The following is a 72089-nucleotide window of genomic DNA, read 5'->3' as shown; positions in this document are numbered from 1 at the left end:
ACCACATTGTGTGTGGATTTAAAAAGAGAGCTTATGAAGAAGAAAAAACAAATGTGTTTCTTTGGGGGGGGGGTGTGGGGGGGGTGAAGACAGAGGAGGACACTAATGACCCACCCTGCTGGGGCTGCATCAATGACCCACAGAGATGCCTGTGAGCCAGCTCCACACGTGGCCAGAGAGGAGAGAGGAAGATGGAGAGGGGGAGAAGGACACAGACAGAGAAAAGGATGAAACAGAGTCAAAGGACACTCAATGGATGCTGTTAGAGAAGTGACAGCTCTACAATAGGACAGGCAGCAATCTGCACGGAGATGTCTGAACAGACAAGACAAAAGAACAATGCAGACCGACACACACACACACAGGGAATAAGCCAACAGCCGTGAAAATGGACATGAATCAGCTGTTTGTGCACTGATGCATGCCGCCGCCGTCAGTATTACCATGGCAATACTACTTTTGAAGCTTTACAAATCTTTGATCTAATGCATACACCATATTGTCCCTGGCGAAAAAGTTTGGCAGTACTACGTATACACTGATGGTACCACTGCATTGAGAAACCCAGAACAACAGGGAATGAAGGAAACACTGTCTTCCATAGACGCACCACGACACCAGAAAGATGACTGTATCAGCTGATGTCAGAGACCCCCCAACTGCATCACCCCCCCCCCCCCCCCCCCCCCAGCAGCCGGCAAATGAGGCGGACATTCAGAAGATCCAGGTACTCTTTATAGTTAACAAAATAAGAATAAAACTGATGTTGCTAGTCTGTCTTATGGACTGACACTGTCCTGAGTGAAGTCCTCACTACAAAGTAGTGTGAGTGTGTGCGCATGTGTGTGTGTGTGTGTGTGTGTGCGTGTGTGTGTGTGTCTGGACTCACAAAGGTGACTGGGTATGGGGACACTCCTCCTGCTGTCAGACATTTTCCATTCTGTCAGTGCGAGCCCACGGCCCGCTCAGCCCACGGCCCACTCAGCCCACGGCCCACTCAGCCCACGGCCCACTCAGCCCACGGCCCGCCCAGCCCAAGGCCCACTCAGCCCACTCAGCCCACTCAGCCCACTCAGCACCACTCCATGACTGCAGCTCCTTGGCAGGGCCAGTGGGAAAGTGGAGATTAACTGTATGAAAGATCCACGGGCCAACCAACAAAGGCCATAGTTGTTCCTCTGTGCTGGCTGCTAAAAGGGGATTTCTGGGACTCTCCACGTCCTCCTGGCCTGGGGTAGGGAGGACCAGAGCACACACTGGGGGGGGGGGGTTGCCCTCTGCCCTGGCTAGCAGGATCCAATGGCCAGAGCCATTACCTCATACCTGGTCTAGGGTTGGGGTCAGATGGTGGTAGACGAGGCTGTGACAGGATCTCTATACTGACGGCAAAACCAGATGGGACTGCTGTACAAGACGTGTCCCTGTCAGGGGAGACCAGTTCAGCTGGCTCAGACAGTGGAACAGGGATCCTAAACCCAGGGTAGGAACGGTGTGATTTATCCACTGGCTATGCAAGTGGAGTAGCATCGTTTTGAAAGTGATCCCAATGATATTGTTCCGCTTTACAGTTGTCGTTATGGTTGTGGTGTGGACTCTATTGTTTTAAACATAGAACTATTCTTCAAACGGTATATTTACAGTTATAGTTCTCGTCCTTAGTGTGAATGGTCCTTTAGACTTTACCTTCATGTCTGCCCCAGTTGACAAGCCTGCTGTGGTTTCAATGCTGCACACAAGCCCACACACACGCCCGCACACGCGCACACACACGCGCGATGGAAAAAAAACTACCCTCACTGAGCAGGTAGTGTCTGCAAGCCTATAAACATTCAGAATCACACACACACAGACACACACACCTAGCCCCAGAATGGAAACCCCGGCATGAAAGCTGCAGGCTCTTCTAGACTTAATCCTCCATCCAACATCACAGCCCCACGTGTTGCAGAGACTGAACACTGCACAACCTCAGGCATGGGTGTCCAGTTACAGAAGTTTGACCGTGTGTGTGCGCTTGCACAAATGTTAGTGTGGGTGTGTGTGTTTCTGTGCTCCACGTGACAACATGTTAGTGTGTGTGCGTGTGTTTCACGTGATTCCAGTCCTCTGTGTGACCTTTATCAGGGATTTATTTGTTCTAATCACTCGGGGGTTAGGTCTCTGGCCTGGCCTAATGACACCATTCATCCTACTGTGTGTGTGTGTGTGTGTGTGTGTGGAGGCTTACAGGGAAAGAAACCTCTCCAACTTTAAGACAGGCAGATGAGGGGGCTGTCACACCAGGTTCCCACAGGCAGCCCCCAAACACACGGATACTAAGTCTGCCAGTGTGATCTGTGTGCGTGTGAGCTGGTGTCTGTGTGGATGCTATTCAATGGGCTGGTTCAGTCTACCTGAGACCCAACATCTCCCACCAGCACCAGCCACTGTTTACGGAGACATTGTGGACTAAAGTCAAGCCCTGGACCCTGCAGCACGGAGGGCCTCTGAGCTGCGTACTGTACGACTGGACAGACAACAAGTCCAGCAGGAAGTGAGAGCTGTGTATTTGTGGGTATGTGTGTGTGTGTGTGTGTAGAAGGATAATATCCAAGTCTCGCCCTCCTGACCTAGTAGCTCATGAATGAATAATTCCACACAGCAGACCTCAGGAGGGAATCGGTCCTTCTCATAATGGGTTTCACCCAGACAGAAACACTAGTTACAAACGGGATGTCTCGATGTCCTGGGAATAAGGTCCTGAATGGAGCGTGGGGCTCACCATGTGTCACTTACTTATGTCTCTATCCCCTGACATGCACACCTAAAGACCCTGTCTTGCTCTCCCTCCAGATTAAGCAACAGAACACACGCACACCAGAACACACAAGGCTAGCTCATACAGACACAGGCCTTGCACATACACATGGTTGCAGCAGACTGAAAGGGTAGGAGAGAGGTGGACCCCAAGCTATTACTGACTAAGTGTGCGACGAACAATTCATTGGAAGGCCTTTCCTGCCACCTACTGGCTGTGAGTACATACAACATACACAGTATTAAACAGATGTAAGGTTAATACTACTAGGCATTCCAAAAATGTTCAGCTCCATATTTAAACAGCACTTTGTTAAACTTGTCCATTAGCTAGAAAATTAGGATTTTCATCCTCCATGTCCGTTTCCGTAAAGATGACTAACATAACCACCTCCAAACCTATTGTTTAAACTCACATCAAACGTCCAACGTCCAAGACCCGGTGCTTTGGACAACTAGCTGGCACTGTTAGTACCAGGATAGCAGCTACAGTAGCCAAAATGCTAGCACGCATAATGTACCATTATTAATGCTCACCTTCATGAGACGCTGTCATCGTAATCCACCACTCCATCATGCCGAGGTAAGTAGAGCTAACTACAACAGTAGGCTAACTAATGTGTGGGGGATTGCTAACCAGAATAACAAAGCTATATCCAACGTGGCCTGTGCCTGTGGCCTTGTTTCGCAACACTGTCAGTACCTCCAGGAAGCTAACAAGCTAGCTAACAAAAAGCGGAAAAAGCGTCACGCCGTGTTGAATTCTGGGTAAATTGCAACATTATGTTTTGTTTGGTCGCCATTTTCCAAGGTTGTCCCACGTCTGTTGTGTATCGAGGTAGGCATGCATATTCATATCTCCATCACATTTTCATATTAAATCATACACCTGAACTGTTTATATCATATTGAGAAGATCTAGTGCTTTCAAATCATATACATGCATGCATGATTATTTAAGGCAAATCATCCTTTATCAAGAAGATTTCACACAGCAATTTTTACAATAATCTTCTCCATCTGTTTAACTTCATTTTCAACCACTCTTTCGCTACAAGATAGGGGAAAACTTATAGAAATATACATAATTCTGTGGGCAATGTAGAACAGCAAACAGATTAGAAATAATATAACCCCCCCCAAAAAAAATAAAAACATTGCTAGCTAGCGGCAAGCTATTCCTCTCCATAGTTAAAAACGTTTGACTTTCTTCCACTATCAAATTGGCCAAAAAAGTTATAGATATTTTTGCTAAGTATAGCTAGCTAATATTTATTTAGCAAGTTTCACAGAAATCTGCAAAATAACAAGGCTATACAGTACTACTACGATCAGTAGTAGATGCCTGACACGAACACAGAAGCCTGATCGTGTAATGTTGTCCTGAAAAACTTGGGTTACTCCTACAAACAAATAGCCTGGTCCTAACCAGACTCTCGTACATTTATTGTACAGAGAGCCTGGGCTCAATCCATTGACAAGCGTTAACTTCCTTGACGGCGGGTACTCTGTTGAAATTTAAAACTATTGGATCTGCCAGAGCCACTCTGGATCTGGCATAACCCAACGCTAGTGTTCGCCTTAGCCAACTTCTTCACTACTAACGGAGCTAGCTGGAAAATCAAACGAAGCCCGTGGGGATCAAAGATTGTTCTTGCTCCGGCTTTGACGTCTGGATATTCGGCAGCGTTGCCACAACAGACCGAATGGCTTCACTCGGATCTTTCTCCGCCGCCATTACGGAACTATAACTCAAACTAGCGCACAACATCAACGTCATCGTACTCAGCCACTCCTTCTGTTTGCTGATTGGACCGGTAAAAAGTTTACCGGAGACATTTGACTAATATATCTAAAGCCCAGACGCAGTACAGAAGCAAAATGAAAATTGAGCGAAAGTACATAGGAGGGCAGAGCCAGGCAAACAAACAAATGCTTCGCAAAAAAAAAAAAAAAACGTGTTAAGAAACTTGTCTTTATCAAAATTTCTATTTGCATCTAACACTGTAGGAAATATCCCATTAACATCGCTAGGCAAAAGATGGATGACGATGATGACGACACATGTATTGTTCACGCCCAGTAATCGCTTAACCAAATTATGTTGTCATCAGTATTTAGTTTTGATGGCTGTTACCAATTAAACAACTGTTCATGATTCTCTTGTGTAAAATAAAGATACTTTGGTATTAGTAAAATGTTAATGAAAACATCTCAGTAAGGGACTAAGAAGCATTTCCATGTCACAGGGACACTGTTCAAGAGAAACCAGACACTCACTCAACCACAATAAACTGCAGAACAGGGTAACAGTTACAGTAAGGTTTGGAGGAACTGACAACGTTGAAACCACCGGGGGAGTTCTCAACCCCTCAGAACATCATGTTGCTCTGCCTACTCAGCACCCTTGAGAGGTGACGAAAATAAAACACAGCACCACACCTTATACCAGCTGTGATAATGTCAGTGACCCAGCCGGATCCACACCTTGAACCAGCTGTGATAATGACAGTGACTCAGGCGGATCCACACCTTGAACCAGCTGTGATAATGACAGTGACTCAGGCGGATCCACACCTTGAACCAGCTGTGATAATGACAGTGACTCAGGCGGATCCACACCTTGAACCAGCTGTGATAATGACAGTGACTCAGGCAGATCCACACCTTCAAATGTCATCCCTGGCCAACGTTGCACTCTTCCCTCTACATTTAGAAACGTAGTCACTTTATTATAAATGTCCTGTATTTACTGTACTTGTTGCATGTTAATCATGTGTTAATCAGGTAGAGTATGCCAACTGTAACAAGGACGAAGAGCTTGTTTGTTCCGGATCACAGACAGCAGACTGTTTGCGTGTAAAAAGATGAGACAGGAAGTTGTGACGTCAGTTTTGTTTCTTCCGCTCAACCGGTTTAATATTGGAGGAGAAAAAAATGTCTTATGAAAGTGAGAAAAGGTATAATTTCCTGTTTGAAAAGACACAACACATTGTAAATATTCTGCATTCATGTGAATATGAAAGAGTGATTAGCCTTTGAGCTGGTATTGCAGTCATTAAGATAAACATTTAATCGTGAATCCATAAATAATCTATAAGAATCCATTTTTTTTTTAAACTAAAAGAGGGACTTTATGCGTCAGATAGAATAGCACTAAAGCTAAGTATTTCTGTGGTAGGAGGATACTTGGCCCCTAGTATAATGTAATCTAACCCTAACCCTAACCCTAACCCTAACCCTGCTCAAGATAATGCTGAAAAAAATAATACACTTTACTGCACTACACCAGATTTACCCTAACCCAAAACACCTTCACACATGGACCACGACAGATTAAACAACATGCCTTCACACAATGGACTATAACACATTTAACCACAACACATTTGGCACTGCCACACACACTTCCATCCCACCTCACTACAGTATGCCAGAAATCTACAATCTACTAGTCATGGTGTGCAATGATTTGATTATTTCTGATGATTTAGATTTATTTCTTTGTTAACCAAAACACAAAAACGCACTTACTCGAGTCGCTAATTTATTAGATCAAAGAAATATAGGCCCTTGCAAGACAAGTGGTTTTCCTTAGAAACCCAGCTATTTGGATTCCACACTGTAAGTGAAGACCTCTTTAGCATTTTGACCCCCACCACACACCCCCACCACACACACGCACGCACTCCCCCCATCCCCCCCCCAAAACTCTCTGCCAGGATACAAAGTGTCCCTGACCTGTTCTGACAGGAAGCTAACCCCCATTAGCTAACCCCCATTACTAACCCCCAAGCTGTCCTGAGGAGCGGAGGGTTCTACTACAGCTGTGTGACGCTGGCTGTACGTTGAAGGCTGTGCCCACATCCGCTGCTCCCTAGTCAAGTCTTATCCTGGTTTCATGTGAGGACAGGCAGGCCAACTGATTTCTTACCACTCTGAAACAAGGATTCCACACTGCTGAGACTGACATGGTGTGTGAATAGTAATTTATTCTAGTCATCATCATCACCATATACAAAAGATTTAATTGAGCTGCATTTCTATCATGTTTTTCGTTTGAGAACTGATTTTTGTGATAGTACAATGTGATAATGTATATTTATTAGTGACCCCGTGTTAACTTAGGAGTGTATTTCACTATATAATAGTTTACCACCAAATCTGAGGTTGTAACGTTGAGATATTGCAAAAATGGCTTAATCCTCTAAATTGAGCACTCTAAGTATGCACACCCTCATTCTGTTCCGCACTTACAACCCAGGAGCACATCTGTCCACATCTGTACTGCCATCAGTCACTTTGTTTTTTAACTTGACCATGAATTTTTCTACTGCAACACACTTTCAAGCAACAGTTTTCAAGCAACAGACCACATATTTATACGGTAAACTACTTGAGAATCTGTGTCACCAAAGCCAAAGTGTAACTTGAATTTTATGAAACCTTCACGTACGAGCAGGATAGACAACAATTCTATGGGTTTGCTTATTCAATAACTATTGTATTCAATATCATACCTTTTGATCAATTAAATATGTTACGATTTGTTAACTATTTGACACAGTTTGAAATCCTTTACAATTAAAGGGGGCTGTTATCTTTTACCGGATGTCACACACATTTTTTGCTCGACATTGTAACGCGTTTAAAACGCCTTTACTACGCAACTGTAGTAGGTTATAGAAGAATTCACACAAAACAGTGGAACAAAAATAAAAGATTGATAACATTATGTATCTCTTACCGTATAGCCGTCTTTAATCCGTGCGGTCCACGAACAAATAACGTATTTCGTAGTAAGGGTGCTAAAATAATACATCTAGCAACGTGTAGAACTTGTTTACAAGTCTCTGCCAGAATTCTCATTGGTCCCTGTACCACGAGGGCGACGCCCAGAACCCCAGTCACTGATCTCGTTTCAAAACTTTCATCCCTTCCTTTAGGTCTTCTTCTCCCGTCTTCTTATTGGACCTGATTAGCCAAAAGGTATATAACGTGATAATTTACATCCATCTCATTCCTCTATTCCAATATATTTGGATGATTGATTTTAGGATTTTTTTTTAAAGTAACATTCAGTTTGCATCAGCCTACTTTCTATTTAGAGTTTTTTGTTTTTACTAAAACCGCTAGGCTAGAACATACCAGCAGATGGCGCTGTTACATGATACGGACCTGTCACTATTTAAACAATCAAATGTTGGCTGAAACTTTGTACACAAACAAAAGATGCATTCAGCTGCAAACTGATTAACTGTCTAACATCTCTTGTGCAGGTCAAAGGCCCCAATGGATCTTGGTGATTCTGTTGACTCCTGTCAAAACTACCCCAATATTTTTGTGCTCCTGAACCTGGCTCAAAATATTATCTTTTACATAAAATAATTGTAGCTGAAGACCAATACAGTATGGCAAAAATACCTGAATGTCTTAAATCTGGTTGCATTTTGCAGTATGCGGGCCAGCTTGCGTTTCTGGATATTCTGACCAACTCTTGATGTAGACAAAGAGGCGCAATACTGTACTCATCAGTTCGATGACGTGACGTGTTAGTATGTCCTAATTGCATGCATACTACATGCATTAGTATTGTCACAGCAGGTGGGGTGCAGAATAATAATAACTAAAAGTAAAAGTATGTGCTTTGGGATGCAACCTCAGTTGAAGCACCTTACAAATAGTTAAAGTGGCGCTCGTGATCAGCGCAGATTGTGGATGCGCAGTTGATTCTTGCAAACAAACCCAATTTCCCCCTCCCGAGTAAATATTCTTGTTGGCCAAGCTAGATGTTTCCCGGAGTTCCTGAACATTCAAAACTGCGAAATATCCCCAAATAATGTTGACGTTTGAGATATTCTTCTCAGCTTTATTCCAGTAACCTACATGACAAACACAATGTAGCCTTCATGTTAACGTTTTGATTAACCTTTTGGGTAAATATGCTCCAGATGGCGTCATCGGCTAATGACTTCATAAAATAGAATGCTGTGTAGAGGTTATTAGAATAATACCTTATTCTTATCTGTTTGATCAACTATATTACAATAATATAAATAATGCTGGCATGCTATTCTTTTTTAATCAGCAACATCTTTAAATTATTTTAATTAATTTAAAAAAGACACCATCGTCATTGCTTTCACACGTCTTTTTGTTTCACGTGCTGGGGGCGCTGTAGAGCGTATTTCTTGAAATGCAAAGAATGGATAAAGGACCTCACGGAAAAATAACTTTCTTCGATTGTCCATGTTTAACGTCATGGAAATGCTTAGTCTTATTCCTTGCAGAACGGAAGAGAGAGGCTAGGGCTTGCCTGTGATGTGCTCCGTTGTCAGTCACCGTTTTTTTGTTGTTGGCTACTCCCTTCTTTTTTTCTAAGGTATCAAGATGAAGATGTGCGAGAACCTGTTTAACACGGAAAATTGAGCAAGTTTCCAAAGGAATGTGAAGCAAAACTGAACTAGCACAAGGATAGCCTAACTACTCCTCCCTCTCAGGGTTTGCATTTGAAGCACCTTGTTATGGAATATAATATTTTGAGATCTCTAGATCATGTCTGTAGGATGTACGGCAAATCTGTTTGGGAATATTAGATTACGCAATGGTAGCTCGAATCCCGTGGATTACAACGACCATACAATCTGAATTGCTTGTCGATGAAAACCGATGTTTGTAGGCTATTCTTTGGAGGAAAAAGTTTCCACACAGCACAAGAAGATCAATTATGTTTTCAAACATCCAAGCTTTGTCATCAACCTATACTAACTAACTGGAACAAAAGATGCTTTATGAAATGATGGAACGTTATCAGTAGGATTCTGAAATTGATACGACCATTGTTGAGCACGGTAACCGCAGTAGGCTATATGAAGTTATTTTATAGCAGCTGGAAGAAGACATTTTAGCTAAAACCTACAAATCTATCGCTAAATATGAAAAGCGTGTGTTTATGGACATAATGGTTTACGAAATGCTACAGTCTGTTTTATGAAAGGTCAATACGATTGTTTGAAGAGTACTGTAGCCTACTCTCTTCAGTTTTTGGTGTAATCTGACCCTTGTGGTGGTGTCATTTGAGCTTTAAATCACTAATTTGACAAAAACGTATGTCACACTTCAGAAAAGTGTTACGTGAGCATGCTGCGATTACATGAGCAGTAGCAGCATCATGATGATTTGAGGCAGGGTGCAATTTATGTGCAGATGCTTTTTCACAGGTTTTGAGTCAAAATGTCTGTGAAAGCTAAGGCCCTTTACACTTTCCAAAGCGAAAACAAAGAAGAGATCAGCATCCAGGAGAATGAGGAGCTTGTTATATTTAACGAGCACTCTGTGGATGGTTGGCTACAAGGGGAGAACAGTCGAGGGGAGAAAGGTCTCTTTCCAGCCTCGTACGTGGAGATCGTCCGTCCTCGCTCCAACTCAAACCTGACAGACTGCTCCATAAGCCCAGCTGGTTCTCTAGGTAATGACTCCTCCTACTTCACCTCTGCCCCAAACACCCCATTTCACATGGAGCAGAGGTACTATGATGACGAGGACGACGACTGGGACGACTGGGACGACAGCTCCACCGTGGTGGAAGACGACGACCCGAGGAGGGGAAGTGGGGCAAACGGACATTCTCATCAGAACCCGCACTCCAACAACCCCAATGTCCACTACCGTGCTAAACCTTACATGGAGAGGCAGGACAGTATTTCCAGCTCGCGGAAGGGCAGCATGGTGGGCAGGAACTTGAACCGGTTCTCAAGCTTTGTGCGCTCAGGGGTAGAGGCGTTTGTATTGGGCGATGTCCCTATGATGGCCAAGATAGCTGAGTCATACACCATTGAGATGGGCCCCAAAGGGCCCCAGTGGAAAGAGAGCCCTCAGCCTTTCTCCTGTTCTGTGGAGGACCCTACCAAACAGACCAAGTTCAAGGGCATCAAGACCTATATATCTTACCGGGTCACCCCCAGCCATACAGGGCGACCCGTCTACCGCCGGTACAAGCACTTCGATTGGCTTTACAACCGTCTGCTGCATAAGTTCACCGTCATCTCTGTGCCTCACTTGCCAGAGAAACAGGCCACAGGGCGTTTTGAAGAGGACTTCATCGAGAAGCGCAAAAGACGGTTGGTCATCTGGATGGACCACATGACCAGTCATCCTGTCCTTTCACAGTACGAGGGCTTGGAACACTTCCTTATGTGTGCTGATGACAAGCAGTGGAAGCTGGGCAAGCGGCGGGCGGAGAAAGATGAGATGGTGGGTGCCCACTTCATGCTGACCTTTCAGATTCCCAATGAGCACCAGGATCTACAGGACGTGGAGGAGCGCGTGGATACCTTCAAGTCCTTTGCTAGGAAGATGGATGAAAGCGTCATGCAGCTGACCCACGTCGCCTCAGAACTGGTTCGAAAACACCTTGGTGGCTTCAGGAAAGAGTTTCAGCGCCTGGGAAATGCGTTCCAGTCCATCAGCCAGGCGTTCATGCTTGACCCTCCCCACAGCTCGGATGCCCTCAACAATGCCATTTCACACACAGGCCGCACTTATGAGAACATTGGGGAGATGTTTGCAGAGCAACCTAAGTATGACCTCTTCCTCATGCTGGACAGACTGTCACTCTACCAAGGCCTGCTTGCAAATTTCCCAGACATAATTCATCTGCAAAAAGGTAATGTGCCCCAGTGAAATTGATAGTCCTTTTTAGTTTAGGCTGTAGTTACTCTTAAAAAAAACATCCTTCATTGTTATCATGGAGGATTGTAAATTAAATTGAACTGGAAGCAGACAGGTTCCATCACTTCAGTAGTGCAGGGTAATACTTGGATCTTGGATGAAATGAAAAAGTCCACCCTACTGCTTCCTCTTGTCCAAACTACTGCTTCCTCTTGTCCAAACTACTGCTTCCTCTTGTCCAAACTACTGCTTCCTCTTGTCCACACCACTGCTTCCTCTTGTCCACACTGTGAGAGAGACATTCCATCTCCTCAATTAGCCTGGTCCAAGATAAAAAGCTAAGAAATATGAAACTTACAAACAGGGTAGCCTATGCCCAAAGTTCAAATTAACTCACAAATATCAAACTGTGGTTAAATACCAATAGGGCCCCATAAGTTGCAACCATCAAACAAGTCTAAATAGTCATATCATGACACAGTATTTTCCACTGGATGACTGTATTTAGATTCATTTGTTGGTTTATTTTCAGTTGTAACTTATCTCTATTGGTTTCATTAGGCCTATACCTGTTAAATACAATGAAGTGCTTAAATGTGCTGGTCTGAATGGGATTGAAGTCTGATGGAAACTTCTGCTTTACACAAAGCTGATTTTCACTATAATATTTGATTTAACAGGATACCTGAACTTGTTGTCGTATACTGCATTACACTTCACTCAGAAAAGTGTATCCCATTTTCTAGTGCTACTAACTTATATAAAAGCCTGTGTTCCCAGCATCTGGTAGGACTGTCCTGCAGAATATGTTTTTATGGAAGTTTCAAGTACTCTTAAGTCAAGGCACAGGAATGTACTGGTCTGGCACGTGCAATGCTGCTAAATCTGCTTAGTCAGGAATCTTCTAGCATGCAAGCAGGCACCTGCATAATGTGAGGTAACTTGAACACTTCAGTAATTCCCAACCAGGGTAATGCAGGTGGGCCGCCAAACCAGTGAAAACAAAAATATGAAAAATGTATAAATATCAAAATATGTCCCCGAAGTGCAAAAGGCATTAGACACATGTATTAATGTGTTTGCAGGCTTTGCATATACATTTAGAAATGTAGCAGGCTCTATGTGAAATAATGTGTTTGACATAGGTTGTATGCCTAAATGAAAGTTCTTCCGAGTTGTGGCACTGCACAGTTTGAACGGTCTGATTTTTCTATTGTTGAAATGCTAAAAGTATTTAGCGGTAGTCCACAACTCCATATCAAAGCTTCATGTTTGAGCTCAGATAAACCTGCTATCAGGTGCTGTGTGTCCCGGGGGGAAAGGAGGGGCTAGCTCAATCAGGATTGTTCACATTTCTTTTGCATTAGTTGTTTGCGTAGTAGGTTCACATTTGCAGGCCACACCCAACATCAAAAAACAGAACACTGGTTCTCTACTGCAGTTTAAGAGATGAGAATTTGATGGGTCATTACGCCTTCTTTATTTGTTAGTGTTTGATCCATGAACCAAACCGTGACCCCCTCTCCATTTCTCCCTCACTGCTCAGTTACTAAGGACTATACTTTCAGTCTCAGTCAGTCCTTTTCTTTCCCCCTCCCCACTTCTGTGAGAATCCTGTGTATCCAGTCGTGCGAAATTGCAAGCTTTTCGATGGTGTAGCTGACTAAAGTGGTGGGAATGAGAGGTGGTTGTGTGTGTGTGTGTGTGTGTGTGTGTGTGTGTGTGTGTGTGTGTGTGTGTGTGTGTGTGTGTGTGTGTGTGTGTGTGTGAGTGTGAGTGTGAGTCGAAACCCCAGTTTGATCCCTGGGGGTGGGTAGTTGAAGGAGGAAGTGATACTGACGAGCGACGTCATGACATCTGTGACTGTAGTACCATTGACATCAGATACTAAAGTTCGGCTCAGCTGACTCCTTCCTGCATCCCTCCGGCCCACTGTTAGAGCACCCGTGATATGTGCAGATGCATCGCACTCCTGCTTAAGTTCACCCATGGGCATCATGATGGCATTACCATCAGCCTTGGAGCTGGAATCTGTGCAAGCTCTTAGGCTGCTACAAGACAGAAGGAATGTCAATTGTTGTCATCAAACACTGCCTTCACGTTGATTGGTTCTCTAATACTGATCATTGATACTCTACCCCTTTAGCCTACATGTAACTGAACAAATGTTTGTCAGTGGTTTGTTCATTTTGAAATGGCGGTAAAGCTAACCTAGACTGACCTCATGTTGTAGACGTTTTATCTTGACTTTGTGCTGAAATGTGCCCACTGCATCAACGATGACGATAACTCAGATAACACCAGTTGATGATTAGACTAAAAGCCTGTTTGCTTATTGCTGCAGCTGAGGTTTATATGCTGCAACAGAGCGCTTCGCTTGATGTGATACATGTTCCTCAGAATGAAATCCAGCTGTGACAACATACCAGACACACAGACTTAAGATTCACCACGCATGTAGGCTACACATTTTATCTCTCGCCTGACTCCTCTTACTGTGTACTGACTACTACCACCGTCTGAACTCTGATATTGTTGTATGTATGAACTTGTGGAACATCTCGGGTGTGGTGGGGTGAGCTCAGTATGGCACTAATAAAGCAGGGCTGGGTTGGACAGGCTCCAGAGAGAGAGTATTCTCGTACCTAACCACCTTCTCACTGTCATTCTTTTGTCAACTCCCTTTTCAGTTTCTTGTTTTCTCATTCCCTCATTCCCCCTCTCCTGAAGGTGTTCCTTTACCTTTTAGGTCTAGTTCTCTTTCACTATCCCACTGGTACCTTTTAGGTCTAGTTCTCTTTCACTATCCCACTGGTACCTTTTAGGTCTAGTTCTCTTTCACTATCCCACTGGTACCTTTTAGGTCTAGTTCTCTTTCACTATCCCACTGGTACCTTTTAGGTCTAGTTCTCTTTCACTATCCGACTGGTACCTTTTAGGTCTAGTTCTCTTTCACTATCCCACTGGTTGGTATGACTTCAATTCTAAAGGAGTAGATCAAGTCTGGTCCATACAATGACTTGAGCATTTTGAGCTTGGGCCGGATCTGATCCTATATGGACCTCGATCAAAGCATGAAAACAGATCTGATCCTATAGTTGGACCTTGATCAAAGCATGAAAACAGATCTGATCCTATAGTTGGACCTTGATCAAAGCATGAAAACAGATCTGATCCTATAGTTGGACCTTGATCAAAGCATGAAAACAGATCTGATCCTATAGTTGGACCTTGATCAAAGCATGAAAACAGACAGATGTGACCGTGAGGACTGTGAGAGTCTGACATTAGAGTAATACTGACTCTGATTGGTGTTACTGAAACGGTTCTATCATGTCTTGTATTTTGTCTATGTTCTTCAACGCTGGGTTTTAATTCTAATAACAACTGCCAAAATAAGCCATTTCCGACAAAACACTTTTAACAGGTCCTGAATGGCCCGTCGTTTTCCTTGGTATGACTAATGCAGTGAGTTAACATGTAGGCCTAATTGCATTAACACTTAAATTAAGTCCCAGACATTTGTGAATCTGTTTATTAATTAAAACAATCATGTGGTTGTGGCAAATAGCTGTACTTTGTTCCTCTTCACTCAAGTATCCTTCTGTGAGGAAAACAACCCTCTGAAGTCCAAACAGAGAAACAAGACGGGAGATTGCAAAACTGATTCGCCCGCACATTCCGTTTTAGCACATCTAGTTGGCCTATCATGTTCACAGCCAGATCGAGGCTCACTGAGACTTCACTGCATTCAGTTGTGCTCTTTCTGCCTTTTCTGCTCTCTTCCTTTATTTATTCAACTTTAAACTCTAGGTTATGGTAGTTTTTCTTTCTTATAATCAAACCAAACCTTACCACATTTCAGTATGATTCTTATTGCCACAGAATTAAATCCAACTGGACTGCAATGAGGATCTCTTCTCACTTGGGCTCTCCTAGCATATGTGCCTTTTTAAATGGAAAAACCCCATTGATTATGAGGTTGGCTGTCCAGACAAATGTGCTTCTAGCGGAAACAGCCTTGCGCCTGAATTAAAGCTTTGTGGTGCTTTGCAGCCAGTGGATCCATTCATTTAGGTGGGTGTAGGTGTACTCCTATGGGCACATATGAAGCCCTCTGTGACATTGCTTTCATCAAGCCTGAACATGCTACTAATGACATACAAAAAGTCACAGGGAACAGTGTTGATGGTTTGCTGACATGTTTGTGTTTTACCATGCATCGAAGGAGAAGCTGCATTCATCATTTGGTGTGAAAATGTGTTTAGTGGGGATGGCTATGTTGCCGGTTGGTGCACATAAACTTAGCAGTGAGCTGCACAACTTACAGACAGCAGGACAGAGGAAGAAAAGATTAGTTCTAGTAAGGATCATCAACCTATGTGTTGTCATGACAGCAAATTCCTTAGAGTGCAGTAGATTGTGGGTAATCATAGTATTGCTTTGGTTTGACATTCATGGAGACCTTAAATACTATCAAATTGAAGCTGACTGTCTGCCTGTCGACCTCCCAGTGTATCAATGGAAATCAAGAGAGTTTATGGTATCACAATATGGGAGGATACAAAACAGTTAACATAACCTTTTGCAGTCACTGAAAAAGGACACTGCATGCTAGATAGCTTGTGTTTAGCTCTTTAGATAGGGCTCCTAGAAATGGCCTTGTCGCTCCGTCTGTTTTCCTCATTCAAAGTTGCATGGCATTATAAACTCTGGCAATATTGTGACCTCTGACCTACATCAGTGACACAGGCCTTTCCTAGTCACACCTTACAAAGACCCAACTTTTGGCTGTGCAGTCATAATAAGAGAGAATAATAACAATGTATCCATGATACAAGAACATAATAGATTTCTCTCCTGGACATAACCAAGGGTTATCTGCTCATGAGCTTAATATTGCAAGGTATAGATCAAACATTGTTTATTATATTCAGAACATTTCAAACAGTATAGAAATAATAAAGTAATCACTATCTTTAATTGTTGCTAACTGATCAATGGTTTAAAGACAGACCTCTTAATGGCATGAAGAAATCTGGAAATGGTTCAGCTCTCCTTCCCCTCTCATCTCCCGTCCCCTTAAGGCAGCCCCTTTGTCCGTTTCCCTCCTATCTGCTAATGCAGGTTCTCCCCTCATGTGGAAAACAATACATTAATGTAGGTCAATAAACACTACAGACTGTTTAACATGGCTTCCACCGTCACAACAGGGATGTGCCCTAGATGCCTGTCAAACATTCAAATGAGCGAATCTTAATGTGGCTTTTCGGACAGAAACCAGTGTCTAGATTCAAGTTGAGGCACAATCTCATGAAAAGCAGTCTGGCCACTTGCCACCCTGTTGCTGCTGTGTTCCATACTTACTGAGTGATGTCATCGCAGGGAGGGCCCAATGTGGCAACAACTTGATTTCCTTCAGCAATAGTGAGGAGTTTGGTGTGCCTCTATAGCTATGCTAAGATCACATCATTTCTTGTTTCTTTTTCCTCCTGTGCTTGCTGCTCAGGCTCTGTTGTCTAGTGATCCTTGATGAATGACGATGTTACGATAAAGGTGCCTTACAAACAGTTTGTTAAAGGTTTTCCAGGTGTCCATAAACCCATACAGGTCTAGTTCCAGTATAAGATTCACAGCAGATTCCATGAGGAATTATGATTAAAAATAGCACATTTACACTGGACTAATACAGACGGAATGTTTAGCTCGTGGTGGATGAGTTCTGGGGCAATCTCTGAGCCCTGCTTCGTTTGGGGTTTGCTGGAACCTAAAGAACTTTTTCTGTTCTCAAAGTGACGGTCTTTATATGCCAACCTCAATTTGATGTCCAATCACACATCACATTACCTAGATAATGTTCTTTCCCTCTACTGCTATGAGATACAGGTCACTTGCTTACTAAGCTTGGAAGTTCTTAGTGCACTGCACTTGCATGGGGGGAGACCTCCAGTGTAACCTCTCTAGCTAGACACTCATCCTTACTGACGTGCTCCTGTCCTGCAGGTGCGTTTGCCAAGGTGAAGGAAAGCCAGAGGATGAGTGATGAAGGGAAGATGGAGCAGGACGAGGCGGATGGTGTTCGCAAGCGCTGCCGAACGGTGGGGTTTGCTCTGCAAGCTGAGATGAACCACTTCCATCAGCGCCGGGAAGTGGACTTCAAGGAGATGATGCAGGCCTACCTCAAAGAGCAGATCGCCTTCTATCAGCGTGTGGGCCAGCAGCTGGAACGCACCCTGCACATGTACGACACCCTGTAGAGCAACATGTACGACACCCTGAAGAGCCCAAGGTCGTGTCTCTGTCCGTCTGGGTAACAGTGACTGCCCTGTCCAAACAGCATTCATGGTTTTCTAACCAGCCTTAGAATACTGGCAATTGGGTTTTGGATATGGTTGAACAATGCAATCACAACACAATGGTAGCATTTTTGAAGAGGTTGACAGCTAATAACAATAAATTCTCACCCTTACCCTATTTTACTTGTTAGAGGCAAAGTGTGAGTTTCATGCCAGATGTGAGAGATTTGGTACCCCAGATGGATAATGCCTCCCAGACATAGAACACGTAGCTTGTTTTTGCATACATTTCCAGGGAGTGTCATCATGTTATGCAAATGTTTTGTTCAAGGTATTTAGAAGAATCTTTATAGGCTCCAGTTAGCATTAGCCCTCCAAACTTTGAACCAGCTATTTACAGCAGCAAAAACTTCACAAAACCCACATTATGACTGTCTTTCAGGCCTTGGGTTAGGGCTTCTTATACAAAAGCACTGGCCAAATGTAACAAATAGATGGAGTAAATTATTTACTTGTGAAGTTTAATTCTGTCACATCAGGAAGTACGTGACTGTGCATTGAATTACCTGCAGTTTGAACACTTGAATCTCAAGACATGGGTGAAGTGGGCTTTTCAGGGACAAGTGGATGTAAATATGAGTCGTGATTTACTAACATTTCTCATATTCCACATCCACTTAAACCTAGAAAACACAACGCCCCATACCCATTATCCACTTGTGTAATAACTTAGTTATATCATACTGTACTTAGTAGTAATTTGTAATTTCATAGCAGTTCTATATAACTTATTACCACAGGTTTTACAATGTAGTTGCTTGGTGTAAGGCTTTATAATGTGTTCTGCTAAACAGTCATATACAGTAGTAATACATGAAACACCTAAAAGCCACAAGCTGTATTAACCCCTGTGCTGCCTTCGGGTCACATGGTCACATTCATAACGAACCATCGTTGTGTTTACCCAATTAAACCCCATACAAAAACAAATACAAATAATTGTATTTGAACCTTCGCAATGTGGGGGGTCTGAGACAGCCCAACGGTTAAAAGAAAATGCTTCACTTTGTTTTTGTATGCGGTAAAGTTGTCGCAATACGACGGTGGGTCATATTGACCCGTAGATAACACAAGGGTTCCAAAAAGAGGATCGGGTATGTTCCCCTCATGCGGTGCAGTGATCGAGCAATATGTGGAAAAGTTGTATTTCTTGGCAGGGACCATTTCCAGTTGAAATACAAACATGATGCTTGAAGTGAACAACTAAGGGCTCAGCTAATTGGATGATGTAGCCTTACTGTCTTTGTCCTCAAGTTCAAATCCTAGACAAGCCAGAATTGTGCCTGTTGAAGGTTAGTGGGTTCCAAGCAACTATAGGAGCTTCAGGTTAATTAGTAGGGCTGTCAACTACTTCAATATGAAGGCAAGGTGGAGCATTTGACTGCAGATCAAGAGCTTGCAGGTCCAAATGCCCACCTGTGTGTTGCTGTTGGACCTGAATGTTGCTTTATAACTTCTAGCTTCAGAAGAAATCCAGTTTTTACTCAGCAGCAGGCCATCCCGAAACTACCCCCACCTTCTCAAAATGATTCTAAAGTCTAGCTTTGTGTTCTTCAACCTGAAGCTACCAAGTGAAAACTTTAGTAATGGGCTCGTACAAGGAATACATTTGAGACAAGCATGTCAGTTTTTGTGTCAGTAAAAACATTGAAAGGTGTGTTGTGGTTCGGTTACCTTTGACAGCCATAATAATTACAAATATAATGTTCTTTGTGTGGTTTTAGTTAAAGAAGTGCCTTAAGAAACCAAGGCATGTTAGTGTGTATGTGTTCAAGACTTCATCTGATTCTTCTTTTTTGAAGAGAAATGGAGCCCTGAATTTCCTGTTCTTCAGTTTGCACAGTTCAACTGGTGGACCTGTGTTTGTGTGCATCAGAGAGGATACAGGGGAATATGTACAGTATGCTGTAGATTGGTCCAAATTAAACCAGTCTGTTACTTACCTAATACTGATTCCAAACAAATGATTGTCCAAATCTATAATATACTGATTGGTTGTTATCAAAGTAGACATCATATAGGAATGTGTGGCTAAGTTATTTTCAGGTTTATATGAACCAGTTAAGGGGTAGCCACAACCTAAGACAGCTCCACATTCAAGTTATTTCATGTATTGCGCAACAGTTCAAGTCATTTTTCTCTACCAGGTTTGTGATTATTTAACTAGTTATTTTCTTTTGTGCTCTTAAGCACTATTATTAGTATTATGCAAAGTGTTCTTAGACTACAGAATATGTGTCCTGTCTGAACCTGTGCATTGCTTTGAAATGATCAGCTCTTATTTCCAGTTATACACATATTGTAGTTAAAACAATCCAAAAACAATAATAGATGGAAGTGCATTAATTATATGTTTACTCCATGGCACTCCATGTCACTGTGGGAATGGTTGACATGGTTCACATTTCCATCCAGGTGGGTGACTGCATTCCAGGTGTTGAATCTCTTTCAATCTTATTTTTGTCTTTTTTTCTTTTCTTTTTTCTGTTGTCTCTTTTTGCACAGTTGTGTTGCTCTAAGACCAAAGTAAACCCATTACTTTCCACTGGAAATTTTTCTTTTTTTTTATGCTGAAGGGTTAATTGTTTATTGTTAAATCCCTTGAGTCTTAAGAAAGTTTTTTTTCTCATTCGCTATTTTAATGCAAATGTGAGGATAAAAAAACACTTTGAAATGGGAGACGAGAAGGATTTTCTTTGGTGACTGCAAAACACGTTGTCTTTTTTACGACAACCACTGGCAGCCTGATAATAAAGACATTCCCTAAATGTTGAGAGTAATTTAGTGTTTGGTGAGGGGAAGCATTTTCTGGTTGCACACATGATTTAATCTTGAAAAGGATGTGTGAAATGGGGGCTGATACATGAAGTGTTTTTCTCAGAGGAAGAGGAAGAGGACTAGTGTTAGGATTGGAGGATCTACATCTTAATAAAAGATCATTATAATGATGTGTTTTGTTCATTTCTGCAGCAGTGTGTTGGGTGTATTTCTTTATTTTTACCAACAAATATTCGCTGTAAATGTGTCCTATCAATGAATGAATGGGTTCAACTTTGCAAGATGCAGACCCATTCACACACAGCTGTTTTGTGTGATACTTCTTATGCCTAAAAACCAGAAGTATATGCAGCTGACTGTCTAGCCGTTACAAGTCTGCAGAGCTTTGAGATGAACCAGCAGTTTTCTATAAAAGCACTGCATGCTGGGAAGTGCATAGAAACGGCACTGGAGGCCAAGCTGCTTCAGGTATTTCAAAAGAATCGCCTGGGGAACGCTACAAACAGATTCTTTAATGTAGTCCACTTACTGACAGTTGGCTGGGAAATTCAAACAGGCCTAATGTAGGCTTAATATAACTCAATAATAAGTATCCTTTGTTGTAAACCAATACCAATATGAACACCATGATTGTACATGAGCATTAACCCCCCCGCTACACACACACACGCACACACAGGGATCCTAGTTAAAGCCGTCCCACCCCCATTTGACCACAGACCTACGCCTCGGAGATAATATAATAAACAAACAGCATGGCAGGCTGTCCAGACAGATGCTCTTAAGATATGGTCATGCATGTCATGATCTGCACCAGCGTCTTGCAGAACCACAACAGATGGTCATGGCCAGGACATTGGGTGCTTGTTTAACTCCTCTTCTACCAACACTACTGTAGTGTCCCACACCTTGACCCACACCTCACCACGGTAGCAGAAAGGAGCAAACATATCCCCATACCCTTTGTCCTCTCTGTCTCTAAATCTAAACTTAGTATCATTAGGGCAACAGCCACTTTTATTCTTACTGTTTACAAATGAGTTGAAAACAATACTTGAAACTACATGTTACATTGTCAGTCAACAGTAGTAAACCACTGCTGTTCTCTCTTGGGTATATATTTGGTTAAATCTGTGTTTATAGACTGTGTTATTTGGTAACCATGAAGCACAGTGTGTAACTGATCTGCACTGCTTTGGTTTTCATCTCTAAAGTTCTGTGCAAAGTAGTCCCAACCTCTGGCAGTCTCTCCCTCACCCAGCAAACTGTTATTGACTATTTGTGGGGGAGGGGCATCTATTTAAACCACATAGATGTATGGATATTCCATGGAACCTAGAGGGGATATGTGACATTCTAGGGATAAGGGGCCATTGCCCAGTTTAGCTCCAGATTTCTTCTGGAAAGTTCCAGTATTAACTATGTAACTGCTCTTGAATTTGTGAAGTAGAAATCCTTACACTTAAACATCTCCCTTGAGTTCATATCCTGAAGTGATGACATCACCAGAATCCAGAGAGGACGTTGAGAGGCATCATCTGAGTTTTTTTGTTCACAAAAAGCAACAACAAAAAAAACATTTGAAGCATTTAAATGGAGAAGCAAGTTGTGTTTCCTCTCTGAAACCTATACTAAACATTTTGAACGAGTGACTGGATGTGCCAAACAGACACATAAGTCTCAAGGGACAGCTTCCAACTTTGACTCCTCTTTCATTGGACGTTCCGCTTCGCTCTGTGTCAGACAAGAAGTTCTCTCTAGAGACAGCAGCCACTTCCTCAGAACACAGAGTCTGCATTCCTGCGATCCTGTCTGACCGTTGTAAACAACATTCCAGCTTTGGAAACAAGCCACAGCACTGTGGTTATAAAACTAATAATGTTTTATTTATTTGACATATTTTGTCATCTTCATAATTAGACTTCCCTGAAAAATGACAGTGGGGATCTTCACATGATTACCATGTGGACATGATTGTATGTTTAAATGTTTTTGAAGTACGTATTTCCTGTCTCTGTCTCTCTGTTTTCCTAATCACCGGACACTTTTTCATTTGTGGTACGTAGCGCACAGACAGACAGAAATACACGCCCACGTTGTTTTCAGCCAGGCTCTCTAACTGCTAACCTAGGAGGTTTACTGTCTGCGCAGGGCAAATGCTAAAATGTGTGGTCTTTGGACAGTGCGGACGGAAGGGGAGTGATCTTGTTCTCAAATATACCTTTAAATTGATATAGCATTGGACATCTAGTTGCCTCCCCAGCCCTTTACTTTTAGTAAACTTATTACGTATTACAAGCTATTAAATAATTTAATTTTGAATTAAGATGTTGGTATCATATTAAGACGTTGTAAAAGTACACATTGAATGGCATTTGTTTTAAATGACTTGGGAAATGCATAGGAGGTGTGAATCCACCACCGAGTCCACCGGGCTGACTCACTCATGGAGTACCTCGAGCTTCCGGAGACCATGTCCACTGCCTAATTGGATTTCCAGCAGTGCTCTCTTCCAGCTTCATAGCTACAGACCTTTTCCTGTCTGTGCTCACTCCCAACCCCTTCATCCTCTATCAGCTGGCATCCGTGACAACACAGCCCAGATCAGAAGAGTCAAATCCAGCACTCTTGTCATGGCGTCCACCCTAGTCATTTCCTGCCAAACCCATTCTCCTGGCCATGGGTTTGGGGGTGGGGGGATGTTATGTTAGATTGAGTTGTGCTTTTCTTGGCTTCCTGGTCTTGCAATCAACCACAGAGTAAGAATCACGGACAGACACACTGAGACTGTGTCGGCTGCCATGCGCTCACTGCTCACAGCACATGCACACACAGCTGCACAGAGAGCATGTTCAGAGGGGCAGGTGCTCATCTGTCCACCCTCGACGGCTCGTCGTCCACAGGACAAGGCTGTACGCGACTGGCTCAGGATTATTCTAGTTGTATGTTCAAACTTTAATGATTTCATATCAGGTTGGTCAGCTGGAAATGTTGTGCTGCTTTTTGACTGTGGTCCTCTGTTGTTAGGACAGCATGTTGTTGTGCCACATGAAGCACTGAGTTTGAGACATTAGGTCTCAGAAGATAGTATGCCTTTGTACACCTCACAAATAACCATACCACTGCAATCTGCTGTCATCGGTGATTGATATGATCCCATAAGGTCAATTATTAGGTCTAAATGGAACACGGTGTATGATTTCAGAAGCCTGTGTTATCTGTCAACTGATCAAAGCCACTGACTATACCGAATACCGAAAGTTATTAACATATCACATGACTGAATACACAGTTATAAAATACCTTGCGGGACCATCAAGAGGAAAAGAAAAAACATGATTAAAAAGCCACAAGGCCTGTGTTGAGACAGAGTCAATCCTTGAAGGAATTTCCAGAAACCAAAAACCTTTGTAGGAAAAAATGAATAATACGACTGCTCAAACAAGGTTGTTAAATGCTGATGGACTTGTCTTGTTTCTGGAAAATCACTCTTGCACCCTTACTCCATCTAGTGTCCAAATAAGTGTATGACACACTAAAACATTTAAATTATTGAAATAATCAGCACCTCCAGGAATCATCAGATTATAATTTCTAGCAAGAAGGTTTTAAGATCACTAGATGATTGGTGGCTTCAAAATGCTGATGATTCCATATACAATTATTAAACATGGTTTAGACAGCCACAAATGTTCTTTCAAGCAAATACAAACAATCTAATTAAATCTCTCAATTCCTATTTCTTGAGTGAATCAGTTTCACTCTTTAGTTTAAGCAAATACTTAAATATTAACAATTGAACAATATAAGATTTTAATTGCAGTTTGAATGTTGAATAGAGGTTTTTGCACACACATACAATAATACAGTTTTTATTATGTCCAGAACCATATATAACTTTTTTTTTCATTTCTAATAGAAACCACTTTCAACAAAAGCATTGCTTGAGTGGAGCAAGTTTATTTGAGCTCACATGAACATACAAATTGGTTCTAACATTCTCTTCAAGGTTCCCCAAAAGCCGTGTAATCTAGAAAATATTAACTGTAAATTGTTAAGGGTACAGCTTTTCAATTATTGATCATCTATAAACATATCCTGTAAAAGTGTAGAATGTACCGTTTTACTTTTCTCATTCAAATTGAAACATGGAGCGCAATACTATATCATGACTAAAAAGTCAGAATGCAAAACTGTAGGTAATGTAACAAGTGCACCACTTAAAACCAGTCAAGCAGTTTTTTGAATGTCTGTAGAAATATCTGTGCTTTCTTCTCAAGCAAACCGTAAGCCATTGCATTTATAAAATCTTAATTATGAAACCTTTTACTTTAACAGTGTTGAATGACCTTACTGCTGATGCCGGTCCACACAGGCTGTGAAGGTAGCCGCTGTGCTGCCAGGGCTAACATGTCATCTTCAGTCAGTGCCAGAAGTCAGTCCAGTGATTCAAAGCAAGCAGTTTTGCATGAATACACCAAAAGTATGTAAAAGTGGTAAAAATATTATCATAATTTGCAAATGCTATATATTTACAAATTATTTCATGAATTTAAAAGAGTTTTGAATGAAAGCACATGGCTACATGACTACATTGAAGTTCTAGAGCATTTTCGATTTTCTCTGCTGGTAGAAAGTTTACATAATATTGTATAAATACAGCAAATTTGACAAAGTCTCGGCTGAAGAGTTATGAAGATAACAAAAAGAAATGGATAGCACATGTAACACATGGATAACCCTCAATGAGCTGAATTATGTACAAACATATTCACTTTATTTGAATCAAAACTACTAATAAGCTGCTAAACCTTTGACCCTTATATGTCTGCACAGAATGAATACGGGCATATAATAGAATACAGAATACGTTTTAAGAGCACACACCATACTTTTGCAAACATTTAACATGTTTATGTCCTTATTTGTGCACTGTGAAAATGACAAGAAATGCCAGACAGGTTTCCTACAATAAATAGACAAGGAGAAACACTTGGATTCAATGGCCTGCCTCTTGTTTGCCAATATCGTGATACAGTGTTTTAAGACCTGAGGTTTAGCACACCAATAATTTGCAATAATACAAATGACCACTATTTTCAAAACATACACCCAATTTCTTAATAATACTGAGGCAAGAGGTCTTTTAATACTGAAGGGGAATGCTTTAGGGACACATTCCAAACACTACTAGGATGTACCACTTCCTGTTTAGGCGTTGGGCTTTCATACCCAGTACTGGTTCTTTTTCATGGCCGGGTCTGTTGTCCGACAGTGCTGCAGTAACTCTGGATCTGCATCTTTGGAGTCCATGTTGGACAGAGGAATGCTGTTCGCTGGGTCAGTTTTCCTAAAAGTCTCCTGAGTACTGACCTCTCCATTTTTGGGCTTGGAGGTCGCCACCATCTGTACGTTGTGCTTGCCAGTCTTGTTGCGACGCACTAAGTAGTACGCACACATCGCTGCGAGGAGCAGGAGAAGGATGACCAGGATGGGGATGAGGATGGACCAGAGGTTGTTTCGACGTGACAGAACTGGTTTCCTGTGTGAGGCAGAGTCAGCAGAGGCAGTGGTGAGGCTGTCTCCGTGGGGCCAGTCCATGTTCCCCCTCCATCGGGGGCCTGGGGCAGTGGTGAGTGGATATCCACCGGGGAGGTCATTGCTGTCAATCCAATTGGACTCTGGAGGGACTCTAAGGAGTGTGACAGGGTATACCCCTGAGGCGTTGTAGGGCGAGGTTCTGAACGACAAGACACATTCAGCAGGAGGGACCCCATAGGCCTTGAGGAGGAAATGAGCCTCGTCCTGATCTACACCACCTTGTGATCTCTCCGTGCTGTTCAGGATCTCCAGAGCCACCCGACCCTCGTCCAGCTCCTTCTGGGTGAACATGTCGACAGGCTGGCCGTCTCCAGACCCTCCAGGCTGGCCGTCTCCAGACCCTCCAGCCCTCACAAAACGAGCCCCTCGAGGATGCTGGATGACGCTGAACGTCGGGGACGACCTGGTCTTATTGGCCAGAGCTGTAGCATCCAGCAGCTTCCTGTCCAGTTGAACAGTGGCACCGCGCGGTATGAGAGGATTCTGGGCAATGTTGACAAGTGGTTTGACTGTGATGTTGAGGACAGACGAGACATTGGCTGCTCGACTCCTGACCACAAAGGCCACACTGTCTCGTGGTGACGTTGACTTGATGAAACGAACACTAACGCGTCCTTCGTTGATCTGTGTTTGGGTGAAGGCAGAAGTGGGTTGGCGATCCACCATAACAGCAGCAAACTTTGGGACGTTGGTGATCTTGTAGAGGATGTCCTCCTCGATTGGACCTCCCGTGGTAGCCTTAAGCATGTCCTGTGTCACCAGTGTCTCATCATCTCCCTGCTTTACCTGGATCTCTAGAGCTTTGGCCAGAACTAGCTTCCGTGCCAGCACGCCGATGTGAAGCGTGTAAGACTCTGTGCGGTGTTTCCCGTCTGACACTGTAAACTCCATGAAACCATCAACCAGGCTGCCATCACTGGCAAATCCAACTTGACCCTTGTTTACTGCATCCTGGGTGAACTCCGAGATGGGATCCATCACCTGCGTATCCAACAGCTGCCCGTTGGTCGGGGCTTTAGTGACGGTGAAGAGCACCTCATCGGGGGTACTGTCCTCATCCCTGGTGTTGAGGTGTTTCTGTGTGAGGATGGTCATGGAACCTTGGAGAACCTCCAAGAGCATGTCCAAAGTGAGCAGCTCAGGGGGACTGGAGTCACGGCGGCGGATGGAGATGTTGAAGATTTCTTCAAGGACCACTGACTGAGCAGGCAGCGGCACGCTATGACCCTGGGAATTCAAACGCACTCGGAATCCAAAGCTGTCAAAAGAGGCTCCAGAGTCATCATGGGCATATTCCACGTCACCCTGCATAACATCTTCCTGCATGAAATATGGGGTGTCTCTGGGCAGATCCAGACCTCCCAGCGTAATTTGTCCATGGGCTGGGAAGCGGTGAACCTCAAACATCACATCCATATCCACCCGTTCTGACTCTGATAAGGTTGCCAGCAGGTTGGAGGCATCCAAGATGGTACTGTCAATGGCTTTCCTCTGACCTTGCACAATTTCCAGACCTAATGAAGAGAAAAACCATTCAAATCGTTTTTCGTGCAAGAATGTTTTACGACAAAAATCAAATGATAAATGCAATTCTCAAATTATAAATGACATTGTATAATAATAAATAAATAAATACAACACGTCACATTTGCAATTTCCTTTAGTTCGACAGTTGTTCATGTTTCATGCCTGTCTTGTTTTTGTTCAAGTGAAAGTACTTTAGACACGTGTCACTTTTTAGTTGTCCCAACCCACCTTTGTTCCTCCAGAGCTGTGAGGAGACATTGCGGTTAGCTGCATAGTAGGAGACGGTGATGGGGAGGACATGATGGACCGCCGGGGCTGGTGGCGAGGACAGGAGGAGCATGATGGAGTCTCTCACCACCCAGAAGGGTTCCTCAGGCATCTGGTGCTCATAGAACACAGCACCTGCCTCCAACTGTGTGGGGGGGGGGAGCACTGTGTTAGAAGTCATGTTCAAATCTAGCGATAAGCTTTGATAACAGTAGTAATGACATAGGCCTTGGTCTCATGGCGTCTTTAAATGAATTTGTAGAGAATCACAATACCTCTGTTTGAGAAAAGTGGTTAATCTCCTCAAACAGATTCTTGTCCTTTGCTATGATGAGTCTTCCTAGACGAGGCGGCCGTATGAGAGAGTAGCTGATCTCATGTCCGTCCTCGTTGGTCACTGCCCCCAGATTGGCGCTGGAGATAAGTTGTCTTGTTCCTGGAAGAGTGGAAAAACGGACTTGTTCTCTTAATATTCTCAGGCGAGTAGGGAACACTCGCCACTCATGTTAACTGAGCAAACAACTACAGTATATCTCAAATTAATCATATTCATGTTTACTGTTTCATAACCTTCAAAACCTGTTTTGGGTAAGCCTGATTTTTTGGAAAATGGGATTTTTTCCAAATATTATACAGCACAGATAGAACCAAGCATTATCACCTGGAAATACCATCAGCTCCTCCTGTGTTTCCATGGTGATGGTGCGCTCTCTTGCCGTGACGACGAAGCGGTAGAGTGGTGACGTGTGCTCTCCATCTGTCACGGTGAAACTGAAGCCTCCGGAATCCAGCCCTGTCAAGCAGACACAGTTCATTGCTGTAGCTGTGATTGCAATTAGCACGTGTTGGCAAGCCTAAACAAACTGTGAGAGAACAATCTGTCTGTCAGTCATTTTCAATCAAGTGGCTGTCACAGTTTGTTTGCTCAACACAACAACAGGAAAGGTCAATGTCACAATCTAATAAGCCTTACCTTCGTGGAGGAAAATCACCTCTCCATTAGTAATTTGAGCCTGTGTAAAGTTTAGGAGGCTTTCTTCAGGGGATTCTTTCAGGGCTACTTTTCCATTGGTTGGGGACTCAACAGAATATACCAAGTCTTCTGCAGGGGTATCTGCATCTTTAGTGTTCAACATGTTAGGTGTGATGTCTGCCTCCTCTCCAGCCAGGAGCTGAAACAAACAAGCAAGAAGCAAAGCAACAGTACGGTTAACAGTGACGGGTTTGAACGTTTCGTATTATGTGTGACATTACACTTCAGGATTGTACATAAAAAATCTACTCCAATTTTATCCATTTGTCTACAAATAAGGTTCATTTAAAAGAGAGAAGTACTAAGTGTTAATGGGAGGAAAAATGGCTTAATGAAATGTTAATGGCAGACTGTGTGGACTGGAGAAGATGAGGCGTCTTGTATAAGAAGAGGAACTCTCCCTTGGTGAAGGGGTTTTGATGGACTTATCGACTTCTGATGCTCCACTTGCAAAATTGAACATCATTTCAAAGAGATTGACCAGGTCTACTGAATGTTTAAAATAACTGGGATCAACTCGATGAAGACTGGGCAGGCATGCAGTCAGAACATATTGATCTTCTCAAGGCATCCTTCTTTTCTTCTCTGTTTACCTACTCTCTCTCCCCCTCACAGGATCAAGATCAAAGATGTCCGCCAGGAAGGGCAGGAAGGGTAACCAAGCAGCTTCAGAAACACCCAGATGATCACATGCATACTTACTTACTCATACATATTTTGTGAATGTCTTCTACTACAACATATCACCATTGTATAAGCTTGAAGACAACATCCATCTCATTGGATCCCGAGGATAGGTAAAGGTTAAATAAAAATGATAACATGAAAGTCTCAATTTATGTAAGGACATTTAAGGATTTCATAAAATGTTTATGAACTATAGTTATTTCAGTTAAGAAATAACCTTTAAGTTTTAAATGAAATATATTTACCATGAGGGTTGGACACTTTGCATGACATGAAAATAAAATAATTTCAAAACAAAAACACAATTTTCTCTAGACCAATGGCATTTGTAAATGTTTAATGTTTTATAAATGTGTGATATTTGTTAATGCATTTCCATATCTTAAATGGCTTTGGTCAGAAGCTTAATGTTGGATTGCTGCTTGTGTGTTCATGTTATATCAAGTACAAAATAGGCACTATTTGTACACATACATAATTTTTTGTTTTAACATAATTAATGCAAAACAATATGTACAAATCAAATGACACTGACCCTTCGTGATTTAAATAATAGAATGGGAATTAAATACAATACTTGGGAATGTTCCCCTTGAAGAAAAAGAGTCATTTTTTGTTCTATGTCACATTCCACTAGATGGCTACATCCCCTCACAATCACGAGCAAGCTACCCAAGGTTCGTATGTTAGTTGAAAAGAAATTGAGTTGGAAATTGATTGTTTATATCACGATCATTGCATCATACACAGGAGTGGCAAGGTGCCAATATTGAGAAATGTAAAACATGTCCCTTAAGCTAACAAAAGCTGCTGTCAGTGATTGTCAAGAGGGTTCATGAGACTCAAGAGAATCGGCTTGTCAGTTGGCAGTGTATCAACCAGAGGGAGCAGCATGTCTGAAGTTACAATGCATCTCATTAAGGTATATTCCCTTTCTGGCATCATATCCAACTCATAGACTAATGGAAATAGAAATTTGAGGAGATTCTTTGAGACGGCTATTGACTGTGTATGATTGAATTGGTGAATTCTGCATAGGACATTATCTTTCACATTAATACTAGACAGAAAAGAGAGAAAGAAGCACTCAAAATGTACGTTTGAGAGACCTAATATGCCGGCTGTGCAAAGTATAACACACATACTTATAGCCATGTAAAGAAAAGGAGAGTGAGAGAGAGAGAGGGAATGAGAGAGACCTAATGGAGACCAGCTGTGTCCTCTGGAGCCAAGCAGCATCTATGGCGAGTGTGTCATGACAATGTTGTTCATTATGTCTGTTCATCTGCTGTAGTACAAACATATCCTGTTTTAAATCAAACCAGCAACACAACCCAGGTAGGAGGAACTAATGTAAGTAAACTCAGACTGTGTTAGGAAACATGTATGTATAAAGATGTACATTTTGTGGTAATAAGATGTTGGGATTGGCTGGCGCCCTGGCTATGCCAGGAGCTTAGGCCGTGTCACCATCTTGGTTTTCCAAAAATACACGTTGCCAAGACTACGCTCAACCACAGACAGAACAGAGAGGACTGAATGACACCGTTGGTTTCCAGATATGCAAGATGATTATGGTTAACCTTCTCCAACAATCTTCCAGTCTTCACTGTAGGATTCGCTTTTTAAGCTTTCTTATTGACTTGAGAAGTTCACAAGCAACAAAATGCATGAACCTCAATATTAAATGATTGTTTTTGAACAGTGCCAAGTTCCTGACAAATGCATAGATGAGGTTCAACAAGGGATTGGTTCAAATTGATTTTAACCAATTTATTCATAAGTAGTCATCCATCTATGATGGGAATTTAATGCCTAGTTATCTCACTAGTTAGATTACTATAATTGACAAGAACTTGCTACAGTCCCAGTTTGAAAGTGTAATAGTGGTTTTAAAAAGCATCTTAATACTTCTTACCATCAATCAAACCATCTTACCTCCAGTCCAGTGTTTCGTGTTAGTCTGGGTGGCTCGTCATTAACCGGGATGACAGTCACGGCGAGGGTAAAGGGAATACTGCGACGCTCAATCTCATAGACTGAGGCGGAGAGGGTGAAACTGTCCTCACCACTCTCTGAGCTGTCATGCATATAGTAGACATGGCCAAGCTTCACCTGCAAAGGAAGGAAAAGCCTTTAAGATGACTGTCAATCCTGCCACAATCATGTTGGGAAAATACAGTTTTGCTGTTTCACATCCACTCATACATCCCATAGGGATTCTTATATTTTACACCAATGAAAAGTGCTTTCTCAAGATGAGTGTGAAATAGTTACTATGTGAATCAGAAGCCTAGTCCTGCTCCTTAGAGGAAGTACACAGAAGCCGCAGCTCACTGCGTGACACACATTTTCCATTCGTTCTACTTCCTGGGAAGTAGTCAGTCTTTATTGATGAGAGGGACCTGCACCAGAGTGCAACGAGAAACTAATGGATGCCAGATGTCTGCCATTGCACTGGAAAAACACCCTTTGTCATTACTTGTTGGGAAAAGTGAGTGAGACAATCAATCTCTGTTTGAACAATAAACAAAGAGTGGACTATTGGACTTTTCTGGTCAATCCATGTCCAATAATGAGTGAAAGCGCGTCCGCCTTTAATTTAGGGGAACTGCACTCTGGTCCTGCCTTGAAACTTTGAGATGTATGGCAATGTGGCGGATCGTCTGGAGGAGTTGGTATGTCCTCTTAACAGACTTATGGGAACAAGGGACAGAGGAGTAACAGAAAGATGCCCCATAAAACAGTTTAAAGTCACAAACATTGCCAGTATAACATGTACATGATGTCTATGTTCCTCGTTTTACCCCGCTGCATTATTTTTTATCCCTATTCAGATGTAGCTGAATCGTGGCTATGCATTGGTCCCAGTTGAGTTAAGCAGCACAGTGGGGTCTTTGAGAGGGAATGGGGTAAGAGCTGTGAGCATTATTACAAGAATATACTGAGCCCGTTTATTTTGGCTCTAGGCTTTCGAAGGGCACAGTCAGTTTTTCCACAATCCTCGCAGAAGTACAGAGAGGAGAGGAGAGCTCCATGCTTGTGACTAGTGCGGCTTGGTCCTCCTGGACTGCAGAGGCTGGATTCATGAGTGGACTCATGTCTGTTTCATTCTTTCCAAGCATGGGTCCTCCCAACCACATGGTTCAAGGAATTCCTCAAAATGTGTATATAAGATGATTGTGGTGTAACTTGGATATTATTCTGGCAGTCCCATGCGATTAAGAAAATAATGAATGTTTAGAAATATAATCTTATTCCTCTATATGTAAATAATGTAGATTCTAAATTGCACCCACCTCTTCCCAGGTGAAGAAGTTGAGGTCTTGCTCATCTCCACCATGGTAACGAATATTTCCATGCAGAGGTGGCTCTTCCACAATGAACTCCACATTAGCTGAACTGTAGAAGGGGTGTGAGATATTGACAAGATCCGTGGAAATAGCCTTCCCACCACCTTCCTTCACAGTGAAGTTGGCGGTCTGGACAGGGATGAGCCGAGGCACAATGTCTATCTTCACTTGCAGGTCTTCTACTGTGGCGAAACCATTACTGACGTCCACCGTGAAGGCATCACTGCCCTGGGAGACCAAAAATGAAACTGAATTGTGTGCAAAAATAACAACAATGTAGCAATAAGTAGGCCCACACCACGAGGTCTGACAGGTACCTGAACAGATGCAGACACATAAAGAATGATCCCCCTGTTGATGTCCTCCTGGGTAAAGGAATCAATGTAGTCCAAGACTGGGGAAGCTGTGCTGTCTGAGTCGTTAGTCAGCTTGACCACGTGACCAAGGCGAGGAGGGTCCTTGATGCTAAAAACCATGTGTTCAGGCAGGATGGCCTGGGAGAGATGGCCTTGCTCTAGCTGATAAGTGAAATGTATGACAGAGTTAATATCAAATGTAAAAAAAAGAAAGAAGATCTGCACATTTAAATGCAGTTAATTAAAACTGAGGAACACAGACATACAGTAACATACATAGCATGCCTGCATGATAATATCAGTTTCACAACAAAACCTTGTGAGTTTTGCCAATTTGCCAATTAATTGTGGGACACAGAAAGAAAAGGACTTATAAATATATACATCAATACAGTTGTTTGAGGAATCATATTTGCATGAAATCCATTGTACTTGTTACAATCTCTATCCTTTTTCAAAGCATGATAAGCATACATTTCTCTCAGGTCATGATACAATGTTATGAGAACAAATGTTACCTGAGGATAATGACTTGTAAACAGATAACAAACAAGAGATGAGTGATTCAGGTTGATGTGAACATACCCTCAGATGATCCTGGTCCAGCACACTGTGTTCTCCCTCGTAGGAGATGAGGATCTCATTGATGATGACCTCAGGTTCAGACACGTAACCTTGCTTGAATATCTGTATCCTAAAAGTGCCTTCCTCAGAATGACCTTTAGCTTGCACAATGAAACCAAAAGAGTCATTGGATCTCGTGCTCTCATCATTGTGCTCATATGACACCACACCCTTTTTCAGATCTTCTTGGGTGAACTGAGAAGCCTCAATCCCGCTTACTATGATCTTTCCATCTGTAGGGGGCGATATCACCTGATAGAGGAACTCACTGGCATCTCTGATGTCCATGTTGGACTCTGCACTCAAAAGTGAGGTGTCAAGGGTCTTGGTGCTACCATGATTTATGACCACCATGTTGTTGTTGACCACATGCAAGTAGGGCTCACCCGCCTGGATTTGGAAAAGAGCGCTGGTCTTGTGGAGGCCGTCAGACACCTGAAGCTGGAAACGTTCACGGTCTGCTCCATGGTGCAAAAACAGAACATTCTTCTCCCTCAGGTCTGCTTGGGTGAAACGGAAGAGGGGCTGGGATGGGTCAGAGTTTGAGACTATGTATCCTGAGAGGATGCCCTCACGAACGTAGACCAGCTGGGTGTCATTAAAACCCGGGTCTTCATCTGTAAATAAAATGTCATCAGTAGTCAACAAATGCTTGCCGTTCCGGACCACGTTGAAGGTTTTATCCACAACCCTGATCGGAACATGATCATTCTTCGACTGAATGGTTATTCTGAAAACTCCACTCACGGATTCTGGACCATCTGTTTGGATGACAGAAGTCTGTTTGAATGTGAAGAAATGAAACTCATCATCACTTTTGTCTGAGCCATCATGTTTGTAGATTAGCCTGTCAAGCAAAAGGTCTTCATTGCTGAACATTTTGATTGCACCTTCAAACCTGGGCTGTCCATGTGGGGCCTCCCTGATGAGTCGACCATGCTTGGGGCCTTGTGTCACCCGGTAAACAAAGGATGTTGAGCTGGATGTCTGAACCCAGAGATGGTCTCTGTTCAGAACACTCTCCCCACCTTCTAAAACAATCAATCTTTCATTTGTCATGATTGGAACGTCAGAGTCAGCAAGGATTTGGATTGGGTAGGTATACACAGGTGAGTACTGGTTTTCGACAAGGATCTTAAACTTGAACTGGTCCTGGCTGTCAACAGCTTCATGCACCTGGAGGTTGTAGCTGATGTGGCCATTCCAGATGTCCTGTTGGGTGAAGCCATCGTCCTCATTCAGCACCCTGCCAATCAGTTGGAGAGTACCCATTTTTGGGGCCTTGACGAGGACATATCTCACAGATTCAAAGTCTACAGTCTTTCCTTTTACCTCTGCCTGTAGCTCGGTGTGTTTTATGACCTGATTCTTGCCTGTCAGCTGTAGGGGAACCATTTTGGACATTTCTATTTGTGAGGGGGTGATTTGGACTAAGAAGGTGTTGTTCCACATGGAGAACTGTCCAAGATGAATGTCAAATTGAATTTCCTCAATCTGAATTCTGCCCTGTTCCGATAAATCTGTGCTAACGTACCTAAGACGATCTTGCTCCAAATCCGAGTGGTGAAAGGATGTCACCTTTTTATACACGTCATTGCTTGTGATAATCTGCAATTCTCCATATCTTAGTGCCTGTGTGACATTATAAACTATATCTCCATTACGGGGTTGAGCAATGACAGCCAAGTTTTTTAACCCTATTGTGGAGTGGCCTCCTTGAGACAAAAGAAGGCCTGTATTCGTCACAAGGTTCAGTTGGGGTTGTGTGATGGTCAACTTGAAAGAAGTGGATTGACTTATTGATTGACCATCAGATACATGCAGAGTTATTCCTGCTCCACTACCACCTTGGTGGACAAAGTATATATTACCATCTTTTAACTGCCTGCAAGTAAACTCACTAATGCTTACCCCAGGTTGCTGTCCATTTTCCAAGAAACCCACATCTCTGGAAGGTTCAGAAGTTATACTTACTGTTATATCATCACAGCGAGTGTCTGAATCTAAAATGTGTATAAGGTTAGGACTGAAGCGAGTGCGTCCATTTTGGGTGATGGCAATGTCTTCTCCACTAAATTGAGGTATGTCATTGACAGGAATTATATCAACTGGAAGGACATACTGATGGGGACTTTTGAAGCAGTCTGGGAGGTAGCTGTTGCTCTGAGCTACGACATCTAATTGGATTTGATCTCTATATTGTTCATTACCATCATGGAGATACTTAATTTTCTTGTTGGCCACATCCCAGAGAGTGAACGTCTTCGTACGTCTACTGTTGGTGTTCATATCAAGCAGTCCATACCAAGGATCACTCTTAAGAGTGAAGATGATCTGAGATTGTTGGAGTCCAACGTTACTTAAGTCAAATGTGGGGCTCAGGTTGTTAACATCTAAAAAAGCTTCCCCACCCTCAGGCACAAGCAAAGAGTTGATTTCAAGAAGTTTAGTGATGTTCTGGTATTCCTCAGGCATGTCGTCTGTTGGGTGGCAGTGTCTTTCATTGGGGTCCACATGAACGTATCGGATCCTGACAGGGGCTGTGGTTGTGGTTGCATCACCGTCGTAATAACTTGAGTAGTCGTAGTCCTCTCCTTCGCATTTTACATGAACGTCCTTGGTCACAAGAGCATCTTGCAGGCTTCTATCCTTTTGATTAACTTTTATTTCACCTAAGCATCCGATAAAAGCTTCTGATGTTACCATCTCCTCCATGCGATCCAAGAACCCCCCCTCCCTGAAAACATCCTTCATCTTGCCCTGAATACCTCCCAAATATAGATTACCAACTAAATCTAATCTCTCAGATTCATTTATAGGGAGGGAAGCAATCTGACTATCCACGTTAATCTCAAACAAACTCTGGTCAATTTGAATTCGAACTCTATGCCATTGATCGTCATCTAGCTGCACTTTGGCGTTGTCCAGTACCAACATGCCCCTGCCGAGGTCCACCACCCCCTTGAGGTTGCCTGCGACCAAACCAACAGCAATGAAATCAGACTCTAGTCCAGGGTGAAAAGCCAAAAGGGCATCTTCAATGGTGGTTTTCATGAGGAACTCCAGAGTGCGTGGACTCCCACTAGCCCCACTCCAGGTAGGGAAGGACACAAAAGAATCTGGGCTGATGAAGCTGGTGGCCTCCCCATCACCAGCCTCAAACTCACTGCTGCAAGACTCCTTGGTGTCGTGACAGTCTGTTGGCACACCTTCAAGAATATCAAATTGGTGAGACTCAAAATTGACATGGGAAATACAACCGCGAAATGGTGGAATGGCATTGTTGAGGTAGGGTGTGTCCAAGTCTCCTGTGCCTCCCAGCCAAATCCCTAAATCAACATTGAGTTCATCATTGGATTCGTCCAAAGGGATGAACGTGGAGAACAGGTCATCAATCATCATGGTCAATTTGGAATCCTGAAGTTTGATGGACACTTTGTGCTCGATGAGGTTGTTCAGCTGCAGCCCTGGTGAAGCGGACAGCGCCACCTCTCCTGTCCCCATGTCCATTCTCACCTACCATTTAATGGAAGCAATGTTTATTATTGTGTAACGAATGATGCTCTTTAATATTCTCAAATACTTAACTAAACCTTAATGAATGACACCTTTGATTAAACAATGACACTATATTGCAACATTTCTGTTGTCTATTATATTGTTTTGTCCACAACAACAAGAGTCTCTAATGACAAGGTTGGGCAAGGTTTCCTGCTCACCTGTAGATTCCCATTGCGGAGTTCTAGGAACATGTAGTCTTGCATCCCTGCAGCCATGAGCAAAAGTCCACTTCGTCGACTGGTCTTAAACTGCAGAGCCAGGTGGAAGGAAGACACATCTTGGATTGACTGTATTCTGCAGAAACTGTCCCCAAAGTAAGATGCTATGGAGAAAACACAATTGGAATCTTGTATTAACCAATATGATTTTTGTTTATTTGCGATAAGTACAGTGCAGTACAATGCCGTGGTTCGGGATTGCAAAAAATTGTAATATGAATAAAATTCCTTGCATTCTTTTTCAGTATCTTATGACGGAAAAAATTGGAGATGTCATCTTATATTGGTACGGTACGGATAAATAGAGGTGTACCCCAGTGTGTGATTCATTCATATTAAGGACAAACCATTTTCGAAACTTTATTTTTCGAAACTTCCCCTCAGAAGTGTTGATCCTATCAATAGAATCCGAAAACTGAACTAACCACTAAGCAGTGGTAAAAATGTGAGATGGCAAAAGTACACACATCCTTCACTCAAGTAGAACAGTACAGATACTCATATTTAAAAAGACTGGTAAAAGTTGAAGTACTGACTACACTTTTTCACTCAAATTAGCCCTCATGAAGTAGTCATCAAGGATGGCAACTTTTTTTGAAAAATATATTTTTCACCTTTCAAAAACGTTTGGGTAAACTTTTTTTCTACAATAGTTTTTCAACCTTTCGAAACTTTTTCCACAGACACAGTGAAAGGAGAGGAGACAGAGGAGATTGAAACAGCCTAAAACAGACAATGTTGTATTTCTTGTTTTCTAGTTTCAAAGGGATTCTCTCACTGTGACATCAGCTATGCCAATATATACTTTGAGTGCCAATAATTTGGCTGTAGGATTTCTAATTTCAGCTACCGGGTTTAAACCACACCTTCTGGAGACCCTTACAAAATGTTCATCACTTAGGCAGCCATTGATTTCCCCAAGCTCACGCACCAAAATACAACTAGAGGAATTCCAAGGGTCTGTTTCCAAGGAAGGATTTTCCATGACTCTGGCCAGGATGCATAAAGGGGGCTTTCCAGAATTTCTTCTGTCACATATTAGGAGTTAGAGGTCAAACTAGAAACATTTAGAAAGAAAATTCTAAGATTTAGGATGAAAATACTGATAATTCTGTGCCTAACTTGAAGACGTTCTCAAGACGTCGCCAGTGCTTAGAAAGCCTCTCCCAAATCAACAGATAGCCAAACATCCAGCAGTCAACCAGTCATCATGCAGACAAAAAGCCCACTTCTACCAAGAGTCACAATCCTCTGGACTGTGTATAGGCAGTGATTACGATGCATGATTATGAGTTTCGATGGAACAGGAACACTCTAGGAGGAAGTAGCATATTGAATTCAACAAAAGATAACCCTATCAAGATTTGTCCTAAACCTTAAGGTTTTGGTGGGTAGTTCACAGAGTAAGGGGATTAATACTTAAAGGATGCCCAAACAATGCAGTCAAGTTTCTGCAGAGTAGGTGCCTAAACCAAAAATTTTGAAACAGAACAGCATGTCTCTGCAAAGATGTGAACCATGCTTCTCTGAACACATTCAGTGATATGCGTGTATACAACCTAGGGGTCCTGGCAGAGCTGGACTCATCAGGGGCCAGATGTCTTTAAAACATGCATTATCTCTCTTTCCACAGTTACGAATTGATCCCCTCCAATCCCCTAACTGCCTGCCCCTTTCCTTCTGTTCCCCCGCACACTATCTACTTACACATCTGGAAAACCCACGAGGAAGAGAGAATGATTTGACCACAGAGCATGGAGAGCTTTGATGTGTGTTAAGTGTCCTTGTGACTCAGCAGTGGGTATGAGTCACATTTGCTGGCCAGTCACTGAGGTCTATTACAGTCTGCAGACACCAGAGCTGATGAACAAGTCTCGAGTCTAAGTTTATTTCTGTGCTGTCCTTCTCTGTAGCCTCAGAAAACACATTTACTGTTAAAGAATGGTGGTTGTTATTTGGCTGTGTATGTGTGTATGTATGTGTGTGTGTGTGGGTGTGTGTGTGTGTGCATCATTCTTCTCCATTCACACATTTTGTACACATCTTCATGTCCATATGAAACCGAACCACTTTACTGCTTGGATGGAGCCAAAATGTAGCAGAATTAGGACTGATCCACTCTATAACTTATGAGTCCTATGTTTGAGGACTGCTTCTCAGAAATTGCACTATCATGGCAATGTGAGCCCAATAATTTTTGTTGGGTAGAATTCAAAATGGTGTCCTATTAACTCCACTTTCTACAGTATGTATTACATACAGTTTGTATTGTCTAAAAAAAGGGACTTGTTTTCTTCATTGTGTTGTGACACAGGTTTTAGACATGTCACAAAGACAGAAGATAACTTTGCAATGAAGTGAGAAGACAACATGCTGGCCTAGTTATTCAAGTAAGACTTATTTGTCCAACTAATCATTGCAACACCTATTGTGGGTGCTGTTCACACGCTAAACCCAGCATGAAAGCAGCCCTTTAAAGGAACCAAACACAGTACCACAACACAGTTACACCCCTAACCGTGCCAGCACTGGACCATTATTAGCTTAAGCTATGGTCTCTGAATGGTGGGGTTTGTAGGAAACTGCAGGTTGCCTCCACCATTAAGCACTGTTCTGAGGGGCCAAAGCAGAGACACAACTAAAAGCAGCTCTATTGCAATGTTTTATAAGGCTGCCAAGCTCTCTCTTTCAGAACACACCGGGGACACCGTTTTACAGTGTTTGTAAAGACTTTTCTCAAGCCATATCCAGACATTGTGTAAGCAAACACAACATCATTTTCACCCTCCTTTCTCTTCAAAGTCAGCTTCCCCTTGAGATTTGCCACTGCCACTAGGGTAAAGAGGAATAAAACACTAAAACAGAAGCTGGAGATTCTCAATGGCTGAGTCCATCCATGGAAATGATTAAAACCTTTTAGCTCCCTTTGGTAACATGTACACTTAAACAAGCAAGGGAAACGGTTGGTAGCTTCGAGTCAACATGTCCTTTCTGAACAGAATAACCTCAAACTCAGCTGTAAAAAAACAAACACTGTGAAAGGAAAAACATGGGACCCTTTTCCAGAATAAGTCTGTTGTCTGAAGGGTTTATACATCAAGCTGTGAATGAATGAGTCAGCTACTCACCCAAAACAGAGAAGAGAAACACAGATCAAACCATAAACAATGTTTTGATGACTCATGACTTAGTGTGTGGTGGAATGCCGCCCTGATCTATTCACACGTGTGTCTGTGGTCATAGCTCAAATGTTTATATTTGCTGAAGTGTGCTAACTTCATCATCGACTTGAAATCTGAACACTGTCTGGCATAATGACAATTGAGGGTTTTAGATCGGATAGGAGGGGAACCAAATAAATAGTCAATTGAAGGAGCAATGTTAAAGAGACATACGTTCTTGATCGCATGTTTCAACCTAACTAGGACATACTCAAATGTCCTATTTTTTCATTTAACTGTGAAAACACTGTCTTAGAATTGAGCTGCTGTGTAGTTTCATGTTAAGTTGGCTGGCAGTGAACATCAGAATACTGCAGACACTCTCCAAGTGGAGAACAGAGCTCTTAAAGCACGTTCTAGCCTCAATGCACACCTTGTTTGGGCAACTGCCTTTCCATTCTAGTTACTAACATCACACTTTGGTTGTAGGTTCATCACAAAAATAAAAGATTTGGGTGTAGTCAGAAAGGTTCCTGGCCTTCTGTTCCCGCCTACCTAACAGTATTGTAACATAAACAGCTCCTCAACAGGATCATTGTAGGAGAGTGGGATCCTGCTGTGGTTAATGAGGAGGCAGTACAAAGGCTGCCTCTGTCAGAGCAGGAGAGCCATGGAAGCCCTCAACCACCAAGATCCCCTGTGGCTGGTTTATTTTTAAATAGTCCCCCTGTGACATCAGACGCCCCCCCTCTTCCTCCCCTCCCTCCCTACACTCCACACCCTCCTCAGCCTCCATGCCACACCCCCACACCTCCCCCCCCAGCCTCCATGCCACACCCCCCGCCCCCCTCCTCAGCCTCCATGTCACACCCCCAGCCCCCCTCCTCAGCCTCCATGCCACACCCCCCCCCCTCAGCCTCCATGCCACACCCCCCCCCCTCAGCCTCCATGTCACACCCCCCACCCCCCTCCTCAGCCTCCATGCCACACCCCCCACAACCCCTCCTCAGCCTCCATGCCACACCCCCCACCCCCCTCCTCAGCCTCCATGCCACACCCCCCACCCCCCTCCTCAGCCTCCATGCCACACCCCCCACCCCCCTCCTCAGCCTCCATGTCACACCCCCCACCCCCCTCCTCAGCCTCCATGCCACACACCCCACCCCCCTCCTCAGCCTCCATGCCACATCCCCCCCCTCAGCCTCCATGCCACACCTTCCCTGCCCAGTGGCCAAATAAGAACATACTGAGAAGTAAACCGACTAGATTTAAACACAGAGGATGAGCTGTTTGTCTTGGTAACCAGACAGTGAGGACAGTATGAAAATGTGGGGAGGCTTTGACATACAAATCAACTGCTGCTACTCAATACTGCTGCTTTACAATTTAACTTTAGTTAATCACTCTAGCTAGCGTTGATCCTGTGCGGAGACCCATCCCACACAAGATAGACAGGGCTGAAGACAGTATGATGGGTGGGGGTGAGGTAGGGAGGTTGATGTTAGGAAGCTGAAGCAGATCTTAGACCAGCTCTCTGGGGACGATCTTATGTGAAGCGTTAGCAGGTACAGTACACAGCGTCTGTGAAGCGTTAGCAGGTACAGTATACAGCGTCTGTGAAGCGTTAGCAGGTACAGTACACAGGTTCTGTGAAGCGTTAGCCGGTACAGTACACAGCGTCTGTGAAGCGTTAGCAGGTACAGTATACAGCGTCTGTGAAGCGTTAGCAGGTACAGTACACAGGGTCTGTGAAGCGTTAGCAGGTACAGTACACAGGTTCTGTGAAGCGTTAGCCGGTACAGTACACAGCGTCTGTGAAGCGTTAGCAGGTACAGTATACAGGGTCTGAAGGAAGTTGGGTCACAGAAGCTGCATAAGAAAGGGGCTCCCTGTTAGCAGCCCTTCAGTAGTCAGTGTGCCAGAGGTCAGACCCAGTGATCAGGTCCAGCTGAAGCCACAGGCCACTCGTCTAGCTTGTCTTCTCCCCTACCTCTACACACACACACACACAAACTCTACTGAACCAACCAACCCTTCCTACCTTTGCCTCACTGCTACACCATAGAGATCACAGATAACACAACTGCTTTTCCAGACGTCTTTACCCCGCCACCATTTTAGTATTTCAACTCCAACATCCCGCCAAATAACCAAACCGTTACAGTCTCCACAACTATTAAGTCTACAGACTCCCAGTTTGTGTGAGTCACCCCACCCTCGGTCCTGCTCCCCCCCCCCCCCCCCACTACTTGCACTGCCGTAACCACTACGCTTCTGTTTGGGGGGCCCTTCTTGCCACGGTAGCAGTCAGTAGCCACATTTCAGTAGAGAGTCAGAGCACCCACCCTCCTCTCCTGAACCCAACTCCTCCTCTGTCGTTCCCTACTCACCACACACAGCCCAAAATAAACAAAGGCCCTTTTTCTGAAGAGACGGGGAAAGCACTGTGAAACAACTTAAACTGTAATGTTCCAACCTCAACTTGACTCAATTCAGCTTCTACCGCCATTTTCTTTTCCGCCACCGACCACTTCACTTGGGACTTCCAACCAAAGATCGAGATAGTATCAGTTGTAATGGAAAATGTAGCACTGTTAGTCTAAGCTTGTGTCTGTAGATTGTATTCTATACAATCTCTATCTGACAAACAAAAGTTGTTCTTTTCTGAGAGTGAGGTGGAACCTCTAGGGCCTTGTCTAATGTGCAGTCTCAGCAGCTCTGTATCTCCTTACAGTGTCCAAGTGCTCACAGTGTCCACCCTATCCATGATGACACTCGTCATACTAGGATTCAAGACATAGAGAAATATAAAGCATTCTATGTGGAAAGAGAGCACTCCTAAAATAACATGAACACAGAGGGATGAAATGACAAAGGTGACACATGCCTTCAAACCATTCTCTTGCTCATTGAGAAGGCCTCATGAATACTGGTGTCATGGTGACTAGAGTGGGTCGTCCCATACAGTACATTTCCTGTTGTTCAAAGAGTCCTGTATAGGCCATCTAGAGCTTGGTCATTTGGATGCCTTTGAGATGTTCAGTGTCACCATCACCCACATTCCCACACTGTTACAGAAAAGACTTTCCACCTTCTTAGCATGGAGAAAGCTTCAGCACCTACGCTACAAAACCCCAACAGTCGAGCTGAAACACAAGATTTTTTTATCGAGCCTCAACGTAATTTTCTGCTGAGGTTGGACTCTAAAACCCATGCCCCATCTACACTAATAGCTTCAACATGTGCTGCATGGAGAGATCCCCCTGAGTGGTGGAATTCCAGCCTTCCCCAGAAATCCTTCAGCAATGGCAGCCCTTTGGGCCAGGAGGCGTGTTGCTCCAACATGTCACACACACACATACGTGCACATACGTGCACACACGTGCACACACATACACAGTCACATAGTCTTCCCTGTGCACATGTTCCTAACCAAGACCACATGGAGTTCTCTTAAAGCAGACAATGCACATAGCTGGTTTAGGATTACAGCGATCTCATACAGCAGTAGTATGCTGTTATAAAATATACACTGCTCAACATACCTTGCACTCAGCTAAAACAGCATTTCTCACATGACCAACCTGCTTAGTGTCATGACTTAAACTCTGAATTTACCTAACTAGCCTAAGAGCAGAACTCAAACAATACAAAGGGACAAACCAGGTGTAGTCAAAACAGGAAAACTTCAACCAAAGGGAAGACAAGGCTCAGAATGAGCAGAAAACCCTTAATTTGCAGCTATCATCTGAAAGTAATCATGTTCATTAACTGAATTTGCTTATAAAAACATTCTGTAAAATCTTTACATAATATTTGGTTAGCCACTGCATTCACAGAATGTTTTGGCATCGTAAAAAAATCATTAACTTCAGTGAGCCGCTATTTCATGCCGGTCTTCATGATTATGGAAGTAAGCTAGTCTACAAAAATTGACCTTTTCTGTTAAACTTTGCCTTTAAAATCAAAATCAAACATTATGAAGGTACAATACGAGTAGAACTGTAATGGTTCTTCTATCGAGACGCAGAACCAAACCCATTGGCAGATGTGTTCACTAGTACTGACTCTGTAAGCAAATCATGCTTGCAAAATGCTGAAACGTCAATGTGTCACAGTGAGTGTGACATGGCCTGCACACATAGATAATACTTCATAGGAGAATCCATTTTCACCAGATGGGATGTGATAATCATGAATTTGAAGAGTGCACCATTTTTGCTGCTTTGAAGAAAGCAGGGAAGAATTACAACCCTGTTTAAACATGGTGCCATATTTTTTGAAGGCTAAATCCAATTGGTTAGTTTACCATAATGTACACCATAATAATGTGGATTATAACTTAAACATACTGTAAATAAAACCGTTTAGATGCATGTTCTTGGTCGCCTTGAGTATGTGACCCAGTGGCCAACTCCTGGTACTGTGCTTTCTTGGCTTTCTGATACTGCAAATTTAATGTTTCAATATCTGCTAGTATTCAGCTGTGGACCACTCCTCTCTCTTCCCTCATAATTCTGCTTTTAATTTGTGACAGTATGGGGATTCTTAATTTCACATCCTTTTTTGAAATCTTGTTTTGAAAACCTTGAGGTTTAAGCTTGGCACGTAGCTACAGTCTTGGAATGTTTGTTTTCAAGAGGTGAAAACATCTTCCTTGTGTCACAGTTTACCAACAAACAAGGAAACTATTTCCAAGCCATTTTTTTATGCATCTGTGGCAGGGTGGTGCACTCAACATTAAATGGGTCTCTGTTCATGTTAAGACCAGGTCTATGCTAGTTTTTCTGGCTACGCCACTCCCAGATGGGGTGACAGACCCTCAGTGAGCATACTAGAACTAAGACTAGTTTCCTACACATGTCCGGTCCAATCGAATGAACTTGAGCAGAGGCGGTGGTATCAAATATAAATACAAGGTTTATTAAATCCACAATAGTAAAATCAGACAGTACATTCTACCAAAAATGACAAACCCTAAAGGCAGGGGTGTGGACCTGTGCTTGGGTCTTTGGCCTAGAAAGGCTATGGTTGGGTGAACTCCCAACCTGGGGAATGCTAAGTCACACGGGATCTAGGGAGGAAAAAAAATGATATACCTAAATATCACAACAAACAGTAAACATTGTAGAATAAACACTCACTGTAAACGCATTCACCAGGTTAGCAAGCCTAACACAACCCAGGCTCAGAATAGAGCTATAACACCAAAACAATAAGCAAAGAAAACAGCCCCTTAAACAAAACAAAACTAAGCACAGAAAAGAAACCAAAATATGGGAAACTAAAATGGGAAAAAGTGGCAAGCACTAAACACTAGCTGAGGTAGAAATACCTGTGTTAGTTACACAATACAAACAGCATCAGTACATAAATGTTCTTAATGATTTAAAATAAAAATTACCAAGGGCTATTAAGTTTGTAACCCCACAACTCAACGCTTGTCCACCGTCAACATTCAGCTGAGGAGGCTGTCACTGTAAGAGGTGTAAGAGGTAAAAACATTAAGCTACGTCAAACTAGGACTAACACCATGAAAACATGCGAGCTACCACCAATGTGATAGATTGGGCCCGCCTACCTGCATCACATGGAGCTAATGCCTGAAACATTTAGTAAACTGTACAGCAACCCATTTGCCTCCAGTTCTACACGCCAATTTAAACTATTTAAACTATCTAAACTACTTATTCTGAAAACCATTCTGGAAGTTGTTAGGATTTCATTAGATCAGATGTTGCTAGCTTTTCAGTGGTGTAACTACCTAAACCTGTGTTTATGAGAGATGACAAGTTGCATGTACAGTACCAGTCAAAACTTTTGACTGGTACTGTATGTGTCAGAGGACTCAAGTTGTTGAAAATGTATTGATATTAATAGTCACAGAGCCATAAGCTTGATTGTTGCACAATTTGTATTCACCTAACATTGAGAACTGAGATCTAATTTGACTGATGACTCTAGGAGTCAGAGTTTGGGCAGCTGTTGTAGTATTCTGTGCAGGGAAATTTAGGTCCCAGCTGTAAAGCATTATCTGAGATTAGTGCTTAAATGGCCTCCAGTGAACAGTGCCAGATCTTTGCATTTGTTTCTGTTGAGCAGCATTAAATTAGTCACCTGGACAGTAATCTTGGGGAGGGCTATCTTGCTGGAGGAACATTCAAACAGTTGTTTTCAGTTGTTGACAACTGCACAGAATCTGTAATTGGAGAAGGAACTTAAGACCCTTAAATAGACGGTTGTTGCCATCAGCAACAGGTATTCTGGAACCTAAATCAAGTCATTACCTTTCTTTGTCAAGACAACATTGAATTGTTGTTGAAAAATACATCAGTTCTGTTTTACAACAATTAAACAAGATAATTGTTCTATTCTCCTCCCAGTCGATTTCCACACCTCAGCAGTCAGTGTCCCTCCCCGGTTTCTCAGTTTCCTTCTTGCAGTCATGAAACAGTGCAGAGGTAAAATAATCAATTTGAGACAAATTATGTTTAACCTTAATTTTGTGCTTCTTGGGAAACCCACGATATCATAGGAAGCATGACAGTCTGTGTTCAGGAATGGTTGTTCAGGTCACGTTGCATTAAACAAAGAGATAGACATACAGTTGTTGTATTGTACCAAGCAAGCTCCAATAAGCACAGATAAAGTACTCAAATATGTTTAAAACACTGATTTACCAAACTCTGAGACCTGTGGTTACAGCAAGTCTGTGTAGTTACAATAGTTACAAGAATAGTTTAATTCAGTTTTGAATGAAGTGCTGTTTATACCAAACTACTGGGTGAGCTCGACTCAAGGCTTGCTTCGGCCCATTCATCAACAAGTGACAAGCAACACACTTGAGCAAGTATTCTTATGGACCGCTACAAACACAAATCACACACACACACAAATCGCACACAAATATCATTACACTCTTGTCAGTGGGTGAACCTTGTGCTCAATACTTAGCCCAAAAGACAACAGGCCACAGGCCACAGTCACAGGCCACAGTCACAGGCCACAGTCACGGTTACACAACTAACTACTTGCGTACTAAGGCATGAGTCATGAGGCATGATGTCTTACTGAATCACAACCATCACATTCAGTTCTCCTCTTCTTCAGGCTCTGTGTTGCACACTGTGATCTCACGCTGTGCAGCACTCTACTGTTTTTTTTACCGTTTATGTGGCAAAAAGCATTTCAACATATGATGGTGCCATGAATCCACTCGTTAAGGAAGACCGGGTACAGAAAACATAGTCAAGCCACGCAAGCATACATGTACACAAACACATACATGGTTAATACAGTTGTACTCAACAGAAGCACACAAACACACATCATGCACACACTAGGGTCTTTATTCCAGCACTGCATTGCAGGGCAGATGGCTTGGTATGCACTGGAGTTTACAATGCTGCTTTCCTCCATGCCAGGCTTTGAAGTGGTTCTGGAGCCACGGGAAGAGTTCTTTTTTTGAACTTTTATGAGGTACTGTGTGAATGTTTTGCAGAGGCTCCAACTAACTGAAAGTAATAGAGGAACTAGGTCTTGAAAAGCAAACAAACAACATATTATGATTTTTCACAAGAAAAATGATCTTTTGTGGTGAAAAAACTAAACTAAACCACAATTGATATGCGTAGGAAGAATGTTGGTTGACTGTACGTGTTTTTTAGAAATAATGATTCATCTGAAGTTACCAAGATTTGTTCTGCCCAAGCGCTTGGTTTAGTCCAGGGCGTGGGTTTTGTTTCCAGAAGCATCACTTTCTCTGCCCCATCCCATCTTCATCACACTCTAATAATGTGTTTTATTTTTAACAGCTCAAGTCATCTGTGGTGGCAGGGCCAAGTGCAACTCTTATATTCATGTAGTCAGGCATAAAAACACAAAGTTTGGTTATTAGTTTCAATATGATTGAAGAAAGTGTGTCACATGAACATGCCATAACCATTAAATAGCCTTAGATCCTGACATAGATGGGACTACTGCTATGGCTCTCACAACAGATGTTTATAACAGCAATCCAATCTCAGTCAAAGATTCCTTGTAGTTGAAGTCATCTGAGGTGGGTACAGCAGTCCAACTGACCAGCTGGTGTTCACATGTTCAATAAGCCTGCTAACATTGTATGTTTCTACAAGTATATTAAAGTCATGGTATTTCTGTTATATACATCCTGAAGTTCCTGCTTACATAAAACCTGTTGCAGTTACAGTATAACCTCTGTACTTGTCATAGAAAATTCTAACGGCACTGTGTAGATTTGAACATAGTCAAAATGGCGGTTTCAATACTGTACAGATGATTTTATAATACATATTGGTTGGAATACCAGACTGTATGTTTTCTATTCTTGACTTGGATGTGTAAACATCTTGAGCTTGCTTCCTTAGCTGCTATTGTATAATTTCATACCAGTATACATTCCCTTCGCTGATAGTCTTTATAATGTGGTGCACCTGATCAGAGTTCCTGTCTCCTTTCTAAACCCTGAAGGGTTTTTATCAGCACCGTTGTGTCTAAATGATATTATCTTTCTTTCCTTCGACACACTCCATTTGCTCGGCAACCTCTTTTCGGTCATTTCCCAAATAGCCACATTCTTGAGTGATGTGATACTTGACTTAACTTCAAGTAAAAAAAATATAGCAATTTAATAATATGCAATATATAAAAATTGGGTACAAATGCAGACCACTGTTGATATTTTGACAGTGTCTTTAAGTGGGACGACCAAGGTCTTTCTTGTCAATGAAGTTTTAATCCTGATCTGTTGATTCCGGGTAGAGACCTGGACTGCACATCTGGTTTGACTCTGAATAAGAGGTGGAGGCACACAGCCCATTCAAGATGTTCGTTCCTCACCTGAGCTGGACATGTTTAGAAGAGGCACAGCTGGAAGGTTAGAGGGTCTGACCCATGGTGTGAAGGTTAAGAGATGTAGCTCATGAGGTCTGATGGATGCACTCAACAAACGAGGGAGGGGACGTTCACATCAGGCTGGGGGAGAAGAACTTTGGTAGCTAATTGGAGGAGGTGAAACCACTTATCTTAGGGCTGAGAAGTTATGGGTTGGAGTGCAATCTATCCAGGTAGTGCCTAAGAGAAAAAGGTCGGACGAACACCAATCCATGTTTATCCTGGAGGGTGGTCCAATGTCAGGTTGGACCTTAAATTTACACTAAATGAAGAAACATTTGTGTTGGAATAATTACCTTTCACTCTTGCATAAACTAAAGCTTGAATCTTGATTGCGATGCACAATGTTATAAACTACCTATTCATTTGATGTCTGTATGACTAATGTAAAGTGATGCAAATCAACACATAACATGAACCTAATTGTTATAATGCAGCCTTTCATATGCCCAGACAGGGCTTGGTCGTCTGGATAGACAGGCTGGCAGCAAATGACCCATAATAAGGACTCTGCGTGTCAGAAGTATTTCCCCATTCTCTCCCATTTTCCTTCACTCTTTTTCCTTCCTGTCCTTCCCTCTACTGAAGGAGGCTACAGTTAGTCAAACCCTGTTATATGGGGCAGACTATGGCTATTTAAAATCTTCATGATTGGGAAATGACGACATGATTCTAGTCCCCAAACACTGGGTCTGTGTGAATGTCACACACACACACACAGACCCACACACCCACACACACACACACACACACACACACACACACAAACACACAGACACACACACACACCCCACCCCATTGTGCTCTCACTCTCCTCAGTTCAGTGTGAAGCAATGAGTTCTGTGTCCACCAGCCAGGCTATATTTATTCTGCATCAGTCATTTGCCAGAATCTAAGCCTCAGTTTTATACCATTCGCATGATTTTGTCTCAAACTGCAGCTTCTGAAGAAAGCGTTTAACTGCAAAGACCCAGGGTACCCTAGCTGGTGAAGTGTCAGCGCTAATGAAGAGAGAGCGAGGTGTGGAGCAGAGGCTTTCTTGTGTCAGCGCACCATAAACAGTCACCCTGCTGCCTGCTGTCAGTCAAAAGGAGGAAGTTATGTCATAGATGCTTTAAGGTTGGACAGTTGATACTCGTGTTTGCGCTAGTTGGCAGCAGGGACTAATTATGACAACAGACACATTTGAACCCATAAAGTTTAAAAATCGAGAGGTAATTATATTGAATGTTCTTGGGTTAGGTAAGACATTAATAGCATAGGCTGACTGCATTGTTTGTAGAAGGCACATCAAGTAATGTCAGATGCGTAATATTTCCTTTTTCTGGAGGGCACTTTTTTGTTTTTTTTATTGCAGTAAATGTTTGAATTAAAAGAGACCCAAGGCAAAATGTCCGAAGTTTAAACTTCTCCGAGGTAGATCTGGTCTCTAACTGATTTGTATGTGATTGAGATGGAAACGGTTCAAACATTTGGGTATTACAGCCAACACTATTTGACCAATTACATTTACATTTAGTCACTTTTATCCATAGCGACTTAATATAATTCACAGCAAGTACAAGTAGTTAAATAACCTTTAGAATAGTATTTGTCTGTGTATATTAACTTTTGTATACATATCCTGGCCAAATGTTGTCTGTGTGTGGGCTCTTGGGAAATATTTGTGCTAAATGTGTCAGTTTCCATGGTACAGTAGCCGAGATGAAGGAAAACTGGTTGAATGTGTCTGTCAGTGTCAATAACAGGCTAATCTCATCAATTTGACGACACCTTTCAGTCTTTTTGTATGAGCAGCCGTCACATAGTTCTACTAACTGAAAGCTCCAAGAAATGGAGCCAAAAAAATCCATATTTATTTATTTAGTTACCATAGCAACATAATACATGAACACTGAGGGCAGATAGCAACTCTAATGCAAATTCCCTGTAAGACTTCTGCAATTTGAAGTTCAAACACAAACCAAGTAGTTTCTCAAAGCCTCTTCAGAACATGATAAATCATTTGGTGACATCACACATTACTGTTGCTGTGAGACTGTTTCTGTAAGCAGCATTCTTTGAGTAACTTAGAGTTGGCTTGAAAACTCACTGCCACAATATTATTCTCCCATCATAATTGATTCAACGCTTAATTTTTTTCTAAATAACCTTTCACCAAAGGTTTTGTTGGCCCTGTGCCTCTGCATGCTTCAAACAGTATGACCCTTGTAAAAGAGACTCCCATTTTCCGTGTAGGATCCCACGTTTCCAAACAGAACCCAGTTGTCCTTCTCAGGAACACTGCTCACAGTGCTACACTGTAATATATTCCTATAACATTTTGACATTCCTGTGTAAAATAATCAAAACTTCAAGTTTGATTTGAAATGAATAAAATATTGGTTGTATGAGGTGTGTAAATTGGACACAAAGTCCTTTTGAAGTGTGCTGTTTGGAGTGTTGACTGAGAGGGGTTCTCTGTGGACCTACACTGACTCAAAAAGCACCTTTGCAGAACCCTTTTCAAAGGGCTCCTTTATTGATACAAACAGTTCATCAAGGCATCCTTTTTTTTTGAGAGGGTAGTATTATACAAAAAACATTTTCCACTTTCCAAAATGTTTTGACATAAGTTACAAATGGGAGCAGTGGAAGAATGTTTTTTTCCCATCAGTTACAAGCTGAAATGGAATGAAGCCCTGGTTTCTTGCTGTCACGTTTTCCAACTGGGACCCATGTGGTGTCCCGTGTCACAGATGAACAAGATGTAAACACAGGGGAGGTCAGTGATAAACATTCTAGGTAGTATGAAGTTCTTGTAATGTCAGCGTGTGGTTTGTACAATATTCAACTTTCCAAGCGTCTAATTAACAATTGGCCTGTGCTGTGTATTATTTGTGGATCACGGTACATGTCTACAGTAGATAGAAAAAAATGCATTCAGTTAAAAGAAATTCCATCAACTGTTCAGACCAAAACCTGAACTGTATAATTTAGATGTGGAAATAGCACATTTACCAGTAGACGTGTTGTTTGGTGAATGCTCTGAACCCTATTACCATTCAAAAATAAGGCTGTGGTTTTCTTTTCTTTTAAAATTATTCTTAAATTTACTTTATTCATTCGTTTGTTCATGCACTGTAAAAATGATATAATCATACTGAAGGATCAAGCTCCCTCTAGTTGTCATTAAAGAGACTGATCACTGTTCCAAAATGTTCCTTGGAGTGGAATGTCCTTCAGTAGATCTAAGATCTGAGCTTGTGGAGCACAATAAACTAAACATCTGCACAAAGGCATCGCATGCTCCTGCCAAATGGGCATGTGCATCTGTGTGTTGGATCCAGTGAGCTCTTCAAAGACACCGTTTCATTCCCTCACCGGAATTGGGGCAAAAGCCAGATTTGCCGTCGCTCTACGTGAACACTACAAACCCTGTGTCCAGTGCCATATTCATACACACGCGCACTCACACCAAAGGGCCAACTGCATCCTTACAAACAAGGTACTGGTGCAGCTTATTCAGACTGCACTGTGGGCTCTTTATATAGGGCGATGCATCTATGAGAAGGGGGGTTCTCCTTCCCCCAGCTCACCTCGCTGTGTGATTGAGGTATAACTTTGTCTAACAGTCCAGTCGCCCATCTTCTGAAAGATCCAATCACAGCCAAGAGATTCCTCAGCTCCATATTCAGCAAAGCTGGGCAATACAAACCCTTTGCTCATTACTAACCCTCTTCCAAACCTTTTGTGGAATACCACACTTATATTACTCAACATTTGATGCATCACTAGGCCGTATTTAAGCCAGTTCTCCATGTCCATTTGGTCTCATCCATGAGTAAAACTCATATTATAGCGAAGAATGGTTTTGAAGACAGGACTATACTGTAAGTTGGGCTCTGTTATTAGAGTTCAAAAGCTTTGCACCAGACTTATACTGTTGTGGGATACCTATAGGCCAAACAAAAGTGTTTAAACATAATACATTTTTACACTGACTGTTGTGAAAGAGTGAAATATAAGTTTCCTAGATGTTACAAATCAGTTTTATGGCTTTCAGTGCTGCAGGTAGGTCTTTTTTAGAAGTGTATCAAGCTGATGCTAAATCAGTATTTCAGAAGACATCTTCAAGGAACATGGTTTAGAATCAGTGTGAGGAAACCTGTGCACTAGGCCTGAGAGGAGGGTAGAGAGATGAAAAAAGCGGGAACATAAGATAAGCTGATTTGAAGTGGCACTTACCTCCATGGACAGGATGACAGAGCAGGGGCACCAAGGCACACAGGGCAAAAAGCAAGGTTTTCATGTTACCGGTGTAGTCCGCAATACTGTGCTCTCCATTCAAAGAGGACCCCTTTCCAGTTTTGGGACCTAAGCTCATCTTGCAGCTCCTACTCTATGGAAGGGGCAGGGCTTGGGCTGAACCCTAAGGTGACGCCTTCGATCATTCCCCCAGAAAGCCCTCACAAGCCCAGCCCACCTCCCTCTCCACCCCCCTCTCTCACACGCTCCTGGAGCCACAGCGCATGAGAAAAGTTTCTTTCAGAACCCCTCTCACCCCCACCCTTATTTTCTCTCTCTCGCTCTTTCTCCTCTGCTCCCTCTCTCAAATTACTAAGTCTGGCAATTCTTAAAGTTGAAGGGCTCTTTTTGTTTCACTCCATAATTACAGTGATCTTGAGCACCATAAGAAGAACGTTTTTACTTTGACTTAATGGCAAATCAAGATGTTTTAGTCTTTTAGTATAGTTTTTATCAAAACACATAGACTCTTAAAGGATTTGTAAAGTCTCATCTTTGTTTACATCTATGGTTCTTCAAGAGGACTTTCAGTTCTTTATAACCAACCTTCTAAATTCAATGAGTTAGTTGGGTTAAATGGCTGGAAATCAATACCTGATATCATACATTAATGATAATAAATTACTTATGCTAGATAAAAAATGCCACTTGGAAGTCTAAAAAGGAAGATTAAGATTTTCAACAATTTATGACATCAGTCTTAGTGCTATGGCTCAGTCTGGTGATGTTCAGGAGAATCGAGTTCAAGCCCAGTTACACACCAGAGATGATGTTGCTACTTTCAGAGATTGACTAGCAAACTAACTGAAAAGTTTAGCAAGCATAACCTAAATTTGCAACGTATTATAAATCAATTTAATTAAATCCCCACAATATTTTTCAATGCACACAAATCTCCTAGACTGCATGATAATATCCATGAGACTAATATGCCTATCTTTCTTTTAACACCTCTGTGACTTTCAATCGCTATCCCTAAAATAATGCTTCAAGTTCTACACTTGACATTACACTAAAAGCTTTTTTATACCAAATAGAAATACATAAAAATTGCACAACCGTCAGACCTGAATATTGGACAAAGAAAACATTCAGACTATTGTCTAAAAACATACTATAGACATGAATTCATAGTACGTTTATTTCAATTTTCATTCAAGTAAATACAAAGTTCAAAAGATACTTTGAAGTTGTAAAACTCAACTCTATTCAGATCTCCTCACATGCTTTGCTTAAGCAATATACAACATGACATGACATCAAAGTGGATTGTCTGGATTGTGTATTTCAGTTTCCCTGACTGTTGCATATCAAAGGAATGGACAAACCTAGTTCAGGTGGTACACTCTGAGGCGCACCATGATGACATCAACTGACATACCACCACCATTTTACCTAGGTGTAGTTACAGTCACCACCACTTAACAGTACGCCCTATTTAAAACACCAGGAAGTCACTCACACCTGACATCGTTTAACTGACGTGTCACACTACATGGTTGCTGCTTCCACCACCAGCGCACACCTCTGACTCTTCTTCACATCAGTCAGGGGGATTGATGGATGTCATCCAGCATTTGGCCTGAAGTTGAGATTTAGTCAAAGGTGAGTTTCTCAGGCGTAAGGATGTTCAGAAGCAAAACCATGCTTCACCATACTTAAATGATCTTAATTCTAAAATGAGTCTAATACCTGAGCTTATCTGACTGAAACATCTTAATTTGCATAAGAGAATTGCTAATTATTTACACTTTTTGGCGGTTAATGGAATCCACATTCCAAAGATTAGAGACGTTGTTTCATATGAGAGATTAATGTCAGAGCCTTGAAGTAAACGTGTTGAAATTTAATTAATTTAATTTAATGATTTAAATATCAAATGAATTGTGTAGATAGAAGTTGATACAACTTGACATTAAATTAATGTTTTCCAATGGTTTCAGTGACAGGCACATTACATTTCCTAATGAAATAAAACTTAATAATTTGGTAGAAGAGCCGTGTTGCAGGCTTATAGAGATGTAACTACAGTTGCCAAATTAGAAATTGAGGAAAATAGTTGATTGCAATGTAATTGAAGGTGCTCACATTTCTAGTACTTACTGCCCTCTGGTGGTAGAGGATCCAAATGACCATCCATTCATTGATTTACGTAACTATGCAGTGGTAAAAATCTGAGAAAGTACACACATCCTTCACTCAAGTAGAAATACAGATACTCATGTCTAAAAAGACTGAAGTAAGTTGAAGTACTGACTACACTTTTTCACTCAAGTCAGTCCTCTTTAAGTACTCATCAACGATGGCAACGTTTTTAGGAAAAACATTTTTCAACCTTTGCAAAACTTATTCTCATAAATATTTTTTCAACTTTTCTAAAACATTTGGGGAACTTTTTTTGGAAAAAATTTTTTCAAGCTTTACAAATTTTTGTTCTGAACTTTGTTTGAAACTTTTTTTCTACCTTTCGAAACTTATTTTTACACGCACAGTGATAGGAGAGGAGAAGAAAGAGGAGGAGAGAGGAGACAGAGAACAGAGTAGATTAAAGCAGAACAGAGAAAAGTCAAATAGTGTACAGTAGAGTATAGTAGAATCCTCAGTAAGAACTCATCAATGATGGCAACATATTTTTGAGAAAGAAAAATTTGGGCTCGTCCGGGATTTGAACCCGGGACCTCTCGCACCCTAAGCGAGAATCATACCCCTAGACCAACGAGCCATGTTTCATAAATAGTTTGAGGTAATTCAATTCTCTAAAAAATACATGGTTAGACGAAGGTTCCCTGCACCCTACGTGAGAATCATACCACTAGACCAACGAGCCACGTTTCTGTTAGTGTTTTGGTTGACTGATTTGTTTTCACATAACAGGAAAAGAGCCAGGGAAACTCCCCCAGTAAATCATCCCGAACAACGTCGCGGAAAGGACTCATCTGGGATTTGGACAGGAGCCCTCTGAGGCCTGTTCTATAAAGACCGCACAAAAAATATATACTTAAAAGTCCCAAACCTGACTTGAATTATCTTAATAAATCAAGCGGGACTAAAACGGTTCCATAAATACAAATTTCAGCTCACGCAATCCTACTTATTCAAGTCAGATTTAAGCAGTCAGGCTAATAGCGCGTGCACCCTATTCTTAAGCAGCCCGAGAGGTAAAACATTGATCATATCGAGCTACCACAGCAAAAAGTAGTGCACACAGCCACAAGCAATGCACACGGCCACGTGACTGCCGAATATCCAGAAGTTAGCAAGAAGCAGAGCAAGAACAATCTTTTCTGAGTTTTGTTAGTGGCCATGAAGTTGTGGCCCTCCTCCCCACGGGGTTCGGGAAAAGTTTGATTTTCCAGCCAGCTCCGATAGTATTGAAGGAGTTTAACGTAGGCAATGTAGGTTTGTATCATTCTGAAATCATCTTTCAGTTTCATCATTGTTTAATGCATTAGGCTAAATGTTGTAGCCTATGTATATAAGTTGATTTTCTATAAATGCAGCCTATTGAACTAAGGGAGAATGAGAAGATGAGAATATCCGTGGTAAATCATCGTTTCCCCGTTGGGTCAGTGTTACAGAAACGTCTGGTTAAGCATCAACACGGTCTAAGCCTGACAATTAGCCTGACCCAGACCAGGCTAGTTTTGAAGCATAAGTTGCCATAGTAACTGAGTTCGAACTACGTTGAGCTAGCTTTATGGAAACGAATGCACTAGAAATGAGTCCGACTAACTGACATGAGCCTGGCTTATTCGGTAAACTCGCTTTATGGAACAGGCCTCAGGTACCTTATTTTGTCTCTCAGAAGTGTTGATGCTATTAATAGGATCAGGAAACGGAAATCAAGAGACTGTTTCCCTGCTGACCCAGGCCTCATATGAATTGTACACAGCAAGGTCTCCCTCCATGGAAATCAGAAACTCTGAGACTAACCGACAGTAATGGGCATCAGATGTCATTAGCCACAGCAAACATTTTTCTGGTGTGATTCAGCCATCGCTGGATAATAGTCGTCATGCTGTTGATTTACGAAGACAGTGGGAGAGTGTGTTCAGTTCTCACACCTGTTGTCTGATGTTGTGGGAACTTGTGGTGGCTCCAAGATATGCGGATGTGTTCGAGAGCTTGACACAGTGCTCTTGTGTCACAGTGATCAAAAGAGGGATGACTCAAACAGGATCTTGCAATGATGTGGGTAAGAACTTGCTTGAATTCATTCAACCCAACTCATAATTTATTATATTTATATTATTTATGTTTATCTTAATGACACAATCATTTATAAAGTGACATAATATTTTGTTCATAATGCTTCATGCTTAGGTCATGAACTCCATTTTGGTCATTCAAATTGTGACATAAGATTGGGTTCAAAATGCTTTCGTTCATTCAACTAACGTGAAGGTGGAAGAAATATTAACTCCAGTATGTGGAACATGGAATGACTTGACTGTCAGTGGAAGGAGAAGTAGGGACTGACTGAATGTAGAATGAAACTTTGCTCCAGGAAGAATGTACAATGAGAATTGACTAAAAGTTTAAAAAAAAACAGACAATTCAGTTAAGGTGGACAGGGCATTTAGCTTCAACCAAAGCTTGAAAGAGGCTCGACTAGGTGGAATCTGAGGACCTGCTAAAATGGTCATCCTAGTGGCGGTGCCTTTTGGGGATATGGTGCAGTGCAAACACTTCATAGCTACCTTGAATCTTTCTTTAATTTCATCCAACTTTAAATATATTGCAAAAACTAAATGGATATCCATTTACACTCACACACTCCCCCGCCGATACAGTTCCTTCTGTACCGCCTAGAGATTTATTCAGAGCTGGAAACAAAACAGCAGTGAGGGCCTGCTGCCCTACTTCAAAAGGACATCTTCATTTCTGTTGATTCAACTGGAGAGCCTGCCAGGTCTCCTCTGCATTTCCTGTCACACATCCTCAGCTTCCCCTTAACACAACTATATTAAGACCCTGTCTCATTGGAAATGTAACATCAACTTTCATCCAATCAGCAGTCCACAAACCGAATTGATGCTTCAATTCACATGACTCACAGTAATGTTAAGGCACTGGATTGGTTTGCCGACTGATCTCACATACACTAAACTTCACATTATCTTAGTTGCAACAATAAAATATAACATTCCTGGAGTACAACATTACACAACATTACGTCCTAAGTGAGTTCATTCTATCCAAAGGTAAAACCATTTATTAGCTGTTGTCTGGGTCTGTGATGAATTCGTCTTTAAAGGGTTTGAAATTGGAATTGCTGAGGATAATACATCAGATCAGGCCCATTCCGTGGATTCTCACAGGATGTGTCTGTGAGAATTTGGAGCGTGCGCGGATGGTGGATCCAGGAGACAGTGTTTGGAGCAGTCCGTAGCAATCATCCAACATGCACATTTAAAATATTATGTTTGTAACTGAGTTAAAGAAGGATATTTTACTTCAGAAGGATTTGGATCAAAAATAGAGTCGGACACAGAAGATCTTTCAAAGTCAAGATGGCTAGATAGGTTTATTCAGCAATGCAACAATTGGTACAGGAAGACACAAAAAGCATACATACTTCTAAAATCCATCACAGTATAAAACACAGTATATAGCACAGTATATAGTCAATATGAAGAAAGTCCTCCTCCCTCCGTAATACTATTTCGCAATATTGCCACATCATTTTCCCACAGTTTGTTCCATTTTCCATGATGTGTCATGTGCACAAGCTCCCTATCTGTTCCCTTTTCTCATCCCCTATTCTGCTCCCAAGATGGGCATAGGTTCAGAGGACAACAGCAAACCCAGATGCCTGGCCTTCAATCATAAATGTTTTCAACTGACAACCCCTGGCAACCCCCCTAATTCTCTGTTCCCTAAGATGCTGTTGATTCATAACAACTCCTTTGGAGAAGCGGAAACACATAACAGTCTTAGATAATGGTGCGTCACCCTTGGCCCCCCCTTACACACTTGAGAATGTTCCTCCTAACTTCTACACTACACTGTCAATCCATTTTGGGCCACAACACTTGCAAAATAAATTTAATGTGGCTTCTTCTCCAATTGGGCCTTGATACAATTCAAAATAATATTGTCTTCCCATTCTGCACAATCTTTGGGGGCTTTCCACACCAGCACCTTCTGCCCAGTTCCTATATTCTGCCCTATTACGTGTTATTTCCAATCAACCCTGGGTTATAGCCCTTCACCATTGCATGGTGCCATTAATTCTTCACAGATCACACCCATCAAATCACAGTGAATAGTAACTGGTCCAGCTCTATGTCCAAGCCCATGGTATCTGTGGAAGAATACAGTCATCACACTTGTCAAACCCTCCCCACACAGGTCCAATGACTTTGTAACTTTCCGGAGAAACCCTAATTAGAATAAAGGCAATTATAATGTGCATGATGTTTCCCCCTCCTGGATTGGTTGAGTACAGAATCAAATATCTCCATAACGTTTTTTGCGTTGCCATGTTTGTGACCATAACTTGGTTTTTGTTCCTTTCTCTGTCATGTCCACCATGCTGCCTGTCATCTTCATCAGCCTATAGAGCCTGATCAAAGGTGTTCTGCTCACTTCAATCCATACACACACCCTCAAACAGGAGACCTCCCTTTGTCTGTCTCACTGCCTTTATTGATTAACTGTGTAAATCTGTGGCTCATATGCTTCAATAGGCATCTCTTCACATAAAAGCCACCAGAGCGAGAGCAGACCTTCCACTTGCTGTGTCTGTTTCCCAACTCGGCAGGCGAAATGAAAGTGGAGCTTGCTCTTTGATGTGAATCTCAAGCCCTGTGATCTTACCCAGTTTAATTAAATAATGACATTCAAAGCACCCTACTCATCCTTGTAACTTTACTTTCAACTCTCACTGCGTGTATTTTGGCAGTTCTACTTTTTTACCTGGAGATCTGTCTCTCTCCGTCTTGTCATTTGGTACAAGAGAAGCCAATATTGGAACTGTCAGGCCAAATAGTGTCCTAGGGCCAAATAGTGTCCTACCTGACGTCACAATGCCGTTCCGAAGCAAGGACGCGTCCGTTGCTATGCCGACCTTAAATTCCTGAGATATTGACGCGTGCTAGCAGGAAACTGTCATGGTTGCTATACTGGTTACTAGGTAGGAAGTTTTGTATTTAGGCATTATGTAAACCAGTTTATTCTACTCTACTATTTAAAGTTTTCACTCGTTCGACATTCCTGAGACAGCAACGCGCGCAGGTAGAATACTATACGTGTTGCCTTCCCGGTCTGTTAAAATTGATGCTAAATAAGTGAATTATTTTGACGAAAACAATTAGACAGCTAGCACTAGCTATCAAACGAGTGAAAACTTTAAATAGTAGAGTAGAATAAACTGGTTTACATAAGCCTAAATACAAAACTTCCTACCTAGTAACCAGTATAGCAACCATGACAGTTTCCTGCTAGCACGCGTAAATATCTCAGGAATTTAAGGTCGGCATAGCAACGGACGCGTCCTTGCTTCGGAACGGCATTGTGACGTCAGGTAGGACACTATTTGGCCCTAGGACACAATTTGGCCTGACAGCACCTCTCTGTAGGTGACTGCAGAGCCCTTACATAGGTTGTTTTGAGGACATTGGTAGAATGTCAGGAATTCTAAACATTGCCCTGACCTTTAAACAGATCACATTTCATCGGCCTATATCCACATCATTCGAAGGCCCCAGTCTGGTCTCCCATGACTCCAAAGGTTATTACAGGGCAGATGTTGAGAAGGTTGATGCATTGGACCTCCTTCTCCCACAGTGGCCTGAGCTCAGCTTGCCAGGCAGGAGATGGGACTCACGCAGAGTGCCAGAGATGGCAACCGGCAAGGGTGATGGGGTGGAACGGACAGGGGAGTGACAGCTGCCATCCATCACAGATCATGCCAGTCAAAAGCAAGCGAAGAGCGCAAGGGCACCATGGGGACAGGACAGACGTCCGTAAACTGTTTACCAGGTCTGTCTTTCCACCTCGGGTCTCCAGAGCTGCCATCAATCTATCCATCCATCAATCAATTACTTTTCCAGGGTCGTTTCTGGTCGACAAGCACCATTGCACATCGATGTCCCTGCAAGGTGTCACTGAACTATGACACTATGGCTTATTCGTGTTTTCATACTTGATCAACTGTTATCCCTTCGGACACAACCACAGATGCTTTAGTGAAAGAAGTCATCTAGTAATCTCCCAAAAGGAAGAATGTTTGTGTGTGTGTTTGTTGTGTGTGTGTAATGACAGAGGGTAGACAGACAGGAGAATGTTTCTAAGGAGTGTTTGTTGGTCTGACTATTCTGATACTGAACAATCCAAACAGCTTCAGCTGCCTCAGAACAAATCAAGCATCCTCAGCCTGTGGCCATTATATGTCTTTAGATACCAAAATGATGTATTTTTCTCTATGCAATAACATGATGTATGCAAAGTAAATGTATTAATAATTGAACACTTAACAATGAATGGCTGCAAATACTGTAACATATGGTATATTTCATAGAACACCTACTGTAGTGTCAGTCATTTTTATTTACTGTTCTTTAGTATGCAATACAAACTCTGTGGTCTGTTCATTAATTTTCCTGGTCCATAGCACAGCCAAGCAATGAAATACAGGCATTCTTCAGTCCGTGAGGCTTTGTCTGCTGGTCTCTTAATATGCTTCTGAATTTGGCTGACAGCTCTAGTGAAGACAGTTGTAAATGTCATGAAGATAACCTTACAACTACGACAACCAAATACTCTCCCCGCTAAACGTGCAATTACATCCCAGGTCAGGTGTGTTTCATGCTGTTTACGGTAGCTGTGAGGGTTATCTGTGTATTGCAAGCTGTTGCCAGGCTCCTGTGTCTTTCACCAGCGATACTGCGCCTTGCTCTGAAGGCAGTGAAGCCTGGAGGTAATAACGCTTATCTAAGTAGAAGGTCAACTGTTTTACGAGCTGGGGGAAAAATATTGGGATTAAACACCACAAAGCATCGCGGTGACAAGTTCTTTGTAATATGATCCACCACAAATATGATTTGAGTGCAGTGGACCAGTGACAGCAGAACCTCTGGGCCTGGATTCATTATGCCAGGAGTTGGTTTCTCAATCAATAGACCCTGACTCCATCCTTGGTCGGCCCAACAAACATGCTTACTTTCATGTACCTGACTGGTCCTGGACGTCCCCGACCTCTCCGACCAGAGGCAGCTGCTGGATCACATGACCAGAGGCAGCTGCTGGATGACATGACCAGAGGCAGGATCACATGACCAGAGGCAGATGCTGGATCACATGACCAGAGGCAGATGCTGGATCACATGACCAGAGGCAGCTGCTGGATGACATGACCAGAGGCAGCTGCTGGATCACATGACCAGAGGCAGCTGCTGGATCACATGACCAGAGGCAGCAGCTGGATCACATGACCAGAGGCAGCTGCTGGATCACATGACCAGAGGCAGCTGCTGGATCACATGACCAGAGGCAGGATCACATGACCAGAGGCAGCTTCTGGATCACATGACCAGAGGCAGGATCACATGACCAGAGGCAGCTGCTGGATCACATGACTGAGGAGCCAGGGAGTCTCCAATAGATTTATTTTTCTTCTATGTATTTCCTGCCATTTCCTGTTTGAATATTAGTGCTATTAGTTGGTAGTTAGTATTAGTATAATTCCTATAATTGTGTGCACGGTTTGACTGATTATGACCACTCAAAGATGTCTAGTAAATGTAAGCTTTGGCAAAGCTGGTTCCAGGTCCCTTCATTGTGGGTGACAGAGGCCCCTCCTACATCAGCCCTTCCATTAGCCTCATTGCCTCTTGATGGGAAGCTTCGCAAGAGAGGGTACAAACTGAGTTCAGACGCCACCACGTACGCCATGTCATTGGGTGTGCGGTTTGGCATAATGTACACCCCCAGAGAGAAAAAATGTCTTAATGGCTCGAAGGTGACTCAACTGCCCTAACTGTTGTCACAGATGGCTGCTGCTGTTGCCCCCTCTTCTTCCTTGCCAGTGGCATGGTGGTGGGGGTCAGGACTTCCTAAATATACCCTATCACACATGAATTATCTAGAACTGGACAGATATACTATTTTACATCAGGGGCTGACAGTCCTACACATATTTCCACTATGACAATATGCTCTTCTGGCATTCCATTTCAAATTCCATTAATGTGTTCAAAGTGCAATTTTTTTTCCTGCTTTATCTGCTAATTATTTGAGATTTTTAAATAAGTGTGCTAACTGCACACAACTCTGCATGCAGAAACTGAGAAATATGAATAACAAGTCATTTTCTTGTTTCTACACTGTCATATATTCTTCGTTACACAGTTAAGTTTTATAGAATGGGCAGCCCTGCAGTGTGTTTAACGCATCATTTCCTTTTTCATTGTGAATGGGGTGTGTGTGTGTGTGGGTGTGTGTGGGTGTGTGGGGCTGAATGTCCTTGTTTTTTATTGCCACCCTCTTGTCCTGAAAGCATGGCTGCTCTGACTGGTGCCCCGGGCTCTGCTGAAATCATTCCTTCCATAATGACAGACAGATGGAGAAGTCAGTAGGCCACTGTATTTTAATACAACAATCGCATCAATGGACCTTTCTTAAATGTGGATGTGAAAATCAGTTGTCATACAGCACAAAGTTGATGAGAATTTTTTTTGTTTACAATATATTCTACTGCAGTATCAATCCCCTACTGTGCCATGTTATCCATTTAGATAGCAACAAGTTGCTTAAATTCAATTAAAACTATATTAAACTAAACCAATCACCTTTAGCAACATATATTGAATTTTGCATGGGCGTGCATGACATTTTTCAGACATATTCTCTACTCTCTTCAGCACACAGCAGTAGTAGTTGGTCTAAAGTTTATTTTGACTACAATTTTATTGAAGCCCAAATTGGCAGAACTAGTTCAGGCATGGCACTCAAGCAAGCGTTGCGTTATCAGATGATGTCACTCACAATCATTACAGGTGTGATAAGTAAATGAACCTTCAGTTATTAACTTTATGGGACCATGTACAATTTAAAACATGTCACCATTTGATGCACCATACCAGAATATAGCTTTAAGCTAATTCACATCAGTACTGCCTCAGCAGGTCAATAACTGGGTCTAGAACTTCCCATCATGTGTTGCTATGCACCTGCATGTGTTGCTATGCACCTGCATGTGTTGATGTGCACCTGCATGTGTTGCTGTGCACCTGCATGTGTTGCTATGCACCTGCATGTGCTGCTGTGAACCTGCATGTTTTGCTATGCACCTGCATGTGTTGCTATGCACCGGCGTGTGAAGTTGCAGCCACCCTCCTCAGCTCCTCCACACTGTCTTTTGTATCGTACTACAAGAAGTTGTTGTAATACTCTGTGAAGCCTCATGACATCACTTGTTAAAAAAGCTACACTCAGTTTAATTTGATTACCTGTCCACCAGAGTATTTATATCCTGTGTTCTGCATTGTAATTGTATGTACTTGTGCTTTACTAGCAGCTCCCAGGCATGGAATTTCCCCTAAGATAGAAGCATACTGCCAAAGACCAACCTATTTCCAATGCAATAAATGGTTAAATCAATACACGCCTTGACTGAACTGGTTCTACATTTCACTTTAATTACAAATGGCTGAGAACGCATTGCCTAATTTTTCATACTAGGGTAATTTTAATTTGGAATTCCTAAATTGATTCATAGAAGCATAATAAAAGTGTTATCTTTCAAATGCACAATAATCACTGCAGCATAGAACTGAGGCAGCCCTCAAAAGGCTTCTTTATCACTTGATGCCACATTTTAGAGCTGTAAATTAGTGCTTTTGTGATTCATAAAACAAGGAGGAATCATTCACCAAACATGCCAATCGGTGTATTCATTTATCTTACCAAAGGTTCCCTGTATATAAGCCGTGGTATGTGGAAGGGTCATAATAAGTAATAAACAGCACCAGTTCATATGCATAGGCTACAAGAGCTAAATGTGAGCCAACTGTACACCTCAGTCCATTTGATTTGACACAATTCAACCATACTGTACTTTTATTTTCACAACTTTGAACACAATTGTAGATAACCCCTGTTTAAATAGTAGCAGCTAATCAAGAGTATGAAAGTAATAGTTTGAGAGTAAAAAACATTAAATAAGATTGCATGTTAGTATAAGAAGAACAGAAGTATAGCATGCTGTGACTCTCACCTTAAAAAATGTAGGAATTGCAAAGTCCTTTGTTCTGGTGATGGAGGCAGGAATAACCATAGCCTTCTGGGTCTCAGGGTCAGCTGATGTGGTGAAGGGTGCTTTTAGTGGACGATAACAGCAACTAAATGAGAACGCTGTGTAGCTAGAACTCTGAGGGGGCTTAAATTGGTTTGCAGTCCAGCACAATTATCTCAGCCTTTCCCAAGAATTAATCCCTTGTATGTTCATAGATCCATATTTAGAGAACTATGTATAGCTCTGAATGCGTATGATTTGATAACTAAAATGGTTTCAGTCAATATCTGGAGCTCCACAATATATTTGTTATGTCTCACATGCCTCCCGCAGTCACAGGGAGAATATAAACACCAACACATTCAGGTCTCCTCACATGTTAAGCATATCATTTGAACTGACAGCAGGAGCACAGCAGTTATAGTGAATCCCCCTATAAATAATGCTTAATCCTGCCTCCCAAAGAAACATTAATGATTGCTGTGCAGGCCTTCCCACAGCGGCTCATTCCAACAAGAAATATTGTACACAACTGCAAAGACTACATCCACAGTCAACAGTTATGACGAGACTAGGGATGCAACGATTATAGACTTGAATGGTACGATTAAAGTCTAAGGAATAACAAGTAACAATAATATTACAAAACAAGCAGTAACAAGCATATATGCATTAATTTATTTCGTAACATTAGGGATGTATAAAATCACATGAACAAACTTAAATTTTTGCTTTTATTGTACAACATCTCTTCGATGCCTTTTATTATTGCTTTTCGAAACAGAAATCATAGTTACCAAACATCATCATCGTCATGTTCAAATGCTTTTGTTGTCAGAGCTATATAAAAAATGGCGGACGCAAAATTTGGCGGCACCATATTATTGTGGAAATCCTTTTTAGAATCTATTATGCACCTGCTAGAAAGAAATTGACTCAACAAATGGTACAATTTAAGTGTAAGCCTACATAAATAATAGATTAAAATCATGTTCAAATACAACAGCTGACATTGCAACAGCATTGTTAACAATAGAGAATGACAGGGCCTACCTTCCATGGAAGGTATGTCATTACCTTCCATAGTGTATATCATCACCTTCCATAGTGCACTACCGAACCTTTCCTCTTCTCCGCCATGTTGAAAGGTCATTCAACTAGGGAACTCGGGTATCAAAATTACCTCCGAGTTTCCCACTGGTAATTGAATTGAAGGGGCGTTCATGTGTAACCCAGTTGGAAAGTATTTACCATAATTCTAACAGCACTTGAAGGCAGCATAAATCCTATTACGTTACTGAGATAGCCTAAAATGACGCCGACTGGGCTACTTATCGTACAATATAGTGCTTGTGGCTGTAACAAAACTTACGTTTGGGATAATAAACGACACACAACAATAATATTCATTACAGCAATAATATTCATTACAATAAACTAAAATATTAACAACTGTCCGAAAATGCTCCTGAAGAACTAGGCATTTTCAGTTGTACCAAAGAGTATAGAACCGATATAAGTTCTTTGGTTGTACTGATTTCACCATATGCACGCATCACTTCCGGATATTGCACAACATAGGTCAACAACTTCCGGTAGCTAGCACGTGAGTTCTCTCAACAAAATGTCGTTTTTTTCAGGAGCTCTGGTGATCTTCCCAAAATGACTATTAACGATGTAGCCTACATAGGATTCTATGTTGCTGCCCTTCAGGCAAGAGGAAATGCGTCAAATTGTATGTATTGAACTACATCGACAATTAAGAAGGTAATTACCTTCTTAAGTGGTCCATCTCACGCACACACTGTAAAAGTAGCTAGCTAACGCATTTGAGTAGTAACATTAGCTAGGGTAACTAGTTAACAATTTTTTGCTTCATTAGCCTAATGTACGAAATTATTTGATTGTCAGTTTGCGTAGGTATCACTGTGGTGTGGATATAGCCAATTTGGATACAGTGGTAAATTAGGCTATACTACACGCATTAGCTGTTACACAGGGATGCAACAATTAACCGACTTTACTAGCTAGCTACTTAGCTAACCGCAATGTTAAACGTCTTGGTTTGTCACCGTAAGGCTAATATACTTGATTGCTACTATGATTGTTTCTGTTCTCAATCTCAAAAAATGGACAATATGGTACATTAGTGTTCTATGAACAACGGTGGCACAGTAAGGTAAATTAAACAAACATTGCCAGAGTTTGCAAACAGTTCTGGAGAATTCGGTTCCCTTTTCCCCTTCAGCGCGCTTGCCCGAAATTATGAAATGTTCTCCTTTTGCTAGCTTGAGGTTATGTGATTTATCACGGCGTGTGTCTTCTTTCATAAAGTATTGCATAAGGTACATTTCCTGTTGTTTGTTAGTTCATTTGCAAATACAGTCTTTAAAGTTTTCTACAGGTACACTCTTTGAACGTTTTGAAGTTCATGTTGTTTAATTGTAACTTGTTTAACTGCATTCTCTTATGGATCTTCCCATTGGCACTTATTTGGTTTCAACAATGTGCTTCATGTTTCGGCTTCTTGCAATGTTCTCTTTGTTATGATCAGTGGCCTATGCACTTTTGTAAAGCTCTCTCTTGGAAGTCGCCCTGGATAAAGAATCTGCTAAATGAATTAATGTATAGATTGTATTGTTTTCAGAAGTTTGATTGCTCAATCGTTAGTCAGACATGCTAATTCTAACTTTCAGATGAGACTACTTCAACGTTGACTGAACTTTTTCAAAAAAGTCAGTATATTTCACTCCCTACAGTCACAGTTTTCACTACCTGATTCGCCAAAATTGTATTTGGTACCTACCTATTATAAAACCTATGTTGATGTTCTTGATATTGCAATCTTACTGTAATATCCTAATTCAAAAGCAAATCAGTTTGAGAATATATTTCAGACATCCTGCATAGAATGGTCCCGTTGATCACACACCTTCTTGCCAAAATGCTCCTTTGACATAGGCATGGAGTGTCTGCAGACTTAGGATCACTTTGAGTTTTTCTAAAGTTGGAATAATTCTTTTTCAGACAGGGCTAATTTGTAGTCTGTGGACGTTGCCTGGGGTCCTTTGAGCTAGTTGGTAGGCCATGGATGAGATTGGCTGCCAGACAGGTGGACAGACAGGTGCAATGCAGACTCGCTCCCTCTGAGAAATCAACTCTTCATTATTCATTACGGCACAGAATGAAGCCACAAATCGAGTCAGACGCAAAGCTGGCAGGAGGTGGTAACTGCCTGCCAGTGACACAGTTAGTGTTGCCGGTCCCCACATGAGCGGAAGATAGGACAGACGTGTGATTCACCCCCAGTGACAGAGTTGAAAATCCTCAATCCTCATACCTAGCCACTAACCATGACCAGATCATGAGCAAAAGCCATTGATTGTTGTTACTATTGCCCTCCCAAGCATTCACCACTCCAGTGCCTTATTAAAATACTTGGTCCACCCTGTTTGATGTTTTTACTGCTATTGTTTGAGATTCTTCCCCTCCAGCTGAGGCAATTTTCACTGTAGTTTCCTGATGAGCTTGACTTGATGGGTTTCAGTCTGTGTGTGAGTTCAGTGTGTGTTGTGTTTTGAGTGTCGTTTCGTTGAGAGCTCTAAGGCACTGTGGCATAATTGTGGTCTGTACGTACACATACTATCTCAACTCTTGCTGGTATGTTCACCGGAGCGAAAACTCTGTCCAACATTCTGATCAGAAGGAGAAAAACAGCACTTGAAAAACCAAGGCCTCTACAGCATATCACCCCCTGCTGTGTGAGTGGCTGGTTGACAGTTTTGAGCACTGCTGTGTTGCAATATTTCTTTCTACCAACAGGGGGACACATTGTGCTTCATTACAATTAGAGGGCTTTCATGAAAGGGCACGGATAAACGATTTTCACCTCCCTTAGATTTCAAAATAAATTCACCTATCTGCTCTGTAAATGTACCATTTTATAATTGGTGTTAGTGCGCTCCAAAATGCAGTTCCATTATTGTGCTGGAGAAAGACAAAAAATACATTTGAAGAGCGACAACAGATATATAGATGTAGAGAAGGTTTGAGATAAATGAGAGTAGGATAGAGATATCGAAACATCTCTGATTTCACTTAGCTGGGTGCTCCTGTGCATTCACATGCTCGTGCCTTTGCTGAACTTATCCTCTGCCCAAGGGCAAGAATGCTAGGGAGAACTTTTTCCCAACCTTCTTGTCTTTAACAAATGGGGCCAAATGGAAAAGGGTAGGGAGAGAGAAATTGAGGTAAAAAGTGAGACTGTAAGAGGTGGGTGTCTAGCATGAAAGAACAACTGTTAGATGGAAGAGGAGGAGGGACTAAGGTGGGTTGCTAAGGGAGAGTTTGTTTATAGAGTCTGCTGCTGTCAGATGGCACAAAGAAAACTAAATGTTATGATACTGTAATTCGATTTGATACAATTCGTCCATTCAATTGATTTGGATGTTGTTGTAAAACTACATGTAAATAGACTGCAACATCAAAACTGGATTTTACAGTCGATCTTTAATATTAGAATTGGTGTTATTTACATTGGGTGTGGTGTGGTTTCTTCTTGACCTTACCCCTTCAGTCTTTGTTGGTTCGTTGGAATGACCTTTTACTTCAGTCTTTCTTGGTGCACAATACTGTACAATATAGAATATTGTTCCCTTTAGACAGCTACGCCAACAAAAGCACCTACTGCACACACTAGCAAATACTCCTGTTAGGGTACCATATGTACTTCAAGGATAACAGATGAGCAAGTCATAAAAACTCCTCCAACCAGTAGAATTCCCTGTGTTAAAAGGAAAAGCCCATGCCATTGTTAGGGTACTGTTTGCTAACACACAGTAGAACAATGTATTTTATTGTCTTGGTGAAACCTTTCTAAAGTATTGCTTCAATTAACACGTGTAGTCTATGTTGCAGTGCAGGGTAAACACTTTGCTAACGAATTGAAGCCTTAGAAACAACACAACACAAATGGTCACGTCTTAATTAAATAGCACACTTAGAAATTCTCTCTGCTGTGAATAATTTTGCAAACCAGAGGTAATTTTATTTTCCATTTTAGCTTTGAATGTCGGTGAAAAGATTATTTCCACCAAGGTTGCCTGACTATGTTTTCTGTCTCCTTTAATGTAGAGGAGTTGAGACCTGCTGGACGAGCCACAAGACTACTGTACTGTCATCTGAGTTTCCTTTCTGTTGATGTAGAGGGCCTGTACGGCGTGGACTGTAAGGTAGACTTCATTGTGGAAATCTGGTCTTGTCTCCTTTAACTTAGTTATAAAGAGGGGTCAGCAGGAGAGGGCTTGCGGTTGTCTGCCATCTGGAGCTTATGGCTCATCAAGTTGGCCACTTTCTCTGTCTGGCTTGGACAGAACATTTTCTGCCATTCAGTGACACGAAAAAACAGCAGGGAAGGAGAGAGACTTGTGAAAAGACTTGATTAGTAGTCTTTTTTAGACAGTCAGTGAAAGGGGTCTTACATCGGAAGAGAATAACAATCTATTTCTGTGTGAAATTAGACTTAAATGAGTCACAATCACTGTCTGAAAACCTGGCAACCCCGTCTCCTCATATACCAACCTCAGGTTGATGGGCTGTAATTTCAGCTGGATATTGTAGAATTGAAAAAGGTCTTGTTTTTCTTCCCCAAGACAGGCAGTGCT

General features: G+C 42.1%; 2 protein-coding genes and 1 non-coding gene across 4 annotated transcripts; 1 reads left to right on the top strand and 2 right to left on the bottom strand.

Annotated features, from left to right (window-relative positions):
- Window positions 1-8982: 8982 nt before the first annotated feature.
- On the top strand, window positions 8983-20770 carry snx33 (sorting nexin 33). Its single transcript, XM_047033697.1, has 2 exons — window positions 8983-11461; window positions 17470-20770. Exons 1-2 carry the CDS (start codon window positions 10030-10032, stop codon window positions 17721-17723), a joined length of 1686 nt encoding a protein of 561 aa, XP_046889653.1. The 5' UTR covers window positions 8983-10029; the 3' UTR covers window positions 17724-20770.
- A 3774-nt stretch (window positions 20771-24544) lies between these two features.
- cspg4 (chondroitin sulfate proteoglycan 4) lies at window positions 24545-54294 on the bottom strand. Of its 2 annotated transcripts, none has more exons than XM_047033910.1 (11): window positions 54129-54294; window positions 37768-37931; window positions 34010-37564; window positions 33386-33586; window positions 33015-33296; window positions 31654-31830; window positions 28969-29167; window positions 28657-28788; window positions 28271-28431; window positions 27957-28140; window positions 24545-27715 (listed from the first exon to the last, which is right to left on the bottom strand). In XM_047033910.1, the coding sequence occupies exons 1-11, from the start codon at window positions 54265-54267 to the stop codon at window positions 25827-25829; spliced, it is 7083 nt and encodes a 2360-aa protein (XP_046889866.1). In that variant the 5' UTR covers window positions 54268-54294; the 3' UTR covers window positions 24545-25826. The 2 variants fall into 2 exon arrangements, with proteins under 2 accessions (XP_046889866.1, XP_046889867.1); XM_047033911.1 differs by lacking the exon at window positions 54129-54294 and adding an exon at window positions 43030-43156.
- Window positions 54295-56838: 2544 nt separating this feature from the next.
- On the bottom strand, window positions 56839-56910 carry trnap-agg. The gene has a single exon. It is a non-coding gene; the product is annotated as a tRNA-Pro (tRNA).
- Between the last annotated feature and the right edge of the window lie 15179 nt (window positions 56911-72089).

The sequence above is a fragment of the Hypomesus transpacificus genome, chromosome 14, assembly GCF_021917145.1.
Source record: "Hypomesus transpacificus isolate Combined female chromosome 14, fHypTra1, whole genome shotgun sequence".
Taxonomy (NCBI): Eukaryota; Metazoa; Chordata; class Actinopteri; order Osmeriformes; family Osmeridae; genus Hypomesus; species Hypomesus transpacificus.
Note: the sequence above shows the minus strand (reverse complement) of the source record. Positions and strands in the feature narration are given on the sequence as shown.

Bases quoted from the DNA above. Each gene is read 5' to 3' on its own strand.
- snx33 (XM_047033697.1), top strand. From the start codon at position 10,030: ATGTCTGTGAAAGCTAAGGCCCTTTACACTTTCCAAAGCGAAAACAAA. The intron at 11,462-17,469 runs GTAATGTGCCCC...CCTGTCCTGCAG, and splicing joins CATAATTCATCTGCAAAAAG to GTGCGTTTGCCAAGGTGAAG.
- cspg4 (XM_047033910.1), bottom strand. From the start codon at position 54,267: ATGAGCTTAGGTCCCAAAACTGGAAAGGGGTCCTCTTTGAATGGAGAG. The intron at 37,932-54,128 runs GTAAGTGCCACT...TTTTCTCCATAG, and splicing joins CTGTCATCCTGTCCATGGAG to CATCTTACTTTGGGGACAGT. The intron at 31,831-33,014 runs GTGGGTGCAATT...CTTCCTTTGCAG, and splicing joins ACTTCTTCACCTGGGAAGAG to GTGAAGCTTGGCCATGTCTA.